We start from the raw sequence: 60948 nt of genomic DNA, 5'->3' as shown, positions 1-60948 counted from the left end.
GACGAGGAAAGAATTGACCAATATGATTGAATTATTATCCCTGTCAGACCCCTGATGACTACTGGCCTCCCACATAGCCATCTCTCTCCTCTTCAATCAGTCCAAAACTCTGCTGTGCGACTCATTTTCTGCCAGAGTCGCTATGCTCACATTAGCCCTCTCCTCAAGTCACTTCACTGGCTCCCTATCCGTCTCCGCATTCAATTCAAACTTCTCTTACTGATCTATAAGAGAATTCACTCTACTGCTCCCCGTACCTCTCCACTCTTCACTCTCCCTACGTCCCCCCTCGGCTACTCCATTCTGTAGTTAAATCTCTCTTATCTGCCCCTTTCTCCTCTACTGCTAATTCCAGACTCCGTTCCTTTTATCTCGCTGCACCTCACGCCTGGAATAGACTTCCCGAGCCTGTACGTTTAGCCCAGTCTTTGACCGTTTTCAAATCCAGGCTAAAAGCCCACCTCTTTAACGCTGTTTTTGACTCCTAACCACTATTCACTTGCCCTGTACCCTTTTATCACCCACCTCTTGAATTCCCTTACCTCTTAGTTGTTCTGTCTGTGTGCCTGTCCTATTTAGATTGTGAGCTCTTTGAGCAGGGACTGTCTTTTTTCATGTATGGTATGCCTTGTAGCGCTAAAGAAATGATAAGTAGTAGTAGTAGTACTGCATCCCACTGATGGTGATTACACATTCTACTCCTCCCCACATGATTCATACTCAAGAACTGATTTTTTTCTTATCTCATGTACTTTGTCCACTCATATTTTAAATGCTCAGATTCTACCAATTATATTATTGAACCATGCTCCTATCTTAATCTAGAAAAAGTACATTCTCCACAATGGAGATTTAATAATTCTCTTTTACTAGGGGATGATTTCAAACCCTGCATTTACAAAATAATTTTTACAACACAATCGAATGTCCCAATACAATACTATTCTCCTCTGGGAGGCCTACAAAATATACCTTAGAGGGGAAATACTAAGTCGCATAAGCGTCTATGTGCGCCCAACGCGTGCCACAATGGAGTTACCGCCCGACTACCATGTGGCTCTTGTGGTAATTTCATTTTTGGCGTGTGTCCGATACATGAGTCTGAAAAATCTTTTGTATTTTTGGGCATGTGTAATGGACGAGCACCATGTGGCATTTGGCGCGCATAGGTCATTACCGCTCGGTTACCACATGAGTCTTTACCGCTAGATCAATGGCTAGTGGTAAGGTCTCAGACCCAAAATGGATGCGCAGCTATTTCCATTTTGCTGTATGTCCATTTTCGGCTAAAAAAATGGATCGGCACGCATCCTAAACCCATGCCTACACTACTGCAGGCCATTTTCAGCACGCCTTTGTAAAAGGACCCCTATGTTACTCCTCCTAGAAGAAAGATCTCTCAGAAATACAAACTCTTAAACAAAAACTTAAATCTCTAGAAAGTCAATATCAAAATACAAATACAGTAAAATAGCTTACAAGCAGGACATGAACTCTTTATAAGTAAAGCTGGTCATTATGAGGAAGACAATAAAGCCGGCATATTACTTGCCTGATTTCTTAAGAACAAAAACAAAGAAACATCACTTCCATACATGAATCTAGTGCCATAGTTATTCATAAAGAAAAAAAATATTGAAAAAGAGTTTGTTAAATTTTATGAAAAACTCTTTAATTCAGAATGTTTGAAACATAGAAACACGACGGCAGATAAGGGCCATATGACCCATCCAGTCTGCCAATCCTCTATAACTCCTAATACTTCCTGTTCCTAAGTGATCCCACATGCTTATCCCATGCCTTTTTAAATTCTGGAACAGTCCTGAACGCCACCACCTCCACCGGGAGGTCATTCCACGCCTCCACCACCCTTTTTATGAAATAATACTTTTCTTAGGTTACTCCTAAGCCTATTCCCTCTTAACTTTGTCATATGCCCCCTCATTCCAGAGCTCTCCTTCATTTGAAAAAGGCTATTTTCCTGTACATAAATGCCCTTGAGATATTTAAACGTTTCTAACATGGAAGAAGCTGTGCAATGGTTTTTGTCAAAACTGAATCACCCTACCTTAACATCTGATCAACAGAAACAGTTAAGAAAGAGCATCTCTATTATAGAAATACTCCATACAATTAAAAATCTTTCAATAGCAAAGCTCCATGGCCTGATGGCTACACTTCAGAGTTTTACAAATCTTTTGGGGGACTTCGTGCCCCTCTTCTCAAACCATTCTATGAAACTCTTCTTAGAACCAACTGCCCAATGAAACTTTGCAGATACTACAATTGTTTTGAAACCCAAGGAAGTTCATGATCTGAATAAAACTGGTAATTACAGACCAGTCTCTCTATTAAATCTTACTTATAGAATTCTTACCAAAACCATTGCAATTAGACTTAACAAAATCCATCCAAACCAAAAAAGATTCATAAGTAGTAAATGGATTGGTGACAACCTAGGCCTATTTCACAACCTTAGTTATAAAGCCTCGAAAAACCAACAGCATTATGTAGTGTCACACCACTGCCGGCGATCCAGAGTAGTGAGCCCTTGGACTGTTGCCAGAGACTGGCAACAGCAGGAAGACCTCCCCACAAGGAAGCGCGGACTACACCAACAGGCTAAACAGAAACCACAAATTACAGCAGACTTGGCTTGGCTGGTCTGGAACCAAAAGCTGAAGCGGACTGGGCTTGACTGGACTGGAACCGCAAGCTGGAGCAGACTTGGCTTGGCCGGACTGGAACCGCAAGCTGGAGCAGACTTGGCTTGACCAGACTGGAACCACAAGCTGCAGCGAACTTGGCTTGACCGGACTGGAACCACAAGCTGCAGCGGACTTGGCTTGGCTGGACTGGAACCACAAGCTGCAGCGGAATTGGCTTGACTGGACTAGAACCACAAGCTGGAGCGGACTTGGCTTGGCTGAGCTGGAACCACAAGTGGAGACATTACTGCGGAAACCCAGGCCAAAGTATCGGCCTGCTTATCCGACATTGCTGCCTGGATGTCCAACCGCCACCTGAAACTGAACATGGCCAAGACCGAACTTCTTGTCTTCCCACCCAAACCCACTTCTCCTCTCCCTTCACTCTCTATCTTGGTTGATAACACCCTCATCGTCCCCGTCTCATCTGCCCGCAACCTCGGTGTCATCTTCGACTCCTCCCTCTCCTTCTCTGCGCATATCCAGCAGATAGCCAAGACTTGCCGCTTCTTCCTCTATAACATTAGCAAAATTCGCCCTTTCCTCTCTGAGCACACCACCCGAACTGTCATCCATTCTCTCATTACCTCTCGCCTTGACTTCTGCAACCTACTCCTCACTGGTCTCCCACTTAGCCATCTATCCCCCCTTCAGTCCGTTCAGAACTCTGCTGCACGTCTTATCTTCCGCCTGGACCGATACACTCATATCACCCCTCTCCTCAAGTCACTTCATTGGCTTCCAATCAGGTACCGCATTCAGTTCAAGCTTCTGCTACTAACCTACAAATGCACTCGATCTGCAGCCCCTCCTTACCTCTCTACTCTCATCTTCCCTTACGTTCCTACCCGTAACCTCCGCTCTCAGGACAAATCCCTCCTTTCAGTACCCTTCTCCACCACCGCCAACTCCAGGCTCCACCCTTTCTGCCTCGCCTCACCCCATGCATGGAACGGATTCCCTGAACCCATACGCCAGGTCCCCTCCCTGTCCATCTTCAAATCATTGCTCAAAGCCCACCTCTTCTATGTCACCTTCGGCACCTAACCACTACACCTCTACTCAGGAAATCTAGACTGCCCCAACTTGACATTTCGTTCTTTAGATTGTAAGCTCCTTTGAGCAGGGACCATCCTTCTTTGTTAATTTGTACAGCGCTGCGTAACCCTAGTAGCTCTCTAGAAATGTTAAGTAGTAGTAGTAGTAGGACTTGGCTTGGCTGGACTGGAACCAGATTGAAGTACTTGGGCAAGGCAGACACGAATGGGGAAGGGCTAAAGTTAATGACAACCAGGGTGGAACAAGCAGGCAGGGAACTATAGCAGAAGACTAACAGATCAGGGACACAATAAGGAACTGGAGCTAGGCAGGGCAGATACAGCAGCAAGGAACTAAAGTTAAAAACACACAAGGCTGAAACAGCAGGAGGGAACCTAGAACTGACAATAAGCAAAACAGCAACAAACAGAAAGAACTGAAGCTAGGCTGAGCAGAAACGGCAGCAAGGAACTAAAGTTAAAGATACACAAAGCAAAAACAAACAGAAGAAACTAAAGCTAAGGACACATAAAGCAGATACTAGCAGAGCTAGAGCAGCAACAAACACTCTCAGACAAAAGCACATCTGAAGACCTCGGTTGCAAAGCCTGAAACTTCCCAGGTGCTTAATAAAGGCAATTACAGATGATGTCACAGGTGAGGCTGGGCAGCAGAACCACCAAGGAAAGTCAGGAGAGCTGGAACATCAGGACCGGAATTGGACCTGGAAGCCATCTGGGAAACCGAAAAAACAGTCCACTGCAACCATAAGACCTGGTCCCTCGGAGTCGGAGGCAAGGCGAGCGCAGGCATGGAATACAGTCACAAGTCGTGACATGTAGCTTCATCTCTGGACTGGAACTGGGTAACTAGGCATCTCTGGATTATGGATACCTGCATATAATATATGTAAATTGTTTTGGTTGTACCATAGAGAGGCGGTATATCAAATCCATGACTCTTACCCTACTACTGTCGTTATCAGCTGTAAATGTATGAACATTGAGGAGAAATAAGCTTTGATTGAATACTTAAATGGTCAGGTATTTATTGTGTTGGCTGAAGTTAATTGGGATTTTTTCATTGTATGTTCTCTGTTTTGAAATTGATTATGTATGTTTTATTTGTTACTCACAGAGTACAATGGGATTGAGCGGGATATAAATGCTGTAGATAAATAAATAAATAAATATAGAAGACAATGAAATAATGCTATCAGTTACAACTGTAGTTTTTCAGGGTGATTGACACTAGCTAGGGGGATTCTTTATGTATAGAAGGTCCATGGGACTTTCTTATAGTGTCCTTTATAGGTTATTTAAAGGGGTGGGGGGCAGGGCCGCCAAGAGGGGGAGACAGGGGGACAAAATTCCCCAGGCCCGAGCCTCCAAGGGGGGCCCGGCGCCACAGTCCCTGATTTCACCCGCTCTCAGCTCCGTCGACCATCCGCCACCAGGCCAGGCCCCCCGCATTGAAATCATCACAGCGCCTCACCTGTCACCTCTCTCCATGACTGAAAGCGCAGCCAGCAGCGGCAGATTGGGATTCGCCTCCCTTCTGGCCTTCCCTCCCTGTGTCCCGCCCTTGTCTGATGTAACTTCCGCAACGGTCTGGGGGGGGTGTCGTCGACGACGACCTCGGGGGCGGGGCCCCGGGATTGCCTTGCCCCGGGCCCGGCCCAGTCTCTCGGCGGCCCTGGTGGGGGGGGGGGGGGGGGGGGGGGGAATGTTATGATATATGGAAACGTCACTTACTTTGGCTTGCCACCCGGGAGTTACCATATGGCTCCAGAAAAAGGAGGACGGATTGAGCCAGCCGGGTTTTACTTCCATTGCTTTCAATGGAAGTAATTGAGCCAGCCAGGTTTTACTTCCATTGCTTTGAAAGTAAACCCAGCTGGCTCAATCCGTCCTCCTTTTTCTGGAGCCATATTCGTGCAGCCTAGTTAGCACTTCTTTTTTTTTTAACACCTATTTTACAGCCTGGAACTGGGTAAGTCGTTATCTCTGTATTTGTAGTCCCTGATTCAATGCTGTGGATTCCACAATGCAGCGGAATGTTGTAATCAGAAACCCAGGAGTGGTCTGAAACTTCATTCCTGGAGGAAGCAGGTACTGTAACTTCAGCTGCACTGCATATGCTGCATGCTGAAAATCTTTCTCTTCAAAACTGCAATTCTGCTAATCATTGCAGGTTTTTTGATTAAGTGTTACATTCTATTAATGGGATCCTCCTCCCTCCCAAACCACATAGGTTTTACAATTAAAAAACAAAAACATCTCAGCCCGCGGTTCTATACTGTTTATATTGTTTGTACTATTTCAAATGGAATAGAAAGAACTACTAACATGGCTGCCACTATCACATGGCCCTAGGTTGCCATAGAAACTGGACTCTACAATATGGAGGACTAGTCACGTGGTCATATCAGGTGGTCGGATGATGTCATCAAAGTTGTTTGCAAGCAGGAAGTCCAACAAAGAGAAGAAACGTGCAGCACTGGGTAAGCACTGGAGATCATTTGCTGTTTGGTTATTGTATTTCCCTCTTTCCCCATGATTTTTGCAATATATATTTAAACTTTTTGTAATTTCATAAGGAGTTTTTGTACAAAAGCACCTCAATGAATTGCCCAAATAAAATACTAACAAAAGAAATATGAATTCCAGAGTTATTGTATAGCTACAGGTTATCACAAACATTCAAATTCATTGCTGGGTTTGCCCTGTTTCTGCCACAGCTCTGTTATTCATAATGCTTTCCTGACAAAGAACAAATCTATATTTGCAAGAGGACTAAACCTGATCCCTGACTTGTTCCTTCTGTGTCTGATTACCGGCTTTTAGCTTGGCTCTCTTTACAGATCCTTAAGTGGGAGGGATCTTTGCATCGTGAAAGGAAGGACAGATAGGATCGCAGGGGAAGAGCTTTGCAGTGTTTTGTAGAGGGGATTTTCTAATTCAGTTTTCTCTTTTAGTAGTGTCTGCAGGAAAAGTGAAGACCAGAAACACTTCAGAAGCCAAACAGAAAACATCTGTCTCTCCAGGGCTGCAAATCCCTGCAGTGTAGAGGCCAGGAGGCCCTTTCTAGGCTGCAGAAAAGGGGAGCAGTAGGATCAGCTCATCCTTTTATCTTTCTTAGCATCTGCCCTGGAAGAGTGACATCTCCAGCCTGAATCCATCCCTGCAGCTGCAGAATTCAGAAGGAAAAGAGAAGGGAAATGTCTGCTCTGGTAAGGAATTAATTTCTAACCTCTACAACAGTAGAGCAAAAATTCCTGCACAGTTGAGTTCTTCCACGCTTCCATCTGTGCAACACCTTAGAAATTTATTGGACCGTATTCAGTACTGTGGGCTAATTTGTTCCTGGATATACAGTTCTAGCCCTTTCCAGGTATCAGCTCAGAATATTTGCACTGTACAATTTCAGGAAGTTATCTGGAGACCTGTGATGCTCAGTGTCAGTACTTAGCTATCCGGGCAAGTTAGGGCCCCTTCTACTCCCCAGACAGTTATCCAGGCACTGAATTTCAGCAGTGCCCAGATAACGTCAGGGACCGTGCAGACTGCGCCCCGGACCAACCTGGCACTAACCAGATGGTATTGTGGCATTCTCTACTGATATCCAGCTACACATTATCAGCATGGGAGATGGATTGCAGGATTTAATTGGGGAGGAGCCTGCCTACCCAGTTAAAGCCCCTTGAATATCAGTTCCTTTTTTATTATCCCTGTTTATGCTGTATTATTCTGCAGGGAGAGAATAGCCAGAGAGATCAAATGGTCTTTTTTGCTATCATTCACTGTCTTACTACAGATGCATTATAAATGAACTGGAAAGGGAGGGGCTGAGTGTCTCCCTTTTTCTGTTTTAGACATCAGTCGTATTCAGTGATGTGGCTGCTTGCTTCTGGGAGCTGGAGTGGGACATTCTGAAAGAATGGCAAAAGGAGATATACAAGAAAGTTATCAAAGAGATTCACAACATTCTGATGTCACAAGGTAAATGTGCATTTTCTATCGTGTACAGGCCCCAGACTTCATGCAGGATTCTACATTTACCATTTTACACGGCAGAAAACAAATCCAAGGTGCCAGTTAATCTAGTGGTTACCGTCTGACGCCATCCTGGACAAAAAGTGCAAAAAAAAGTAAAACTTAAAAAAAAAAAAGAGCAAATTTTGCAAAATTATTAAAACAGAGGAAATTTAAAAATATATATATTTGTACAAAAACAAATGAAGGGGCCCTTTTACAAAGCTGCGGTAAGCCGGATACTATATATGGCGTCTGAAAACTCTGCGCGAAATAAATTTCTGCCTATATATGACACCTGAAAACTGCACGGAATAAATTTCCACCTAAGCTTTTTCTGTAAGCGGCGCCTGTATTTAGGCACGGTACATAGAATACGCTTCGTTTCTATCACGGCACTTAAAACTACACACATCCATTTACACCAAGGGAAACATGACATAAATGCTGGCGCATAGACTTAGGTGCACAGGAGCATATTTTATCACAGTGCACGTAAATTTTGGAACGCCCACAAAACACCCATTTCCCCGCCCATAACCATGCCCTTTTTTTTTTGCTGCATGCATTAGAATTTAGGAGCGGCGCATTACAGAATTTGCTTAGGGAGTTTGCGTAAATTCTAATTATTGCCAGTTGGAGCTCATTGCTTGTTAAGACCTGTAATCAACACTGATTAGCTTGTTAAGTCAATTAAGTTACTCGCATTGTTATAGAATACGCTTGGATTCAGGCACGGAATGCTAAACGCAATATATAGAATTCGAGGGTGGGAGGGTGTGCTTATTGCAGCAAAAAACAGGGTACCACGGAACGCACTGAGGTGTCCTGCGGTAATTTTACCATATGCGCGCGTGCTACCCATGTGCTAAAAAATAAAATTTATTTTTTGGCATCTGGGGGGTGGACAGTGGATGTGTACTGTGCTAATCGGTTAGCGCAGCTACATTGCTGCTCGCTAATTAGTGCATGAGCCCTTATCACCTACAAAATGGGTGATGGTAAGGGCTCACATGCTAATCTGTTTTAATGGCCATGTGCTAATGGTAGAATTAGGGCCCGTAGGACTCCCCTGCAAGTAGCTCATGCCAAAACAACACTACCCCTGCGCTTGTTCTGATTTAGACACACTGTTTCCCACGGTAGAAAATAATTTGCTACTGTGGGGGGGTTCCCGGCAGTAATCGGTAGCGCGGCCACATTGGCGCGCTGCCTGATTTTCACGTGAGCCCTTAAACCGCCTACTAAATTGGAGGCAGTGAGGGCTTACGCAGTAAATGGCCATGCGATAATTTTGAACTCGGCGCCTGGCTGTTATTGCCATAAATGTAAAATCGGCTTTTATGTAGCCGAGCTAAGAGGCGGCCGGAGTGCGCGGGAAAACCATGCACTACAGCTATCGCCAGCCACCTTTTAGCGCAGCTTTGTAAAAGGGCCCCCGGGTACGTACCTGTTAATACAAAAAAAATAGGAAATTTGATCATTTTACCTCTGCGGTAGAAATGGCCTTAGTGCGTGGGAAAGACCGCACTAAGGCCACTTTGTACCGCATTTCGATAAAAGGGACCCTAAAAATAAAATAAAAACTTATTGGGGAAATCAGTTGTCTAATTGCCCCTCAAATACATATATTTTTTCTCTTTATAAATTTTGCAAATAAATTCCAAGCATAGAACACTTGTACAGAAATATAGAAAAGAGAAATCAATATGAATAAACTGTTTTAAACAGAAAGATGAGCGTCTTTTAAAGTCTTCCATATGGGTAGGAGTATCCAATCCAAAATGAAGGAGAAATCTAAACCAAAAGAGGAAACAAATGACCTTGCAGAGAAATTTCTGATCACCATTATTCTACTTAGAGGATTAATATAAATTTATCTAGGTGACGTACAAGGAGGGGGAAGTCCTTCCCCAATAGTTAAGGAGGATACAGCCAGACCAAAAGAAAGGAAATTAACAGTTATGACTAAATTTCACCTTATGTTTAAACAAGTTTATTGAGAAAGCAATAAAACACTTATCAACAACCTATTCTGTATTTTTTGTTATACATATGAATAACTTCGTATCTGAAAGAGTCCATTCTTTCACATATCCCACTCTCCATCCCGCCATCAATCCAAGACAGCTGAGAAGGTCTGTACTCTTATGGCCGTCCAGCTCAAAACAAAGGAACCCTGCCAACTTACCTCCCATTTTACTCCCCCCCCCCCCCCCCATTGTCCCTTGTGCCCTATGAGACTACACAATACTCCAGACATGCATAGTCCTTACCCCCCCCCCCCTCCCCAGAAGTTATTAATGAGCAAACCACAAATTTTGGAATGCAGAGATTGAAGGTACAGCTCCCACACCTGGAGAGCTGTACCAAAGACTAGGGAATACTCGAGGAAGTTATATGGAAATACTTTTAAAACAAATAGGAGGAAATTTTTTTCACTCAACGAATAGTTAAGCTCTGAAACTCTTTGCCGGAGGATGTAGTAACCGAGGGTAGTGTATCTGGGTTCAAAAAAGGTTTGGACAGGTTCTTGGAGGAAAACATGAGGAACTGCTTGCCAGAGGATGTAGTAACAGCGGTTAGCTTATCTGGGTTTTAAAAAAAGGTTTGGACAAATTCCTGTAGGAAAAGTCCATAGTCTGCTATTGAGACAGACATGGGGAAGCAACTGCTTGACATGGGATTGGTAGTATGGAATGTTGCCATGATTTGGGTTTCTGCCAGGTACTTGTGACGTGGCTTGGCCACTGTTTGGGAAACAGGGTACTGGACTAGATGGACCATTGGTCTGACCCAGTACGGCTGCTCTTATGAAATCGCTTCCGTCTCTTGGGGAATCCTTTAGCATCTCTGGCCTCCCAAGTCAGGTGTAGCTGGTTCCTCTAGTGCCAAAAATTCAGAGGCTTAGCGGATATCCAATATTGCAATACACATGTACACGCTACTAAGCTCATCTTGCATAGGAGCATAGTTTTACCCTTAGAACTTCCCCTATATGCCCCCTTTTTCTAAATTTCACCTTAATTAAGCCATGGCTATCCGTGGTTTAAAAACTGCTGACAACGCAGGCTGAATACTAGACCCTAAATTGTCTTTCTTGAAAGAGCACAGGTTGGCAGAGAAAACTGATACCTGTGATGACTTAAATCCAAGATGGTCATAAGTAGAAATGATTTTGAGCCAGAAAGTCACTCAGGCTTAATGTCCATGTGCTTGCACTGCTTCGTCAGAACAGGAAATAGATGAACACCCTCTGAGTTTTCCTAAATACAAGTTAACAACATATTCATCATTTTTTTTTCATTGACAGGCTGTTCAATTGTTAATCCTCATGTTATATTCAAGATAAAAAAGGAAGATGACAAATATTTCACCCAGCAATATAAGTTGGAGGGCAAAGAAAATATGAATGACCCCACTTCTGGTATGTAAATATTTTGGATTTAAAAGGCTTCCTGTTTTTGAATCACTAGCTGTGGACCACTGACACATGACACTTTACGGCCCCTATTCAAAGTATGTAGGTCTCTAACTTATAGCCCTGTTTACTAAGGCGCAATAGCGTTTTTAACGTGCCTACAATTAGCGCAAACGCTAACTGTGTAGGCGCCTATAGGGATATTGTAGGCACGTACACGGTTAACGCGCATTAAAGACACTAACGCCTCTAATGCGGCTTAGTACACAAGGCCCTTAAAGAGATAGGAGCCATGAAGCCCATTTTGCAAAGGAATATGGGAAATGGACCGTCTGTGTGGGGATGCTCACGTTTCCCCAGTATTTTCACATATAAAAATTAGGGCTGCATTTCTGAAGTAGGATGTGTATAGCTATTCTGCAGGCTGTTCTATATTTTTTTAATTTGTAATTTGTCAAATTGTATTTTGCACTTCTTGGGCTGGATATTCAGACCGCAGGACTTAGCCCAGCTAACTCCCATGGTCGGTGCTGAGCCCGTATATTCAATGTTGGGCCATTTCGGGTAACCGGCATTGAATATTCAGTTTAATTTTGGCCGGTACAAACTTAACCTGCCAAGCCGATATTCATGTGGCCAAATATGTGTATTTTGTACTTTGTTAATTTTGTATTGTATTTAATTTGAACTTTCTGTTTAATTTCTATTTCAAATATGGCCGCCAAACATACGCTGAAAATTGCTGAATATACACTTATGTCGGACAATATAACTGGCTAGCCGCTAACCATAAATTCTCAGCGGGTCATAGCCAGCCATGTCCCACTGAAAATTCACGTAGAGCTGGCTATGGGCATTTAACCGGCCAGGTGCCAATCCTAGCTGGTTAAATTGTTTTGAACATAAGGGGGCTTATCTTTTCATTACTTTTTATTCTTTAATTTATTTAAGGCTGCATTTTGATTAAAATTTGTAATCCCGCAATTCAAGGTATGAAACTCTTTGCCGGAGGATGTGGTAACAGCAGTTACATATCAGGGTTTAAAAAAGATTTCGACAACTTCCTGGAGGAAAAGTCCATAATCTGTTATTGAGCTGGACATGGGGGAAGCCACTGCTTATTATTATTATTATTAGCATTTGTATAGCGCTACCAGATGCACGCAGCGCTGAACACCTGATACAAAGAGACAGTCCCTGCTCAAAAGAGCTTACAATCTAAATATAAATACATGCTTTTTTTTTTTTTTACAGTACATAATGGAACAGATGTGATCCTAGAGTAAGTAATGCAGATGTATGCATAGGTCTCACCACACACTATGACCTGCTCAACCATTCTGGAGCTTTAAGCCCTGGGATTGGTAGCATGGAATGTTGCTACTATTTGGGTTTCTGCCAGGTACTTGTGACCTGGCTTGGCCACTGTTGGAAGCAGGATACTGGGCTAGATGGACCATTGGTCTGACCTAGTATGGCTAATCTTGTGTTCCTCCCCCCCCCCCCCCACTGCTGTTGCTTTTAACTGTTCAGTGGATGGTTAAGTGACTTTCCGAGTCACAAGGAGCTGCAGTTGGGGAAAAAAAAATAGCATACCTTTAATTGCGATTAAAATTTTTATCAAAATTCAGCCCTGATTAGTGGTATATTTCCTGTCATGTACAGCCGATTGACCACATATTTACAGAATTGTGCACTTGCAGAGTCGGAGTCGGTAAAAATGTACTGACTCCAGCTTCAAAATAAAAACTTACAACGTTTTAATATATAGTAAATTTATCATTTTATACTTAATAGATATATATCTTTGTTTTGGACCTAAAGTTATATTTACCAGTACTTTAGATCCATAACAGAAAATTTTAGGGACCCGTTTACTAAGCCATGGGAAAAAGTGGCCTGCAACAGTGCGAGCTTGTCTTTTGGACGTGCGCTGGGCCAGTTTTTGCTGCGTCCTGGAAAAAGGCCCTTTTTTAAGGGGCTGCAAAATGGACATGTGGCAAAATAAAAACCAGCGCGCGTCAGTTTTTGGCCTGAGACCATATCACCACCCATTCACTTAGCGGTAAGGTCTCGTGTACTGCCTGGGCGGTAGGCATGCAGTGTGCGTCCGCTTCCGTTTACTGCCGGGTAAGAGCCACGAAATAGAAAACAAAATATTTTCTACTGCGTGTTTTTGGCATGTACCAAATTCAGAATTACCACCAGGGGCACACATTAGCCGTGCGGTAATGCTGATTTGGCACACGCTGGACGCACGTAGGCCCTTACTTGCCTTTGTTAAAGGGCCCCTTAAAGCCTAATATCAGTAGGAGTTGGAATCAGATAGTAGAAAAATAGAGGAATCAGAGTCTGAGTCGAAGGTTTGTGCATGTAACTTGCAGTATTGTACAAGTTATCAAATAAGAAGAACCCAATGCTCCAGAGGCATAGCTAGATTATTTGTTACATTTATATCCCACATTTTCCCACCTATTTGCAGGCTCAATGTGGCTTACAAAGTACCGTAAAGGCGTTTGCCATTTCGGTTGATAACAAATACAAGATTGTGTTGAGGTCAGATGAGGTAGAAGTGAATCAGGCGTCATGGGGTTGAGGGGAAAAAGGAAAGTAAATTGTCCAGTACGAGCATTGATTATGTTGTGTTGCTGGGTGTGAGGATTTATGCTGGATCGGTGGGATAAGCTTTTTTGAAGAGGTGGGTTTTTAATGATTTCCTGAAGTTTAAGTGGTCATATATTGTTTTCACTGCATATGGGAGTCCATTCCATAGTTGTGCACTTATGTAGGAGAAGCTGGATGCATAAGTTGTTTTGTATTTTAGCCCTTTACAGTTTGGGTAATGTAGGTTTAGGTATGATCATGCTGATCCAAGTCTGTTTCTAGTTGGTAGATCTATGAGGTCTGTCATGTTTCCTGGGACTACGCCGTAGATGATTTTATGGACCAAAGTGCAGATTTTGAAGATGATCCGTTCTTTGACTGGGAGCCAGTGCAGCTTTTCTCGAAGGGGTTTAGCGCTTTCGAATCGTGTTTTACCATATATCAGTCTGGCTGCTGTGTTTTGGGCGGTCTGGAGTTTTTTTGTGAGTTGTTCTTTACATCCCGCATAGATTCCTTTGCAGTAATCTGCATGGCTTAGGACCATTGATTGTATTAGTTTACGAAAGGTATCCCTCGAGAAGAAAGGTTTTATTCGTTTGAGTTTCCACATTGAGTAGAACATTTTCTTTATTACGGTTTTTACTTGGCTCTCGAGAGTGAGGTTGCAGTCGATTGTGACTCCGAGTACTTTTAGGCTGTCTGAAATAGGGAGTGTGTGTCCTGGAGTGTTTATGGTTGCGGGTTTGTAGTTGTTATGTTGAGATGAGAGGATAAGGCAGTGTGTTTTTTCAGTGTTCAGTTTCAGTTGGAATGAGTTTGCCCAAGAGTCCATGATGATCAGGCCATCATTGATTTCATTGGTTATTTCAGTCAAGGCATGTCTGAAGGGAATGTAGATTGTAACATCATCTGCATAGATGAATGGGTTAAGGCCTCGAGTGGATAAGGATTTTGCCAGTGGGATCATCATCATGTCGAAGAGTATTGGTGATAATGGTGATCCTTGAGGTACTCCACAGGCTGCATTCCACGGTGGTTATATGTTTGAATTTGATTTTATTTGGTATGTTCTGGTGGTGAGAAAGCCCTTGATCCAATTGAGTACGTTACCAACAATCCCGAAGTGGCCAAGGAGTCTTAGTAGTATATTATTGTTTACCGTGTCGAATGCGCTCAACATGTCGAATTGAAGGAGAAGTATGCTTTTAACTATGTCTATTTCCTGTTTGAATTTGACCAGGAGAGTGACTAGGACAGTTTCGGTACTATGGTGGGAGCGGAATCCTGATTGTGAGTTGTGTAGTATTGAGAACTTGTCCAAGTATTCATCAGCTGTTTGGTCACCAAGCTCTCCATCAATTTTACTACTAGAGGGATGGACGCAACTGGGCGGTAGTTGATGAGGTCGTAGTGTCTTTTGGTATTGGGGTAAGTAAGATGTTACCATATTCCTCGAGGAAGAAACCTTGTTGTAGCGTGAAGTTTAGGTGGGATGTGAGGTCTTCTATGAATCGGCTGGGGGCGGATTTAAGTAGATGACTGGGACATATGTCCAGTTTGCAGTGGGTGTTGGCGAATCTATGAGTCGCTTGTGTAACTGATTCAGTGGTGAGTAGATTGAATGTAGACCAGATACGGTCAGCTGGGTATCCGCCTGGGATAAGGTCTAGGTCATCAAAGAAGTTTTCGATGTCAGTGTTGTGATGAGGAAGAGTGCTGCGTAATTTTGTTATTTTGTCCTTGAAGTAGGTAGCCAGTTTGTGTGCAGATGGGATGTCTGTGTTGGATGTAATGACAGGGGTGGTGTCTAGTAACTTATTTATGAGTTGAAATAGTTTCTTAAGATCTTTGTTATCCAGTCCTAGTTTAGTCTTGTAGTAGGACCTTTTGGTTTGTCTAATTGCATATTTGTATTTTCTGTGTATTTGTTTCCATGCATTGAGTGTATGTTCGTTTTTTGTTTTTTTCCATGCTCGTTCAAGTTTTCTGGATTGTGTTTTGAGTTTTTTTAATTCATCATTGAACCATGGTATTAATTTTGTCTTTTTGATATTAAGGGTGCTATTTCGTTTAGTACGCTTCTGCATCTAGCCTCCCAGTGGTTGAAATAGTGTATGGAGTCAGTTCGTGTTGTCCATTCGTTGTCATATATCTGTTGCCAGAATATTTGTGGGGCCACGGGGGCATGGGCCCCCACAGATTTAGCCCTGGCCCCCTCTACTTTCGACCCCCCCCCCTACTGCCGCCAACTTTCCCCCGCCACCGCCACTAGGTACTTTTGCTGGCGTGGGGGTCCCTAACCCCTGCCAGCCAAAGTCTTCAGCGCTAGTCTCCTGTGCGTTCGCTGATCTGTTTCTATGAGTCCTGACGTCCTGCATGCACATCCTGCACATTACGTGCATGCAGGACATCAGTCAGGAGTCAGGACTCGCAGAAACAGATCGGCGAACGCACCGGAGACCGGACCTGAAGATGACTTCGGCTGGCGGGGGTTGGGGACCCCTGCCAGCAAAGGTACCTAGTGGTGGTGGCGGCGGGGGTGTCGAAAGTGGCGGGGGTCGGCAGCTGGGGGAGGTGGGCTAAAATGTGCTCCCCTGCTGCCTCTGGATCCCCCTCCTGCCGAGGTTTGACTATGCCCCTGCAACGCTCAAAATAATTTTTGATTAATTTAAATGTTAAAGAAATAAAGCAGGCTCATGTGAATTCTTTAGACCTCAGTGGTGACTTGTTTCAAAGGGCCACTCGACCCTTGATTCTACTCTTGTGAAACAAGTCACCGCTGAGGTCTAAAGAATTCACATTAGCCTGCTTATTTCTTTAACATTTAAATTAATCAAAAATTATTTTGAGCGTTGGGCTCTTCTTATTTGGATTCTTGTGTTACCCCCGCCTTGAAGAATATTTGGGTCAATTAATTGTGATGTATTGTACAAGTTAGCACGTAATCAGGAGCCTTGCCCATGCTCCACCCCTGTACACCCACGTGCAGATACGCACCATGTAAGTTAAGCGGGTCTTCCTTAATAGCATTTAAGTGCCCTGCTTGAACTGCCCCGGATATGTTCACACATGCATGCGTTAAGGGCCTTATTCTAAAGGTTACTCTCCTATATTTACGCTCTTAAATTTATACTCCTAATTTTGGGCCTATTACGCTAATAGATTTAGCATACATTTAGGAGTATAAATTACGCTCCTAAATTTATGAGCATGAATTATACTCATAAATTTGGGAGTGTAAATTTAGGAGCATAATCTTTATAGAATAAGGCCTAAGTACTAGTACTCTAAACATCCATGTTGAGGCTGACCGAATTTCAGTTTCGGTGTTTAACCGATCCATAGGCCGAGTTTGACAGTTCTTCAGTTTCAGCTGAAAATGTTTGCTTATTGAAATCTTGATACACTGCTTAAACTGATGCACAGACCAAAGCAGTTTACAATCATAAAAACCAATGAGATCGAAAAGAGCGCCAATAATAAACAGGAAAGGTAATAATGCTCGCTACAAGAGGAAACATAGACCCCAAATTCTATAAATGGCGCCCAAAATTGCACAGGCAATTTAATTGAATAACGAGTCGATTAGTGCCAATACTTGGGTGATAATCACTGCCGTTAATTGACTCCAATTAGGATTTACATTCACATCTTCTAGGTGTTATTCCTTAAAGATCTGCACGCAAATTTTTCAGTGCATAACTGGAAAGGTGGTGTGGCCGTGGGAGGAGCATAGATGGGTCAAGGGAGTTCACTATTGATGTGAGCAGTATTACAGAAAACCGGGGATCCACGCCTAATTTACACGCTGGGATTTTCATCTTGTTTCAGTTGGTGTAAATCCTTACGGCCAAAGTTGGCTGTGGATCGTGGAGCGCCCTTTATACAATTTATTTATTTATTAGGATTTATTTATCGCCTTTTTGAACGAATTCACTCAAGGCGGTGTACAGTAAGTATAGATCAAACATGAGCAGAAGGCAATTAGAGCAGTAAAAATATTTGAATAACAATACAAAGTATGGCATGGTATACTACTTGCAATGACAACACAATATGTACTAGAACATTATAATTGGTAGTGAGGGGTAAGACAAAGTTGTAACATATAGATGAGTAAGAAAGTAGGAAGAATTGGAAAGTAAGGTGATTGATTTGAAAGAAAGTTGCACGTGAGGTCAGAGAGATGGTTAAATATTATCTCAGCTACGGTAGGAGTGGATAAACATGTCCCGCTGCAGTATGTGCAGCCCGAGTCAATCCTTGTGTGTGTGTGTGAGTGAGACTAACAAGTTAGTTACTTCTTCCATTAAAGGCCTGGTTGAAGAGCCAAGCTTTCACCTGCTTCCTGAAGTAGAGGTAGTCTTGTGTTAAGCGGAGCCTTTCAGGCAGTGCATTCCAGAGTGTGAGGGCTACTCCAGAGAAGGCTTGCTTGCGGGTATCACATCGTGCAATGTGTTTTGGAGAGGGTGTAGTTAGTGAAAGTCCTTGGGAGGACCTTAGTGTCCTTGGCGGTGTGTGGAGGATCATCCTATTCTTCAGATACTCGGGGCCATTTCCTTTCAGGGCCTTGAAGATCAGACATAGAGTTTTAAATTTAGTCCTGTATTGTACTGGTAGCCAATGAAGACTTTGCAAAAATGGTGTGATGTGGTCATGTCGCTTGCAACCTTCTATGAGTCTTGCTGCTGTATTCTGAATCAACTGGAGCTGGTGCCATTCAGTGCTGAATTCTGAGTGCCATTTACTGAATCTATCCCAGAGTGACCATACTACAAATACGTAAAAACGTAATGCTCGGGCATCCTTTGTTCTAACATTCGTATCTCGTATATAATTAATCAACTCTGAGGTATTTTGCGCGCGCATGCTGCTTACCAAAAGCAAGACTGAAATAATGGGCTGGATTCTATGTGTGGCTCCTGAAAACTCTACAGAGAATAAATTTCCGCCTAAACGTATTCTGTAAGTGGTGCCTATAGTTAGGCGCGGTACGTAGAATTCGCTTAGTTGATAGAGTGCTTAAAACTACGCGTATCCATTTACACCAAGGGAAATATGGTGTAAATGCCAGCATGTAGATTTAGGTTCACAGGGGCATATTCTATAACTGCTTACTACTACTTAACATTTCTAAAGCACTACTAGGGTCCCTGCTCAAAGGAGCTTACAATCTAATGGACAAGATATGATAGAAGTGTATAAAATAATGAGTGGAATGGATCGGGTGGATGTGAAGCGACTGTTCACGCTATCCAAAAATACTAGGACTAGAGGGCATGAGTTGAAGCTACAGTGTGGTAAATTTAAAACGAATCGGAGAAAATTTTTCTTCACCCAACGTGTAATTAGACTCTGGAATTCGTTGCCGGAGAACGTGGTACGGGCGGTTAGCTTGACGGAGTTTAAAAAGGGGTTAGATAGATTCCTAAAGGACAAGTCCATAGACCGCTATTAAATGGACTTGGAAAAATTCCGCATTTTTAGGTATAACTTGTCTGGAATGTTTTTACGTTTGGGGAGCGTGCCAGGTGCCCTTGACCTGGATTGGCCACTGTCGGTGACAGGATGCTGGGCTAGATGGACCTTTGGTCTTTCCCAGTATGGCACTACTTATGTACTTATGTGCAGACAATCAAATTGGGGCAGTCTAGAGTTTTCCTGAATAGAGGTAGAATGGTTAGGTGCCGAAGGCGACATTGAAGAGGTGGGCTTTGAGCAAGGATTTGAAGATGGGCAGGGAGGGGGCTTGGCGTATGAGCTCAGGAAGTTTATTCCAAGCATAGGGAGAGGCGAGGCAGAAAGTGCGGAGCCTGGAATTGGCAGTGGTGGAGAAGGGTGCAGAGAGGAGGGATTTGTCCTGTGAGCAGAGGTTTCGGGTAGGAGCGTAAGGGGAGATAAGGGTAGAGAGGTAATGAGGGGCTGCAGATTGAGTGCATTTGTAGGTTAGTAGGAGAAGCTTGAACTGGATGCGGTACCTGATCGGAAGCCAGTGAAGTGACTTGAGGAGAGGGGTGAAATGAGCATATCGGTCCAGGCGGAAGATAAGATGAGCAGCAGCGTTCTGAACGGATTGAAGGGGGGATAGATGTCTAAGTGGGAGGTCAGTGAGGAGTAGGTTGCAGTAGTCAAGGCGAGAGGTAATGAGAGAGTGGACGAGAGTTCGGGTGGTGTGCTCAGAGAGGAAAGGGCGAATTTTGCTGATGTTATAGAGAAAGAAGCGACAGGTCTTGGCTGTCCGCTGGAAGTGAGCAGAGAAGGAGAGGGAGGAGTCGAAGATGACTCCGAGGTTGCGGGCAGATGAGACGGAGAGGATGAGAGAGAGAAAGTGGAGGGAGAGGAGAAGTGGGTTTGGGTGGAAAGACAATAAGCTCTGTCTTGGCCATGTTCAGTTTCAGGTGGCGGTTGGACATCCAGGCAGCAATGTCGGATAAGCAGGCCGATACTTTGGCCTGGGTTTCCGCAGTGATGTCTGGTGTGGAGAGATAAAGCTGGGTGTCGTCAGCATAGAGATGATATTGGAAACCATGAGATGAGATCAGGGAGCCCAGGGAAGAGGTGTAGATTGAAAAAAGAAGGGGAACGCCCATGAAACGCCCATTTCCCCACCCATAACCATGCCCCTTTTGCTTGCACACATTAGAATATAGGCGCTGTGTATTACAGAATACGCTTAGCGAGTTGTGCACATAAATTCTAATTATTGCCAATTAATGCTCATTATTGCTCGTTAAAACCTGTTATCAACACCGATTAGCTTGTTAAGCCAATTAAGGAATCCTTTTACAAAGGCGCGCTGAAAAATGGCTTGCGGTAGTGTAGGCGCGGGTTTTGGGTGCTCGCTAATCCATTTTTTAGCACGCCTGTAAAAAAGGCCTCTTTTTTAAAAACATTTTGCCGAAAATGGATGTGCGCCAATATTGAAATTACCGCAAGGGCCACACAGTAACCGGGCGGTAACTCCAATTTGGTGCTCGTTTAGCGCACATAGGCACCTATGCGGCTTAGTAAAAGGGGCCCTAAGTTACATGAATTGTTACGGAATATGCATGATTTCGGCGCAGAACACTAGGCGCTATATGAGTGATTAAAATTTTTCAAACACTAGTTCCAGCCAAATCGATGGTGAAAGAGCATTCCATAGTGTTAGTGCAAGAAAAAAGAAGGCCAAGTACCTGTGAATTCGTAATGTGCTTTCCAGGTAGCTGGTGAGAGTGGTCGATTGGAATCAAATGATCTGATAGAGTGTGATGGAGCACTAGTAAGATAGCAAGGTTCACCAGAACGATAGGCTTGCAAGAGAGATATAGGATTTTGAATCAGGTTCTATACTGTATAGGCAGCCAATGCAGTTTGATCAAAAGAAAGTAACCTTGAATTGGGTTGGAAGAATTCTCCAGAGTTTTAGAGCCTGAAAAGCAAAGGAGCAATTAAATAGTTTTGTTCATTTTTTTCCCCCTAGGATATGAAAAATGAAAAGGGCTAACCAATGACTGTGTCTTTATGAATGTCAAAAAGATCATACATAAAGGCTGGTGCATCACCTTGTAGAAACTTAAAAAGAAAAGAATAAAACTTAATATTTTTGCCTTAACTGGAAACCAATGAAGATACACAAAAAGGGAGAATTATGACCTATTTTAGATAAAGAATAAATCAAGCGAATGGCAGTGTTCTGAATTGGTTGAAGTTTTTTTTAATAATAGAACAGTCATATTTGTGAGCCCTACATATCAGATGAGCATCTGAATGTTGCAGGGTTTGTAATCTTTTCAATTGTAGTTTGCTGACACCAGCGTAAACAGAGGTACGGTAATCAATGCATGATACTAAAAAAGCGTGAATTAAGGTATATAATGTTTAAAAAATATTTTGTAGAGATCAAACTTTGCACAGTTCAAAAAAATAAAATAAATCTTATGAATGTGAGAAATGTGCTCTTCAAGTGATAATTTGGAATCTGTAATCACTCCAGATAACTAAAGGAGTTAACAGATGAGAACTGTCTATTGAAAGATGGTTGCACAGTTGTTTGTAAGTGGTTTTCCTGTGATCCAACAAGAGATTGTCTTCTCCGGATTTAGGATTAGCTTGTGACGATTGAGCCAGGAGGTTACTGCTGTTAAACAGGATTGCAGTGGAGTAAGATCAGAAGAAAGGGGTGATGTGGGGAAATATTATCAGCATAGATGAAGGCTTTAATATTGTAGTCTTGAATAAAAATTGTGAGAGGGCTTAAAAAAATATTGAACAATAAAGGAGATAAGAGAGATCCCTGAGGGATGCCACAGGAAAGCTTGTACTCTGAAAAGCTTAGAGAAGAAAAGCTAACTATAAAAGTTCAGTCTGAAAGAAAACTGGAAAAACCATTATAGGACCGTGTCCACAATGCCGATCTCTTTCAGTGCCCATGAGATCTAGGGACACTGCCTCTTTCAAGAATGGCGTGGAGTTGGTGACGAGTTTAAGTTCTATAGGCCTGACGAAATACGGCTTCTCAGGGATGCAATACAACACCTTTATTGACATTAGATTTCTCACAAGTGAACGATTAGCTTTTCTACTAGCTTGGAAAGGAGGCGCAGATTAGAGATCAGTCAATAATTCGATGTGCAGGATGGATCTAAGTTCACTTTTTTCAGTATTCAGCGAATAACTGCTTTCTGGATCACACCCAAAGAGAAACGTTAAGTAATCATTCAGAGAGATAAGGAGAGCAGGCCATGCCTGGAGACTTTAAGCCAAGAAGAGTATCAAGAACATGTAGTTAGATGCACTGAGCTAAGGGTATTGGATAAATGTAGTGTGAAAACCGACCCAAGTAGTAGAAAGAGAAGATGAGGAGCAGTCATAGGCCTATTCAGAATCATCTGTCTGAATAGTTGGTTTTGCATCTTTTGGAATAACAGCAAAAGAGTCCTAGAGAGACTCGATTTTAGATGAGAAATATTGAGCTAAGGACTTGGCAGAAGGTTTTGAAATTGAAGGGGTAATGGCCTTGGATCCAGTCAGCTTATTAACAGTGTTGAAGAGTTTTTCGCTGGGTTGGCAGAGGAATCAGTAAATTTTGAGAAATAAGGGTTTTTTTAGCCTCTCCAAGATGGAATGAGTAAAGGCGAGATAGAGATTTACAATGTTGCAGCAATTCCTGTGTTTGATTTTTTTTTTCCTGCCACAGCTATTCTGCTCATTTATGTTGATGCTTAAGCAATTTAAGTCCAGTATGGTGCCAAGGGGATTTATTTATGACAAATGGAAACTAATGTAAGTGGTGCCTGAGAATAAGTATAGGAACTTTAAAACAGAGTTCATCCAAGTGACTGGTCGCCTACCGTTACGGTAAGGAAATCCTGTGGGGGAAAATGTAACAAGCGGAGTACAGGAGGAAGGGTCTATATTATGAAACCAACAAACTGTGAAAAATTCCTGAGGAGATGGCAAAGGTATTGTTAAGGTGAAGGAAATTTTAAGAAAAAAGTGGTCGGACCAGTAGAGCAGCAGACTAGAGAAATTGACCGCAGAGTCTGAAGAAATAACCAAATCAAGAGTGTGCCCTGCCTGATGAGTAGGAAAGTAAATACATTGGTGAAAGCCCAGGTGAAAGAGGAAAGTGAGAAAAGTAGTTACATGAGGTATACTAAGGGTGTCTACACAAGCTTTAAAATCAAAATATGGAGTGGCCTAGTGGTTAGGGTGGTGGACTTTGGTCCTGAGGAACTGAGTTTGATTCCCGGCACAGGCAGCTCCTTGTGACTCTGGGCAAGTCACTTAACCCTCCATTGCCCGCCGCATTGAGCCTGCCATGAGTGGGAAAGCGCGGGGTACAAATGTAACAAAAATAAAATAAAATAAAATAAAAATATCAATGGAAATAGATTGAGGAAACTATAGCAGCTAGCCCTCTGCCACATTTCGAAGTACAGGCAAATGATATACAGAGTAACCCTGAGGCAGTGATCAGTAAAGGTAACCCTCTTCACCCTCTTTGAGCCATGTTTCCGTGAGACCAAGGAAATCTGTCTTAAGTCTCAGGCGGAAGATCATAGAACATAGTAGTATTGGAGCAAATGGAGCGGCAGTTCAGAAGGCCAAAAGACAAATAACTGGGAGTAATTGGAAGTGGAATGTGTGCTAGGGGCACGTAAAACATTCGAACAAAATTCTTACCTTTGGAGCAGTGTTATTGAGAGAGAGAGAGAGAGAGAAGTGAAGGCCGATTGCCCCTGAGAATAGGAATGGGGCGTTTATCTGAAGATGAACACATGGTATTTTTGAATGAGATTGTTATTAAAGCTGATAATTGGGCTAAGGATAATTTTATTCCTATGGGCCCTGCTGCTGATAACTCAAGCTAATCTTTAGTAAAAGACCCCCCCCCCCCCCTAGGGTTGTCTGGTTTGGAGATTATGAGAAGTTGCCAGCGAAGCGTTTGGAATTGGGAACAGGTGAGATATTAGTGATTGAAGGTCATTCAAAAGTATTGGGAGTTATAATCGACTCAGGTTTAACCTTTTAATTACATGTGTATGTGAAGACCTTATCTAAAAAAAAATATTTTTTTTAATTCTGATTACGTCAGTTAAGAGCAATTCACTCTAAGCTCAACCCAGATAATTTTAGAACACTGTCCCAGGCAGTTTTAATTCCATATTTGGATTATTGCAGTTTTTACGGAATACAGCTGCAAGGTTGATTTATCGTCTGGGAAACTATGAAAGAGCATCCCCCTTATTAAAGGGGGATTGGCTTCCTGTGTACTTGAGATTACAGTTTAAGCTAGTTTGTATGATATATAAATTGTTGTATGGAGATGGCTCTGACAATTTGATGAATTATGTGGATTTTCCATCATCTTTTTCCTCAGCTAGGTCAGAACGTAGTTTGAAATTAAATTATCCATCTTTTAACGGTATTCAAAACAAGTCCATGCTAGAGCTGTCCTTTTTATATCAGGGAGTGAAGCTTTGGAACAGATTGCCTTTGGAAATTCGGAGAATACCACAATATTATTCTTTTCGAAGAGTGCTAAAGTCATTTTTGTTTGATGAGAAAAATATTTCATAGTGATGATGAGGGTTGTATTTTAGTTTAAAGTCTATAGATGTTTTTTTTATTGTAATTCTCCTGAATGAAGGAATTATTGTCTGTAATCCACTTAGAATCCTTTTTTGAACTTAGCGGAATATAAGAATCACATAGCATAGCATAGTCAATCTGAAAATCCAGAAGTAACATAGTAGATGACGGCAGAAAAAAGACCTGCATGGTCCATCCAGTCTGCCCAACAAGACAACTCATGTGTGCTACTTTTTGTGTATACCCTTTCATTGTACCTATGCTCTTCAGGGCAAAGACCGTATAAGTCAGCCCCGCCTCCCAACCACCGGCTCTGACACAGACCGTATAAGTCTGCCCAGCACTATCCCCGCCTCCCACCACCGGCTCTGGCACAGACCGTATAAGTCTGCCTAGCACTATCCAGAAGTAGAACAGGACACAAAATATATGAATCAGGTGCATAGCATAGCCAAACTGAAAATCCAGAAGTAGAACAGGACACAAAATATATGAATCAGGTGCTTGAGCCCTGGAGTTTCATTCAGGGGTGTAGCTATGGGGGACCACGGAGGCCTGAGCCCCTGCAAATTTTGTCCGGGCCCCTGGTTTGGCTGACGGGGGTCCCCATCCCCCGCCAGCCGAAGCCTTTTTCAGGCCAGTCTCCGGCGCAGCCGCGTTCGCTGCCTGCCCCTTCTTTCTTTCTCCTCCTGTACACGCTGACGCTCAGCAAAGGTATTTGTTTGTGAGGGGAAGGGGCGAGGTGGTGGGGGGGCTAGGAGGTGAGGTGTTGGGGAGGGGGGTGAGGAGGCAAGGCGTGGCGGAGGAGGGGGCAGCACTCAAAATGTGCCCCCATCCTCTGGCTCTGGACCCCTCCCACCGTGAGGTCTGGCTACACCCCTGGTTTCATTCCATTTGATATTACACTCATGGAATTCCTCCCAAAGGAGCATTACCTGTTCTATGGAACTGCTCTTTCAGCATGATACACTACTAATAGCTTAGTTATATTGGTGCCTTATGGTGAAGTCCTTATATAGCGGGTAATGTGATCGGGTTCAGGTTCCGTCAGGATGATGAGCGCAGAAGCCTAGTATCGAGCAGTATAATGGTAATTAGCCTGAAAACGCAGAAACAGCACTGTCAAAACACACGGTAAAGCCAGAGATTAGAAAAGCCAGTGCTTTTGGCTGAAACTACCCCCTGCCAGTGATCACTCTCTGCCGCCCCCCCCCCCTTGCCTTGACCACCCATAGGCCTTCCCTGGGTCTACCTTAAGAAGCCCTGGTGATCTAGTGACCTCTCCTGCCTATCTCGGTTGTGCAGTCAAAATGGCTTCCGTGACTTCTTACAGCAGCCTCACAAGACCGCTATGGGAGGTCGTGGCAGCCATTTTGAGATTTGGAACTGGCATAAACAGGAGCGACCATAAGTCGAAACTGGCATTGGTAGGAACAATCTACAGTCGCTCCTGCTAATGCCAATTCCAGTCTCAAAATGGCTGCTACAACCTCCCACAGCAATCTTGTGTCTCACAGCAGCCATTTTGAATGTGCAGTTAGGACGGGCAGGAGCGGGGGTTGGGAGGTGTCGCTTCTGTCCAGAAGAGGCCTCTAGACCACCATGGCTTCTTAAGGTAGGCCTGGGTAGGTTCTACGGGTGGTTGGGTGGGGCAACGGGAGTGGGGCACAACAGTTTCGGCCTCAGTTTCGGTCACCCGCTACATCCACGCATAGAAGGGGTGCATGAATATAAGCAAAACTGGCAGTCCTAAATTAAGGTGATTCATGTTTAGCCACCTACAGTGGTGAATATTCAGTTGAAAGTATAGGAGTATAAACTTAGTTGAAAATTTGTCTAACATTAGGTTCCTAAAACTGAGACACCTGGTTCAGGCATTCAGCTTGCTTTGAATATCATGTTGTTGGAAATTTAAATCCTTACCCTAATATTTGTTTGTTCATGTTCTTATCACAGGCCTTCCAGTTGTAACATCCGTGTTCTCAGTCAGTGTTAAACAAGAGAACGATCTGCCCTTCACAAATTCTCCTGAGTCAGAGCTATCTGAACAGGTTCGCACTCCTGCCACAAGTAAGTTTAAAATTCCTTCTGAACCAGCCTTTGCCAGTGAAGTTGATGGAACAAAGACAGAAAGTGAATAAAAATGTAAACTGAATTCACATTGAGACGTCAACTTGTTACAAAAAAGACAAGTGTAGAAATGAAAGGAATAGTGAAAGGGAGACTTACAAAAATCCAGACAAGATATAGGGGCCCCTTTACTAAGCAGTGCTAAAAAGTGGCCTGCGGTATCAGTAGCACAGGGCTTTCTCACACGCTGAGGCCACTTTTAGTGTGGCTGTAAAATGGCTGCAATTTCTATTTCCCTATTTCCCAGTTGGCGTGGGTAGTAAAAGCTCACGCGCTAACCTTGCCATAATCTGGCAACGTGCAGTGATTGACCCACACTACCTGATTTAGCGCAAGCACGCCTACTCTCAGCCTCCAAACCCGCCCGCGCACTAAAAAGTAAAACTTAGTTTTAGTGTGTGGGTAGCAAATTCTGATCCCAGAACTACCATGGGACCAGTGGCATAACGGCGATAAAAAAAATTGCTTCCGTGTTAAAATATAAAAACTGTGATTTGTCTCCTCTCTCCTTCCTTCCTTTGTTCTTCCATCCCTTACCTTCCTCCCCTTCACGATGCAAGGAGATTCCCCATATGCCTGCTCCGGGGCCTTCCCTCCTCTGCTGACTCCCGCCTTCTGATGCAGCTTCCTGTTTTGCAACTTCCTTTGCTTGTCATACTTGTGGTGGAAACTGTGACCACTCCCAAATTCACCAAAACTCTACTGTACCTACATATATGTGCCCCCTTCACCCATAAGTGCTGTTGTAGTGGTGTACAGTTAGGGACAGTGTGTTTTGGGTGGGTTTGGAGGGCTGAAGGGACAAGATAAGGGAGCAAAGGTGAGATGTGTACCTGGGAGCATTTTTATGAAGTGCACAAAAGTGCCCTCCCATGCACTTCATAAAAATACTCCCAGGTACACATCTCACCTTTGCTCCCTTTTCTTGTCCCCTGAGCCTTCCAAAGCCCACCCATCCATGATGTCCCATTGCTTTCCTGGGATGTCTGGGGGACAGGTCTACTAAAATTGCTGGCTCCTACGTCTCGATGGCACGAGTCTCTACATTTTGCACTTATTCATTTTTTATTCAAAAATGGACCAAAAAACAAAATGTCCGAAGCACAAAACCTTGTTCGAAACAGTATTTTCGAAAAAAAAAATAGACATTTTTCTTTTTCGAAAATGACCTCCTTTTCTGTTCGGATTTTGGATGTTTGTGCAAAACATCCAAAATCGGACTTAGTAGTCATATCAAAAATGCCCCTCCATGTATTTTCCAATTTAATAAATATGTAAACACACTTTGTGCAGCAAACGTGATAGTTTAAAGTGCCAAAGAACCCTTTTACTAAAAATGGCTGAGGGGAGATGTGAAAAAGGTCTAGACAGTACTGAATGGAGTGGAACAGGTAGATGTAAATTACTCTTTCCAAAAATACAACGACCAGGGGGCATGCAATGAAGCTTCTAGGAACTAAATTTAAAACAAATCAGAGAAAATATTTCTCCGCCTAGCCTGTGATTAAACTGAAATTCGTTGCCAGAGAATGTGGTAAAAGCAGTTAGCAGGGTTTGAAAAAAGGTTTGGATAATTTTAATATCATCTTATTTTCTTTTCCATGTTTTATTTTATTTTGTTTTATTTCTATTGATAATTTCCTAAAAGAAAAGTCCATATGCCATTATTAAGATGGAGTTGGGAAAATCCACTGCTTATTTCTAGAATAAGCAGCACAAAATCTATTCTACTCTTGAGATCTTGCCAGGTACTTTGACCTGGATTGACCACTGTTAGAAACAGGAGGGCTTGATGGATCTTCAATCTGTCCAATGTTTATGTTCTTGTGTGGTAAAATTTTGTGTTTACCACACTTTAAAAACAAAAATTAACACGCAATGTGCAAAGGTTGTGTGGTAATTGTTAGGGGCGTGCCCAGTTGTCTGCTATAGTTACCACATTGAAATGTTCTTTACCATTTATTTATTTATTGGGATTTATTAACCACCTTTATGAAGAGATTCACCCAAGGTGATGTATAATAGGTACAGTTTAACATAAAACTTAGTTTTGTTAATAGCATAATAATAGTAAACATGGCCAAATATAAATACAATGAATGAGGTAAACTTGAAAACAGCAAATTGAAACCTAATAATAGGACTATCATAACACAGGATCAAAAATATACACATTTAACAGCAATGAAATTCAGATACGAAAGATATAATATACTGTCGGCATAATACTAATACTAATGAAACTTCTAATAAGCACACATTAGAACATTCAAATAACAGAGACATAATCCAGCTCATTTTCTAAAGGGATCACCGGCAATCTTCCGACACAAATCGGGAGATCGCCGGCGATCTCCTGATCCCGGCCAAATCGGTATTATTGAAAGCCGATTTTGGCCAGCCCCAACTGCTTTTTCGTCGTGGCGCTGGCCAACCTTCAAGGGGGCGTGTTGGTAGGGTAGCGAAGGCGGGGTGGGGGCGTGGTTACGAGATGGCCAGCTTTACCTTATAATGAAAAAATAATGGCCGGCTCGAACGAGCATTTCGCCGGGCAGACTTGGTCTATTTCTTTTTAGAACCAAGTCTAAAAAAGTACTCCAAATGACCACCGGAGGGAAGCGGGGATCACCTCCCCTTACTCCCCCAGTGGTCACCAACCCCTCCCACCCCAAAAAAACAAAACTAGAACTGTTTTTGCCAGCCTGAAATGTCATACCCAGCTCCTTGACAGCAGTATGCAGGTCCCTGGAGCAGTTTTTAGTGGGTGCAGTGCACTTCAGCCCGTTTCCACACCCCCCCCCCCCCCCCCCCCCCCCCCCGTTACTACTACTACTTATCATTTCTATAGCACTACCAGGCATACGTAGTTACACTTGTGGTGGTTAATGCTGAGGCCTCCAAAAAACCCCAAAACCCACTGTACCCACATGTAGGTGCCTCCCTTCACCCCTTAGGGCTATGGTAATGGTGTAGAGTTGTGGGGAGTGGGTTTTGGGGGGCTCAGCGCCAAAAGGTAAGGGTGCTATGCACCTGGAAGCTATTTTTGTTTTTTTTCTAAATTTTTTTAAGTGCCCCCTAGGGTGCCCGGTTGGTGTCCTGGCATGTCAGGGGGGCCAGTGCACTACAAATGCTGGCTCCTCCCACGACCAAATGCCTTGCATTTCTCCGGGTTTGAGATGGCCGGGCCCGGTTTCCATTATGGCTGGAAAACGAAGCCGGCCATCTCATGTAAACCCGGCAATCCTGCAATAAACCCGGCGAGCGATTTGGCCAGCGCCAAGCGTATTTTAAAAATACGCTTGGCTCCGCCCCTTGTGGCGCCGGCACCGTTCGATTATGCCCCTCAATATGTCTTAATGAAACATCTAATAAGCATACATGAGAATTTTCAAGTGACATAGATATAATGCAACATTAGCGAAATACTAATGAAATAACTAATAAGCACACAGAACATTCTAATAACTTATATATAATGCAACGTTAGCGTAATACTAATGAAACATTTAATAAGCATGCATGAGAATTTTCAAATAACATAGATATAATGCGAAGTCAGCGTAATACTTATGAAACATCTAATAAGCACATAGAACATTCTAATAACATAGATATAATGCGACATCAGCGTAATACTATTAATAAATGCACATTAGAACATTCTAATAACGTAGATATAATGCGACGTCAGTGTAATACTAATGAAACATCTAATAAGCACATAGAACATTCTAATAAGCACATAGAACATTCTAATAACGTAGATATAATGTGACGTCAGCGTAATACTAATGAAACATCTAATAAGCACATAGAACATTCTAATAACGTAGATATAATGCGACATCAGCGCAATACTAATGAAACATCTAATAAGCACATAGAACATTCTAATAAGCACATAGAACATTCTAATAATGTAGATATAATGCGACATCAGCATACTACTATTAATAAATGCACATTAGAACATTCTAATAACGTAGATATAATGCGACATCAGCGTAATACTAATGAAACATATAATAAGCACATAGAACATTCTAATAAGCACATAGAACATTCTAATAACGTAGATATAATGTGACGTCAGCGTAATACTAATGAAACATCTAATAAGCACAGAGAACATTCTAATAATGTAGATATAATGCGACGTCACCGTAATACTTATCAAACATCTAATCACATAGAACATTCTAATAAGCACATAGAACATTCTAATAACGTAGATATAATGTGACGTCAGCGTAATACTAATGAAACATCTAATAAGCGCATAGAACATTCTAATAACGTAGATCTAATGCGACGTCAGCGTAATACTAATGAAACATCTAATAAACACATAGAACATTCTAATAACGTAGATATAATGCGACATCAGCATAATACTATTAATAAATGCACATTAGAACATTCTAATAACGTAGATATAATGCGACGTCAGCGTAATACTAATGAAACATCTAATAAGCACATAGAACATTCTAATAACGTAGATATAATGCAACATCAGCGTAATACTAATGAAACATCTAATAAGCACATAGAACATTCTAATAACGTAGATATAATGCGACGTCACCGTAATACTTATCAAACATCTAATCACATAGAACATTCTAATAATGTAGATATAATGCGACGTCACCGTAATACTTATCAAACATCTAATCACATAGAACATTCTAATAATGAAGATATAATACGAAGTCAGAGTAATACTATTGATAAATGCACATTAGAACATTCTAATAACGTAGATATAATGCAACGTCAGCGTACAACTACTACTACTTATCATTTCTAAAGCGCTACTAGACGTAAGCAGCGCTGTACAGTTGAACATGAAGGCAGTCCCTGCTCGACAGAGCTTACAATCTAATTAGGACAGACAGACAGAACAAACAAGAGATAAGGGAATATTAAAATGAGGATGATAAAATAAGGGTTCTGAAAAAAGTGAGTAAGGGTTAAGAGTTAATAGCAGCATGAAAAAGGTGGGCTTTTAGCTTAGATTTGAAGACGGCCAAAGATGGAGCTTGACGTACCGGCTCAGGAAGTCTATTCCAGGCAGCAACATAAAAGGAACGGAGTTTGGAGTTAGCAGTGGAGGAGAAGGGTGCAGATAAGAGAGATTTACCCAGTGAACGGAGTTCCTGAGGAGGAATGTAGGGAGAGATGAGAGTGGAGAGGTACTGAGGAGCTGCAGAGTGGATGCACTTATAGGTCAATAAGAGGAGTTTGAACTGTATGCGGAAATCGATAGGAAGCCAGTGAAGTGACTTGAGGAGAGGGCTAATATGAGCATAACGACACTGGTGGAATATTAGTCGTGCAGCAGAATTTTGAACAGATTGAAGAGGAGAGAGATGGCTAAGTGGGAGACCTGTGAGAAGCAAGTTGCAATAGTCTAAGCGAGAGGTGATAAGAGTGTGGATGAGGGTTCTGGTAGTGTGCTCAGAAAGGAAGGGGCGGATTTTGCTGATATTATAGAGAAAGAAACGACAGGTTTTAGCAGTCTGCTGAATATGTGCAGAGAAGGAGAGGGAGGAGTCGAAGATGACCCCAAGGTTACGAGCTGATGAGACAGGAAGGATGAGAGTGTTATCCACAGAAATAAAGAATGGGGGAGGAGGAGAGGTTGGTTTAGGGGGGAAGATGAGAAGCTCAGACTTGGTCATGTTTAGTTTCAGATGGTGCTGAGACATCCAGGCAGCAATGTCAGACAGGCAGGCTGATAACTTTGGCCTGGGTTTCAGCTGAGATTTCTGGTGTGGAGAGGTAGATCTGGGAGTCATCAGCTTAAAGATGATACTGAAAACCATGGGATGAGATCAGAGTACCAAGGGAAGAAGTATAGATGGAGAAGAGAAGAGGTCCCAGGACAGATCTCTGAGGTACACCAACAGATAGTGGGATAGAAGTAGAGGAGGATCCACTAGAATATATGCTAAAGGTACGCTGGGAGAGATAAGAAGAAAACCAGGAAAGAACAGAGCCCTGAAATCCAAGTGAGGACAGCTTATCAAGGAGTAGGCTGTGATCAACAGTGTCAAAAGCAGCAGATAGATCGAGAAGGATGAGTATAGAATAGTGACCTACTAATGAAACATCTAATCACATAGAACATTCTAATAATGTAGATATAATGCGATGTCAGCGTAATACTAATGAAACATGTAATAAGCATGCAATAGAACGTTCAAATAACATAGATATGATATGTCAGTTAAACTCCTAATAAACATGCATTAGAACATTCAAATAACATGAATATGATGCTAATGCTTTTCTACAGTACAGCTTTCCATGTAGTCAAGGGGCCAAGTGCAGATATATAGATGGGGACAAGATGGAAGGTTAAGATTGTTGACAACAGGTTACAAGTCACTGTCCTGTACACACTTTTATATGAACTACTCTCATTGTAACCATTTTTTCCCATAATAGGCTTCCGTGATGTCGTACCTGACATGTTAATCCGATTTCAGCAAGAGGGAATCAAGATTAAGCGCCCACGGACTGAAGAAAGAGGAAAAACGCCCTTCACCGACACATTTGAGGAACTTCATGAAACAGGTGATGTGTCTTGGAATAAACATTTCAGCGGCTAATCAGATTGAGGATTGAAGGGGTGCCTCAGGGCTGGAGTGGTGGAAGGAAGTGAATGGTTCTGGATTTGGTTGGCTGGGCTAGGGAGGGAGATGGTTTTGAGGGTAATGGCCAACCCCAACGGTTATTGCCTCCTGTGGAGGCCTAGGAAGAATGAGTCAATTATAATCAAGATTCCAGACATTCCAACCTTTCGTCTATAGATAATTTGTTAGACTCTGAGATGAGGGTCCATAGGATGAGGGTTAAAGGAGCAAAATACTTCTTTACAGAAAAAGAAATGGATGTTGGAACAGCCTATCAGTGGCGGTGGTGGAGGCCGGGATTGTATCTGAATTCAAGAAAATATGAGGGAAGCATAAGGGATCTCAAAGGGGGAAGAAGGAATTGTAGAGTTGGGCAGTTGATTTGAATGGCTACACCGGATAAACTTTATGGTCTTTATCTGCTGTCATTTTCTGTTTTGGTGTTTCTTCTAAGTCTCAATGTTGCCACAACCAATTTCAGCGTCTCAGCCAAGACCAATTTTATCCTCACCTCCTTCATAGTTTTTCACTTTACACCTGGCCACTGCCCTCTAGGCGTTTCCCTTCGCTCTGTGTCCATTTCACTGTGGCTGTTTTTTTTCCCCCAAATATTATGACTTACAAAAACCACAGTGTCCATACATTTTAACATTTTCAATACTGAAACACTTAAAATTGAACAATCATTAAACTGGAGGTTTATTATAATCACAAGTTCCCTGAACTCCATTTCATTTTTTGGTAGTTAACTCCTCCGGTATTTCAGAAGTTTCCACGCTGTTTTTAATTTAGATTATTTTTACCTTAGCTTGCAACTATGAGGTGAATTTTCTCTTGTGGGTGTAGAGTTCCATGCAGTAAGGTCTCATGGTGTTTCTACTCTCCAGCCCTTTGGTTAGAGAAATCATGGAATAAAAGATTTTGCCCATTTTTATTTCAGATTTCTCTCTACAGAGCCATTAACTTGGCCTTGTGTGCATAATTCAAAATGTTAGCCATGACAGGGCCTCTGGGCATGCCCACGATGTGTACTCTCTTCTCACCTCCCTTGATTCTCCATCCTGCAGTAGGCCCAATGCATTCAACATCCATCTTTCCATCTTTGCTGCAGCTCCAAATCTCACACTTTGGGTATTCCGTTCAAATGTATGTTATTTCTCCTTCCCTGGTTTTCTTAATCATCGAGATGTTCCAATAGTTTCTTACTCTGGAACTCTATATGTGTACCACACTTGAATCTGCAGGCTTCCATTAGTCCTTTTGGCACGAGATGTGGCTTTTCAGCTGCTGTAATTGCTACACAATTGAGTGACAGTTGTAATTTGGGCAGTTTATCCTATACTGTAAACGGTTGAATTTCAGTGACCATTTGTCTTTATCTTTTTAGTTTGTCTCTGTGATTTTGACAATATGCCATAACCCCCTTGTTTTCCTATGTTTTCTATTTGAGAGGACAACTGCTATAATAACTTATATTCTACCTCTCACTCTCTGGTGCTGCTAAGGATGGGGGAAGGAAGTGCTGGGGGGGGGGGGGGGGTGCTTTTCCAATCACTTCTCTACCAACCAAATCTAAGGGAACCCTCAGATAGCCCTGGTTATTGCAACAGGAAGACCTCCAAAGGTTTCACTGTCTCTTGATCTGAAATGTACAAAGCATTATTCATAATGGTGGCAAGTGAGGCAGATGTGTATGTGTTTCTGAGCTTTATTCGTTACAGCAAAATTTTTAAAATTGCAGTAGAAAGTCATTTCTTTCCATCCTTTCCTGTATGTTCTGAATACTGGTTTATCTTCTTCTAAACTGTTGTCTTTTTTTTTTTTTTTTTTAATTTTGTGTGGCTCATGTTTGTCTTGATTGGAAAACTTTTATCAGCAGCTGATTTGCTACCCCCTGGTGCAATGCAAAGAATACACACTGGATTCAGCTATGTAAGATGTTTAACATTATTAAGAATTTGGAAAAAAAAATCCACTGCTTACTTCTAGGATACTCAAAACTCACAAAAATATATATAGGAGAGTGTATATAGAAACACTTAATAATCTTAAAATTTAAATGAGGTAGAGACTCTACCTCATTTAAATTCTAAGACTATTAAGTGTTTCTATATACACTCTCCTATATATATTTTTGTGAGGTGTGAGTAGCAGTGTTGGAGAAAGTGAAAGCCTAACATTTTTTAAACTGAATACTTCTAGGATAAGCAGCATAACATTTGTTTTTCTGTGCTGGGATCTTGCCGGGTACTTGTGACCTGGATTGGCCACTGTTGGGAAACAGGATACTGAGCTTGATGGACCTTTGTGGTCTGTCCCAGTATGGCAACGCTTATGTTCTTATGATTTTCTTAGTCATAATCAACTCTCTGGACTACCAGAATGCTTTGTAAAAAGCTGCAAAATTTAGCCATTGCCACAGGTAAACAGGGATGAACCCAAAGCTGCAGTACTGGCAACGAAGGTAGCCCTCTTGTTCCCTTATTCTGCAACTGCTATCATCTTCTTCTTCATCTTCTGCCACCCAGAGGCTTGGAGGAGGACAGCAGCAACACAGCATATTGGGTCACATTCTCCTTCTCTTCTTCCCAGGGCCTGAATGTTACATCTTATACATGCACTTGAAAGCAAAGCAGTCAGCACAGGTAGCAGGAGAGGAGGACATAGCCTAAGGCGTTGCACTGCCACGTTTTTTTTTCTCTGTGCCCCTTACAGTCTAGGAAGGGTGAGTGAAGGTGTTAGGGATGGGACTGAGGATGTGATGCTAGGAAGTGGTGGGTGGGGGGGAAGAAAGTGACTGGGTGAATGTGGAGTTGAAGCTAAGGCAAGGGGAGAGGAGAGAATATGATGGGAGAAAATGGCTGAAGGAGAGTGAAGGGAAGAAAGAGATTAGAGGATGACAGGAAGAGAGTGACTAGAATGGAAGTGTGGGGAATGAGCTGTGGTGCAAGTGAGAGAAGAGATCATTGTCGGGTGGTATGTACGAGTGGATCCTCCACTTTTCCCCCCTCCTCTTGACCTTGGATTGCCCTTCCCAGTTTGTAAGCCACCCTCGTTCTTTTCTGCTTTTCGCTGTCTGTAGTCCTCCTCTGTGTCTTACCTGCTTTGATCCCCCTTACTGCTGTTGTGTTAATAGGCCCCTATGGTTGTTATCTGAGAAAGGGAAGCTGCAGCCCTGTGCATAAATGATTGCTTCAGACTATGCATTTGATTCTTTAAATCACTTTGGGAGGTTTGTTAGACTCATAATATGCTGGATGTGAAGCTGTTCGGCATGTGATTACCTGATAAGTGGGTGCCTAGAGCCATTTCAGCTGCTGAAGTATTTTCCTCCCTCAAATGGAAAAATAGAAAGGAAAAGGAAAACACTTTAAATAGATGTAAAGTTCAGAGTTTGGACTCGCATTTTGTGCTAGCTTTATAACATTGGGGTGAAATCTGTGATCATCATTTAATCTAGAAGGAGGGGGGGGTCATCCAGGATACATACTTTTTCAGAGTTCACAGCATTCCCATCATTTCTCCTTTATCCAAATGTTGCATGTGTTATGCTGATTTCCCTGAATCTTCAAAAACAGAAGATATTTCCCAGTTCCTTAGCATCCTTACCAGAGCAGTCCAGAACCAACCAGCAGATGGAGACAGAGAACAAATGCCATGAGCTCTGCTCTATAAGGGTACTGCGCTGCCTTCGCTCCTCAATATTTCTGTAGTATTAGTTTTCATTAAGGGATAAGATTGTCTTGTGTTGCATTAAAAAAAGAAAAAGGCAGGAAAAAGAACTGGTTTGGACAGAGCAACTCAGACAAAATAGAAGTCACCTATACCATTTCTTTATTATTTCAAAAATACTTATGGTCAGAGCTCATAGCATTTGTTTTCTGTCTCCATCTACTAGTTAACAAATGTGTATAACCTGCCCTAAATAACTTAGATTTATTAGATTTTTTTTTCCTTGTCAGTTATACAGGGCAAGTTGTACACATTTATACACATTTGTTATCTTTCATATTTACCGCCTCTTGTTCTGGACTGGTCTGGTGGGACTAAAGGAGAGAAAATGAGCAGGTAAGACCTAATTTCTCCTTTTTCAAATAGGCAGACAAGGTTACGATCCAGAACCCACTTCAAAGATGCTGAAAATGGAAGAGCCTTTTGTCAGGAGCCAGCAGGATGGAGGAGTGCGGGTTATTGATACCAGCAACAGTAAGCTAAATCCCTTTTATAATAAAATCATTGTTGTGTTCTGTATAGAATTGCAAGCTTTTCATATAGACTTTGAAATGTAATTCTTGTTTTTCAATTACTTTTTTATTACAAAGCCAGGATTCATTTTCTTTAAGCTGGAAGGTCTGAGGTTTGCTGCAGCTGGGTGTGACTATTAGTAGAAAAGAGGTGGCTGTGGGTATAAAGCAAAACCAGACTAGGGTGTTTTAAAGTTAAATCTCAATATTTACCCTATTCAGGAAGATATTTAAGGCATAAAAGGTAAGATTAATCATGTGGAAAGCATTTTGGGAACAATAAAACACACACAGAGTAAATGATGGCAGATAAAGACCCGCATGGTCCATCCACTCTGCCCAACAAGGTGTCCAGAGCCGCATCCCGCCAAACTGTGCAGGCCACCCATGCTTAAACACTGGTTAGCAAGTCTCCGCCACGGTGACTACATATAGGCAGCCAAACATGGTGGAATCTTGGTTATAACCACATTCCATTCCCAAGCATTGCTGACAGTATTCAACTTATAATCAAGATGTCTTCCCCTCCCCCCTTTTTGGCCCCCATTGCCGAGTCAGGAAATATGTATACAAGAAAAGAAGAAAAAAAGAAGGGGGCAGACTAATAGAGTTCCAAAGCAAGTGGTTTGTTGAAAATGATAGCTAAAATGATTCCGCTCAGTCCTGCGTTTCAGCGCCACACGTGCCTGCTTCGGGAATCAAATCGAAATGCAGAATTGTTTTATATTATGTGTGTTTGCTTTGTTCTCCAACTGGAAAAAGGCAGACTATAAATAATAAACCGTAAACATAGCTAATAGAACGCTGTAAGTTACATGCATTATCGCTGGCATTTAGGTGCAAGCAGCTGTATCAGCTCTGTGGCTGGCACAAGTGCTCACAACCAAATTATTGGCGAGTATTTCACCTGTAGTCACAAGCAGCGGTTCCCAAACTGTGCGCCGCAGCACCCTGGTGCGCTGCAGCGAACTCTCAGGGATGCCACGGCAAATCTTGACCTCCCTCCCGCTTCCCACAAACCAGCATCGCTCCCTAGTTTCCCTTCCCGCAGTTCTGGAATCTGCTGCTTCCTGCTTCTTCCCCTGCCGCTGCAGTGCTTGCAGCTTACGTTTTCGGGCCGTCCGCGATTCACATTAGGCACTGCTGGGACTTCCCTCCGCTGTGACCGGCCCTCGCAACAGGAAGTTGCATCAGAGAGGGCCGGACGCGGCAGACTGGGAAGGCCCCGGAGTGCCTCTGTGAATCGCAGACGGCCCGAAAATGTAAGCTGCAAGTACTGCAGTAGTGGTAGGAGAAGGAAGCGGCAGCGATCCTGGACCTGCAGGAAGGAATATAGCGAGCGATGCTGGATTTGGGGAAGGCAGAGTTGTGCTGGATTTATGGGAGGAGAGGGGCTGCAGGGAATGGTGTGTGGACTTTCTGGGAAGAGGAGGCTGCAGGGAAGGGAGATGTGTGCTGAACTTTCAGGGAGGAGAAGTATGCTGGTGTGAGAGGAGGGGGCTGCAGGGAAAGGGAGATCCATGTAGCCAGGGGGGATGCGGAGACCCATGTGGCAAGGAGGGTGCCGCGAAAAATTGCTCGGACACTAAGGGTGCCGTGAACCAAAAGTGTTTGGGAACCCCTGCTTTAGAGAATATAGGTGCCCTCTGGGGCCTAAATGTAAGCGAACTACATGGTGTCTAGAAAGCATTTCCCTCCAGATTCTGTATTTTGGGTGCCAATCTGGTGTTCTAACGAGCCAATTAGAGACAATCATTGAATTTGAACACACATCTTGCAACGCACTACTCTATAACAATGTGTGTCCAAATCCTGTGGCATGCAACCCAAAAGGGGGCGTGGCCATGGGTCAGGACATTCCTAAAATTTGCGCACAGTGTTTTAGAATACCGGGGATGAGCGGGCCGGGAATTACACGTGATTTCAGCAGGCGCGTAAGTCCTGGAGCCCAAATTTGGTCACCGAAATCGCCACTCAATCCTAGTCTATAACAGGGGCTCATCTTTGAGCACCCATTATAGAAAAACATTGAGCGCTGATTTTTTAGTGGCATTTACTGAATCTAACCCTTAGTACAGCACAGTCTTGGTTATCTGACAAAGCCCCTAGTGACGTCATTGCATTTATTTCTATGAAAAAAAATCTATTTTTAGAACAATTTTTGAAAAGCGGGAACTCTCTCTGTCTTTTTTTTTCTTCATTGTTTGAGGAGTTTATGCAGTGTTTTCCGTATTACCTGACTTTTCACTTACCCGACAACGTGTCTGTCCCGTTTAGGTCGGGTAATCAAGACTGTACTGTATCACCTTTGAAAATACATTAGTATAATGGGGATGGGGGGGGGGGTGGTCTTAGTTAATTCATATTTTGTGTTCAAAGTGTCCTCCTTCAACATTCAGAGCAAAAATGAAAGTAGGGGAGGACCGATACAGTTCCAACTTGAGGGTAAAAAGCAGTTTTATTAGTTGGACTCGATGCAGATCTGTGTTTCGGCCCCGGGGCGCCTGCCTCAGAAGTTAAGAAGTCTATAACCATACAAACAACAAACAAAATGAATAAATATGCAAAATAAATTACATGTATGTGTGTAAAGAAATTAACTAATATCCATATAATCAACTTCTGTTTTGTTTTCTCATTCATACTTGATACATTCATAAAATTTTCAACACCACTGAGCTGTTCACTCAATGAGTTTTGGGGTTTCATTAAGATCTGAAAGCGCTGGAGCTGCTCCATCCTGTTGAAAAATAAAGTATTCGGAAACATCTTGAATTTCAAGCTAAAGTTTCTGCTGCAGTAGGACATTTTTTGAGTTATCTGGAAAAATGTTGGGAGTCTCTTTTTTTTCCAGACACTGTATATTATAGAATTATCCCCTATATGTCATACAAAGCCAATTTAAGTCATTTAAAGGATCATATTTATTTATTTATTTATTTATTTTATTTGTTACATTTGTATCCCACATTTTCCCACCTATTTGCAGGCTCAATGTGTAGAAGCGTTCTCCTTCTCCAGTAGAGAAACAAATACAAGGAGTTGGTGTGGTGGATAAGGTTCATGTGTTAGAGACACATTGGGGAATCGTAGAGAGGAAGAGTTATGCATTGTCTACTACAAGCCTTGGTTTTGTTGTGTTGCAGGGTTTAGGCACTTAAGTTGGGTTGATGGGTTATTGGGTTATTTCGTTATTATAACTGTAAAACTAATGTACATATTCTTGTTTTTATCCAATAGATATTGCATTAAGGAACAATAGTGCGAGGCAGAGAATGTACAGTGGGCAGCAGAGGGCACAATGGGACCATAAAGACGCCTTCAGATACAGACAAGATCTTTCTTCCGACCATGAAGATAGAATCCAAAACGGAGAGATACTGAACACGCTCGCTGAAGGTGAAAGATATTCCAAACGCCGCTCAGAGTTTGTACAGTTTCAGAATGTCAGGGCAGGAAAGCGTTTATCTCCAGGTTCCGATACTTGGGAAAGCTGTACCCCGAGCTCACATGGGATCGAACACCAAGACCTAACTGAATATGTGAACAAGTTCACAAAGAATTCAAATCACAGATGGATCCAACAATATCAAAGAAGTGAGAACAAGTTTGCATGGACTGAAGGAGAGAAAAGCTTTGCCAGCAAGTCAGACCTCACAGAAAAAAAGAAATTTCACAGAGGAGGCATGCTTTTTGCATGTAATGAATGCAAAAAATGTTTTACGCACAAATCTCAATTGAAACTTCATCAGTTTTATCACGCTGGAGAGAAACCTTTAACATATACAGAATGTGAGAAAAGCTTTGCACTGAATTCAAACCGTAGGATGCTTGAAAGGCTCCAAACCAGAAAACCATTCACATGTTTTTATTGTGGCAAAATCTTCATTCACAAATCTGAACTGAGACGACATGAAAGGATCCATACAGGGGAGAAACCATTTAAATGCTCTCAATGTGGTAGAGCCTTCAGTCACAAATCTGCAATGCGACGCCATGAAATGATTCATACAGGAGTGAAACCATTTAACTGTCAAGAGTGTGGTAGAGCCTTCCTGCATAAATCTGCAGTGAGACGACACGAAAAGATTCACACAGAAAAGGGGCTATTTCATTGTGCAGAATGTGGTAAATACTTTAGACAGATAAGTGGCCTGAGAAAACACGAAATGACCCACGTGAGAGAGAGAGAATTAAGATGTTTTGAGTGTGATAAAATCTTCAATCGCCAGTCTGAGCTGAGCAGACACGAAAGGATCCATACGGGAGAGAAACCATTTAAATGTTCCAAATGTGGTAAAACCTTCAGTCACAAATCTACAATGCGATGTCATGAAAAGATTCATACAGAAGAGAAACCATTTTCATGTTTAAGATGTGATAAACATTTTAGACAGTTAAATGGCCTGAGAAAACATGAAAAGACACACTTTGGAGGCCTGCAGAGAGGTCAGCGACTTGCTGTTCATATCTGAAGGGGGAGGAGAATCGGATGGTTTTCTTTGGGTCTTGCTGGGTTCCTTCTCGTGGTGACCATGTATGACACCTGCACCAAATCTTATCAAGATGACCAGTTCAATCGAATTATGACAGGATGGATACAAGAAAAATGCACCTCACTCAGAAAAGGGTGCCCAGCATTAGTATTGTGTTAGGGTTAATGATGGTGATAGCAGTAGTGTATATATATATTAGAGGGCGATGATATCCTTGATGCAGCTATAGGCCATGGACCTTCTGCAGCAGGAGAAAGACCATATAAGCCCGTGAAAAAGTTAAAAGAACTAGTGGATACCTGAAGGTAAAAAGGAGATAATGTTTAGTTTAATTTACATAGTTTATATACTTCATTTTGCTTAACAGCAAGGCACTTTTCACTGGTACTTGGAGATTCTGAGAACTTAAGAGAAAAAAGGAGGTTCTAGACTGAAGGTCATGTCTGCCTGAGCAGGAGTGCACCCTGTGTCAGCCAGAAGAAAGAAGAGGATAGTGACTCAGCTAGGAGATTTACTGGATCTACTGACTGCCTGCCTGCCTGCCTGCCTAATGAGAGTGAATTGCAAGGAGGTTTAATAAGACTGGAGATGTCATGAGCCTATCTGGCCCATTATGTGGGCTGAAGCTTGCCGCCATATTGAGTAACCCAAAGCATTTGCAGACATTGTTGAAAAACAATAGCAAACTTGTGAGGTTTATATTGTTTTATTAAACCTCCATGGTTTTGCATTATTTAGGAAGGGAGTTGGGGAGGTTTTGAGGGGTTTGTTTTGGGTACACTAATATGGCGGCTGCTGGGGGAAACCGGCTTCAACTTTTTGACGGCATGCCGTCTCCTGTCTTATTAAACCTCTTTGGTGAATTCTTCCTATTTTTACTTTTTATTCAGCTGAGACCTAATTGGATGGTGTTGGGCGAGATTGCTGAATGACCATATCTGTGGAACATAACATAAGAATAGCCATACTGGATCAGACATAGTAACTTAGTAGAAAAGTAAATGACGGCAGATAAAGACCTGTACGGCCCATCCAGTCTGCCCAACAAGATAAACTCATTTTACATGGTGTGTGATACTTTATATGTATACCCGAGTTTGATTTGTCCTTGCCATTCTCAGGGCATAGACCGTAGAAGTCTGCCCAGCACTCTTGTACTAAACGCTCTGAAGCTAATGTCGAATCCCCTTAAAGTTTACACTCCAGCCCATTCATATCTATTCAGTCACGATCAGGGCGTAGACCGTAGAAGTCTGCCCAGCCCAGTATCCTTCTTCCAACAGTGGCCAATCCAAGTCACAAGTACCTGGTAGAACCCCAAAAAGTAGCAAGATAATGAAGTTATTTAAATGTAGCAGTTCTCTGAGGACAGCAGGACAGGTATCCTTACATCTGGGTGACGTCATACCAACGGAGCCTGGTGTGGTACACTGCCCAGTGCTTTGTAACTTTAAGAGGTCTTTGGCAGCAGACCACCCACTCATGCGCAAGTACCTTCCTGCCCGATGCGCAGGACCCTCAGTAAAGCGAATGCTACATACCTGTAGAAGGTATTCTCCGAGGACAGCAGGCTGATTGTTCTCACTGATGGATTGACGTCCTCGGCAGCCCCCTCCATCGGAAAGTTTACTAGCAAAGGCCTTTGCTAGTCCTCGCGCGCCCATGCGCACCGCGCATGCGCGGCCGTCTTCCCGCCCGAAACCGGCTCGAGCCGGCCAGTCCAGTATGTAGCAAGACAATACACTTCAAGGGAAGACTCAACTCCAAAGGGGAGGCGGGCGGGTTTGTGAGAACAATCAGCCTGCTGTCCTCGGAGAATACCTTCTACAGGTATGTAGCATTCGCTTTCTCCGAGGACAAGCAGGCTGCTTGTTCTCACTGATGGGGTATCCCTAGCCCCCAGGCTCACTCAAAACAACAACCATGGTCAATTGGGCCTCGCAACGGCGAGGACATTAAAGAGATTGACCTAAAAAATTTACCAACTAACTGAGAGTGCAGCCTGGAACAGAACAAACAGGGCCCTCGGGGGGTGGAGTTGGATCCTAAAGCCCAAACAGGTTCTGAAGAACTGACTGCCCGAACCGACTGTCGCGTCGGGTATCCTGCTGCAGGCAGTAATGAGATGTGAATGTGTGGACAGATGACCACGTCGCAGCTTTGCAAATTTCTTCAATGGAGGCTGACTTCAAGTGGGCTACCGACGCAGCCATGGCTCTAACATTATGAGCCGTGACATGACCCTCAAGAGCCAGCCCCGCCTGGGCGTAAGTGAAGGAAATGCAATCTGCTAGCCAATTGGAAATGGTGCGTTTCCCTACAGCCACTCCCCTCCTATTGGGATCAAAAGAAACAAACAATTGGGCGGACTGTCTGTGGGGCTGTGTCCGCTCCAGATAGAAGGCCAATGCTCTCTTGCAGTCCAATGTGTGCAGCTGACGTTCAGCAGGGCAGGAATGAGGACGGGGAAAGAATGTTGGCAAGACAATTGACTGGTTCAGATGGAACTCCGACATGACCTTTGGCAAGAACTTAGGGTGAGTGCGGAGGACTACTCTGTTATGATGAAATTTGGTGTAAGGGGCCTGGGCTACCAGGGCCTGAAGCTCACTGACTCTACGAGCTGAAGTAACTGCCAGCAAGAAAATGACCTTCCAGGTCAAGTACTTCAGATGGCAGGAATTCAGTGGCTCAAAAGGAGGTTTCATCAGCTGGGTGAGAACGACATTGAGATCCCATGACACTGTAGGAGGCTTGACAGGGGGCTTTGACAAAAGCAAACCTCTCATGAAGCGAACAACTAAAGGCTGTCCTGAGATCGGCTTATCTTCCACACGGTAATGGTATGCACTGATTGCTCTAAGGTGAACCCTTACAGAGTTGGTCTTGAGACCAGACTCAGACAAGTGCAGAAGGTATTCAAGCAGGGTCTGTGTAGGACAAGAGCGAGGATCTAGGGCCTTGCTGTCACACCAGACGGCAAACCTCCTCCAATGGAAGAAGTAACTTCTCTTAATGGAGTCTTTCCTGGAAGCAAGCAAGATGCGGGAGACACCCTCTGACAGACCCAAAGAGGCAAAGTCTACGCCCTCAACATCCAGGCCGTGAGAGCCAGAGACTGGAGGTTGGGATGCAGAAGCGCCCCCTCGTCCTGTGTGATGAGGGTCGGAAACACTCCAATCTCCACGGTTCTTCGGAGGATAACTCCAGAAGAAGGGGGAACCAGATCTGACGCGGCCAAAAAGGAGCAATCAGAATCATGGTGCCTCGGTCTTGCATGAGTTTCAACAAAGTCCTCCCCACCAGAGGGATGGGAGGATAAGCATACAGCAGGCCCTCCCCCCAATCCAGGAGGAAGGCATCCGATGCCAGTCTGCCGGGGGCCTGAAGCCTGGAACAGAACTGAGGGACTTTGTGGTTCACTCGAGATGCGAAGAGATCCACCAAGGGGGTGCCCCACGCTTGGAAGATCTGGCGCACCACTCTGGAGTTGAGCGACCACTCGTGAGGTTGCATAATCCGGCTCAGTCTGTCGGCCAGACTGTTGTTTACGCCTGCCAGATATGTGGCTTGGAGCACCATGCCGAGACGGCGGGCCCAGAGCCACATGCTGACGGCTTCCTGACACAGGGGGCGAGATCCGGTGCCCCCCTGCTTGTTGACATAGTACATGGCAACCTGGTTGTCTGTCTGAATTTGGATAATTTGGTGGGACAGCCGATCTCTGAAAGCCTTCAGAGCGTTCCAGATCGCTCGCAACTCCAGAAGATTGATCTGTAGATCGCGTTCTTGGAGGGACCAACTTCCTTGGGTGTGAAGCCCATCGACATGAGCTCCCCATCCCAGGAGAGACGCATCCGTGGTCAGCACTTTTTGTGGCTGAGGAATTTGGAAGGGACGTCCCAGAGTCAAATTGGAGCAAATCGTCCACCAATACAGGGATTTGAGAAAACTCGTGGACAGGTGGATCACGTCCTCTAGACCCCCAGCGGCCTGATACCACTGGGAGGCTAGGGTCCATTGAGCAGATCTCATGTGAAGGCGGGCCATGGGAGTCACATGAACTGTGGAGGCCATGTGGCCCAGCAATCTCAACATCTGCCGAGCTGTGATCTGCTGGGACGCACGCACCCGCGAGACGAGGGACAACAAGTTGTTGGCTCTCGCCTCTGGGAGATAGGCGCGAGCCGTCCGAGAATCCAGCAGGGCTCCTATGAATTCGAGTTTCTGCACTGGGAGAAGATGGGACTTTGGGTAATTTATCACAAACCCCAGTAGCTCCAGGAGGCGAATAGTCATCTGCATGGACTGCAGGGCTCCTGCCTCGGATGTGTTCTTCACCAGCCAATCGTCGAGATATGGGAACACGTGCACCCCCAGCCTGCGAAGTGCCGCTGCTACCACAGCTAGGCACTTTGTGAACACCCTGGGCGCAGAGGCGAGCCCAAAGGGTAGCACACAGTACTGGAAGTGGCGTGTGCCCACCTGAAATCGCAGATACTGTCTGTGAGCTGGCAGTATCGGGATGTGTGTGTAGGCATCCTTCAAGTCCAGAGAGCATAGCCAATCGTTTTGCTGAATCATGGGGAGAAGGGTGCCCAGGGAAAGCATCCTGAACTTTTCTTTTACGAGATATTTGTTCAGGGCCCTTAGGTCTAGGATGGGACGCATCCCCCCTGTTTTCTTTTCCACAAGGAAGTACCTGGAATAGAATCCCAGCCCTTCTTGCCCGGATGGCACGGGCTCGACCGCATTGGCGCTGAGAAGGGCGGAGAGTTCCTCTACAAGTACCTGCTTGTGTTGGAAGCTGTAAGACTGAGCCCCCGGTGGACAATTTGGAGGTTTTGATGCCAAATTGAGGGTGTATCCCTGCCGGACTATTTGGAGAACCCACTGATCGGAGGTTATGAGAGGCCACCTTTGGTGAAAAGCTTTCAACCTCCCCCCGACCGGCAGGTCGCCCGGCACTGACACTTGGATGTCGGCTATGCTCTGCTGGAGCCAGTCAAAAGCTCGCCCCTTGCTTTTGCTGGGGAGCCGCGGGGCCTTGCTGAGGCGCACGCTGCTGACGAGAGCGAGCGCGCTGGGGCTTAGCCTGGGCCGCAGGCTGTCGGGAAGGAGGATTGTACCTACGCTTACCAGAAGCATAGGGACCAGTCTTCCTTCCCCCGAAAAATCTTCTACCTGTAGAGGTAGAGGCTGAAGGCTGCCGGCGGGAAAACTTGTCGAATGCGGTGTCCCGCTGGTGGAGAGACTCTACCACCTGCTCGACTTTTTCTCCAAAAATGTTGTCCGCACGGCAAGGCGAGTCCGCAATCCGCTGCTGGAGTCTATTCTCCAGGTCGGCGGCACGCAGCCATGAGAGCCTGCGCATCACCACACCTTGAGCAGCGGCCCTGGACGCAACATCAAAAGTGTCATAAACTCCTCTGGCCAGGAATTTTCTGCACGCCTTCAGCTGCCTGACCACCTCCTGAAAAGGCTTGGCTTGCTCAGGGGGAAGAGCATCAACCAAGCCCGCCAACTGCCGCACATTGTTCCGCATGTGTATGCTCGTGTAGAGCTGGTAAGACTGGATCTTGGCCACGAGCATAGAAGAATGGTAGGCCTTCCTCCCAAAGGAGTCTAAGGTTCTAGGGTCTTTGCCCGGGGGCGCCGAAGCATGTTCCCTAGAACTCTTAGCCTTCTTTAGGGCCAGATCCACAACTCCAGAGTCATGAGGCAACTGAGTGCGCATCAGCTCTGAGTCCCCATGGATCCGGTACTGGGACTCAATCTTTTTGGGAATGTGGGGATTACTTAGTGGCTTGGTCCAGTTCGCAAGCAATGTCTTTTTCAGGACATGGTGCAAGGGAACAGTGGACGCTTCCTTAGGTGGAGAAGGATAGTCCAGGAGCTCAAACATTTCAGCCCTGGGCTCGTCCTCCACAACCACCGGGAAGGGGATGGCCGTAGACATCTCCCGGACAAAGGAAGCAAAAGACAGACTCTCGGGAGGAGAAAGCTGTCTCTCAGGAGAGGGAGTGGGATCAGAAGGAAGACCCTCAGACTCCTCGTCAGAGAAATATCTGGGGTCCTCCTCTTCCTCCCACGAGGCCTCACCCTCGGTGTCAGACACAAGTTCCCGAACCTGTGTCTGCAACCTCGCCCTGCTCGACTCGGTGGAACCCCGTCCACGATGGGGGCGTCGAGAGGTAGACTCCCTCGCCCGCATCGGCGAAGCTCCCTCCGCCGACGTAGTCGGGGAGCCTTCCTGGGAGGTGGCCGCGGTCGGCACCGCACGCGGTACCGACGTCGGGGACCTCAACCTGGGCGATGGGCCAGCCGGCGCCACGCTTGACGGTACCGGAGGCGCAAGCACCGCCGGTACCGGAGGGGTAGGGCGCAACAGCTCTCCCAGAAACTCTGGGAGAACGGCCCGGAGGCTCTCGTTTAGGGCGGCTGCAGAGAAAGGCTGAGAGGCCGATGCAGGCGTCGACGTCAGAACCTGTTCCGGGCGAGGAGGCTGTTCCGGGCTGTCCAGAGTGGAGCGCATCGACACCTCCTGAACAGAGGGTGAGCGGTCCTCTCGGTGCCGATGCCTGCTGGGTGCCGAATCCCTCGGCGACCCATAGCTCTCGGTGCCGACATGGGGAGGAGACCGGTGTCGATGCTTCTTCGACTTCTTCCGAAGCATGTCACCGGAGCTCCCCGGCACCGACGAGGAGGACGTAGAATCCATCCGTCGCTTCCTCGGGGCCGAGACCGAAGAGGGTCGATCCCGGGGGGGCTGTACCGCAGGAGCCCTCAGGGTAGGAGGAGACCCACCCGAAGGCTCACCGCCACCAGCAGGGGAATGGACAGCCCTCACCTGCACTCCTGACGATGCACCTCCGTCCGACGACATCAGCAGACGAAGTCTCGGTACCACCGACGTCGATACAGTCGCCCGATGCCTCGGCGCCGATGCAGAGGTCCGATGCCTCGATGCAGTCGATGGAGCGGCAGCCAAGGAAGATGGTCCGGACGCTGACGACGTCGATGCACTCGATGCCTCCGGTGCCGATGCCGACGAAGAGCCCGAGAACAAAACGTTCCACTGGGCTAATCTCGCTACCTGAGTCCGCCTTTGTAACAGGGAACACAGACTGCAGTTCTGAGGGCGGTGCTGGGCCCCTAGACACTGAAGACACGCAGAGTGCCTATCAGTGAGCGAGATTACCCGGGCGCACTGGGTGCACTTCTTGAAGCCGCTGGAAGGCTTCGATGTCATGGGCGGAAAAATCACGCCGGCGAAATCAAAAGCCGAAATGGCGAAAATTGAAGCACCAAAATTTAGAGGGAGAAAAATCTCGACCGAGGCCAAAAGAGGCCTACCCCGACAACGAAAGAAAACTTACGGGGCAAAAACTGAGAAATACGGGAAGGGCAGAAAACCCGAAAGGGTCTTCCGGACACTACCCAAACTTTTTCTAAGGAAAAAAAAGGACAAAAACACGTCGAAAAGGACGCGCGAGGTCGACTCTCTGGGGCACGAACGGCGTAACACGACCGTACCGAGTGCGGACGAAAGAAGACTGGCCGGCTCGAGCCGGTTTCGGGCGGGAAGACGGCCGCGCATGCGCGGTGCGCATGGGCGCGCGAGGACTAGCAAAGGCCTTTGCTAGTAAACTTTCCGATGGAGGGGGCTGCCGAGGACGTCAACCCATCAGTGAGAACAAGCAGCCTGCTTGTCCTCGGAGAATATATAATAGCTGGAAAAGAATTCAACTCCTAGGGGAGATGGGAGGGTTGTAAGGATACCTGCTGTCCTGTGACAGTAGGAAGTGCCAAAAGAGCATTGTGAGACTCAAAGCTGAGGGGGGAAATTATTTAGAAGCCAATAAGGATAAGGCTGAACTGCTTAACAATTATTTCTGTTCTATGTTCACGGATGAAAGACTAGGAGTAGGACCGCAGAAAACAAATTCTAATGGGGATGGATGTATGGTAGACCGGGACCGATTTTCAAAAGACTCTGTTCGGGAGGATCTGGCTAAACTAAAAGTAGACAAAGTGATGGAGCCTCATGGGATACATCTGAGGGTACTCAAGGAACTCGGAGGTGTTCCAGCGGCACCGCTGTCTGACCTCTTCAATGCTTCCTTAGAGTCTGGAGTGGTCCCAGAGGACTGGAGAAGGGCGGATGTGGTCCCTCTGCACAAGAGTGGAAGTAATTAGGAGTTTGAGAATTACAGACCTATCGGTCTGACCTCGGTACTGAGTAAACTAATGGAAACACTTCTAAAGTGGAGGATAGTGAGGTTTCTCAAATCGAATGGGCTGCAGTACGCAAGGCAGCATGGCTTCACTAGAGGCAGGCCTGTCAGACAAATCTATTGATTTCTTTGACTAGGTGGTCAAACAGTTGGACATGGGAGGAGTGCTAGATGTGGCATACTTCTATTTTAGCAAAGCCTTTGACATGGTCCCGCACAGGTGACTGATAAATAAACTGAGTGCCCTTGGTATGGGACCTAAAGTGACCGAATGGGTTAAAAACTGGTTAAGTGGAAGGAGACAGAGGATAGTGGTAAATGGAACTTGCTCTGGGGAAAGGACCAGCAGGAAAAAAGAGGTGATAGTGCTCTTGTATAAGGCTCTGCTGAGGCCCCATTTAGAGTACTGCGTGCAATTCTGGAGACCGCACCTACAGAAAGATATAACCAGGATGGAGTGGGTCCACAGGGTGGCTACAAAATTAGTAAGCGGTCTGTGTCATAAAACATATAGGATCAGGCTTAGGAACCTCAACATGTATATGCTGGAAGAGAGGAGGGAGGGGATATGATAGAGACTAAATACCTCAGTGGCATCAATATACAGGAGGCGAGCCTTTTTCAAATGAAGGAAAACTCTGGAATGAGGGGGCATACAATGAAGTTAAGAGGAAATAGACTTAGGAGGAATTTAAGAAAATACTCTTTCACGGAAAGGGAGGTGGTTGCGTGGAATGGCCTCCCAGTGCAGGTCATGGAGACGAGGACTGTGTCAGAATTTAAGAAAGCATGGGACAGGCATGTGGGATCCCTTAGGAAAGGAAGAGTTAGTGGTTACCGAGGATGAGCAAACTGGATAGGCTATTTGGCCCTTATCTGCCTTCATGTTCTATGTTTCTGACACCTGCTACAGGTAAGTAACTTCACTTTCTCCGAGGGCAAGCAGGACAGTGGTATCCTTACAACCACAACTACCAGGCTCACCGAAAACAACAACAGTAGGAGAATAGAGTCTCACAACAGCGAGACTATGCTGAACCAATTAAGCTAAAAACTGGTTGTGGAAGTTCAGCCTGGAGTGGAATAAAATGGATCCTAGGAAGGTGGAGTTGGATTCTAGACACCAAACAAATTCTGCAGAGCTCTCTGACCAAACTGACTGTTATGTCGAGTGTCTTGCTTGAGGAAATAATGAGATGTGAACTAAAGTTCACGTTGCAGCCTTGTAAATCTCCTCAAGTGGGCTACCAAGGCATAGGTGTCGGGGTCCACTCCACAGGGGTGTCATGGACCTCATTGTCAGAGTGGCTGAGTGCTACAGCTGGTGCAAACACCCTCGATGCCTGAGCACTTGGGAGCTGTAGCAATCCTGCCAATTCCTCTGTCAGCATGGCCCAGAACAGGTCATCGAGGACAGGCATCAGTAAGATTTGGGTCGGTGCTGGTGCAGGTGTGGAGATAGCCTGTTGAGTTGTCGGTGCCGTATTGGAAGCGGGTTCCCAGCTGCACGGGGGCTGTGGTGACGGCACCAGAGTTACAGAGGTGGAGCAGTCCTCTCAGCGCAGACGCTTCTTGGTTGCCAACAATACCAATGTCCTGGAGCTCCTGGCACCATGCATCAAAGGAGACCAATGCCAATGCTTCTTGTCCTTCACCCAGCGCTGGGCATCGGTGTCCCTCAGTGCCAATAAGGACGATGTTGAATCCACTCGTGTCCTCATTGGTCCAATGTAGGTTGGTCCCGGAGCTTGCTACTGGTGCCTGAAGTCGAGGGAGGTGGAGGCCTGCTCAATGTTGGTTCACCCCCAGTGTCAGACAAAGCCCTGGAAAACATTGGATTCGATGCTTCTGATGGCATCATTGATGGACTGCACTTTGAGGATCCAAAAAGTTCCCCCTGTCGGGCCGGACTTGCCTTCTGTGTTCTTTTCTGCATTTGTAAGCAAAGAACACAGTTAGATGGGTCATGGTCAGGCCCCAAACATCCCACACACCAAATGTTTGTGGATCTGTGCAAGATATCACCCGATTACACTGGGTGTATCTCTTGAAGCCACTGGGGATCTTCAGGAGCATGTCGAAAATCAAAAGGCTCAATTGTGAGGCCAAAAAGGGGCATACCTCAAACCGAGCTTGGTGCTCCAGCCTGAGAGGGCCTCTGGAGCCGTAAAAAACAAAGAAAACTTTAAAATGCCGAAAACACAAAAAAATACAAGGGAGGGAAAAAAACTTATGAGGAAAAATAGCAAAACTAGCCAAAAACCCCGCATGGGAAGGCACATAAATGCAAAGGAGAAGCTCTGAGGAGGATAGAAACGTGATCTCCTAGCTCCATGGAAAAAAGACTGAGGGTCCCATTCTCACACGGCAGGCGGAAAGCACTCGCACATGCATGGTGGGGCTGCTGCCAAAGGCCTCGTAAAGTTGCAGAGCGCTGGGTAACGTCCTTCACTGGGCTCCATCAGGATATCATCACCCAGATGTAAGGATACAGTCGTCCTGCTGGTCTTCAGAGAATCAATGCTACCGACCCTAGGGATAAGAACTGGTTTTCCCTATGTCTATCTTAATAGCAGATTATTAATTTTTTCTCCAGGAGTTTGTCCAAACCTGTTTTAAACCCAGATATGCTAACTCCTTTTTACCACATCCTCTGGCAACAAGTTCCAGAGCTTAACTATTTGTTGAGTGAAATAATATTTTCTTCTATTTGTTTTAAAAGTATTATCATGTAACTTCACAGAGTGTCCCCTAGTCTTTGTACTTTTTGAAAGAGTAAACAATTGACTTACGTTTACCTGTTTTACTCCACTCTGTGTTTTGTAGACCTTGGTCATATCACCCATCGGCTGTCTCGTCTCCCACATAGCCTCTGAAAAAAGTAAAAGCCCAAACCCTTAGCCCAGACAAACCCTCTGGATCCTGGTGAAAAGAGGTACCATGGGGAGGAGTCAAGTAATATATGTACAGCAACTCTCTGGACAGTGGCACTGAGGGTTACCCATGGATATAAATCAATCAATACTGTGGTGTTTATGGCCAATTATATTCTCCTAATCTGGTCGCTGTCTCCCGGCACACAGGCTATAAAGGGTTCCTATCACTGGAGCTTAATGATTCAGGTAGATTCTAGAAAGTTGATGCACCTGACCATATAAAAGTACCCAAGAAAAATAATGGAGGCAATCTTCTGCTTTAAGGTTTTTAAAAAAATTGCCGCCTTTAATGGGTAGTCACAAATTTATACAGAAAGAGAATAATGAAAAGTAAAAAGCAAATAATCCATAGTATTAAAGTAAAATGGTGACTACGTAAATCATAGTATGTTTTAAGAGAAATAAGTACAGGTCTCCTTGGACTTCCATCTCCATCCTCATTCACCTCTCTGTTTCCAGGCTGAATAATTGGGAAAAATAGCTTCTTACTCCTTTCTTGCTGATTCTTTATATTTTTGGATTCCTGGGATTTTGTGCCTTTTATTCTTCTTTGGAGGTTTAGGTTACCTTCTTATTTTTGGATGGTCTCTAAGAATGGCTACAGCAGGCTTGTCCAACCTAAGGCCCGAGGACCAGAACCCAGACCACCAAGTGCTTTTTTTCTGGTCCTCGAAAGCTTGGTAATTCTTGTGGTGCTTACAGCGGGATTCCTGCTTCCCCACCTCAACTCGGCTCTCTGTGGCTCAAACTTATGGAGAGCCAAGTCATGTTGGGGAAGCAGCAATCCTGTCATTTTCTTCCATAGCCGAAGCCAGTTGAGGGAAAAGAAACTGGGTGAAGGCGAAGGGGGGGGGGGGGGGGGCGTTACACAAGTGAGAGGGAGACTGGGTGAAAACTGGGGAAGGGATTATGTACTGTCATATTTTGCCACTATTTGACGAAACATGCAGCAAAATACAACGGTGCATGTTTTGCCCTCTAAATGTTACAAAATATAAAATGTGACCCCCTGATACAAAAAGGTCGGACAAGCGTGGGCTACAGAGCTACTCCTGCTAGTTTCTCCTGATCCCAGAGTGCTATGATTGAGCTTGTTAACAGGTTAAGGATAGATCCCAGGGTCTGTGGCGTATCCCCCTGGGTTAGTGGAACTCACTAGATCCACCACTTCTAAACTCTAAGGGCTATGTTTACAAAGGCATGCTGTAGGCGCATTAGCATTTTTAATGAAAACGCTAATGTGGCCATAGGAATCTATTGGCATGCTAACCTTTAACGCCCTTAACGTTAAGTAAACATTAAAAACGCTAATGCACCTTAGTAAACAGAAACCTAAGTCCCTTCCCTAACTGGCTGTTGGCAGCTTCTCCACTCAGATGTATCTGACTTGGGATTTTGAGTCCAGTCTCCCCAAAAAACAAACTTCCCTCAAGGGGCAGGCTGTGCCTCAGGTGTGTAGCTTCGCCTCGGTCCCCTGCTCAGTTCTTTTTATGATGGCAACACTCTCTTCTGCCCTTAGCAAGAGGGGACAGCTGTAGTCAGGCTGCTCTCAACCTCAAGGTGTGAGCAGAATAGAAGCACCTGGTAAAGTAAAGTAAATCACTGGAGTTTCTGTCAAAGCCCTCTTCAGCCCATCCTAAACTGGATCGCTATATATAGGACACAGACCGTACAGAACTAAGGCCCAATATTGGCTTTAGTTCTTCACAGCCAGAGTCAACATCTAAGCACCACTTAAAACATCAAACACACATGCAGCCCTTTAAGTTTTGTTTTGTATACCAGTCAAGATCCTGTGTTTATCCCACGCCATTTTGAATTCTGTCACCGTTTTTGTCTCTTCATGGCGAGGAAAAGCACTAGTTTTAGCACTGAGCACATAATTGCTTTATGAAGTATGAGGCAACGAACTGGCAGCTCCTGAAGAAGCTATTATTAGTGAAACAGAATGGCCCCGTTGAGCATGTGAAGCCAGTTCAAGCTAAGTTGCCATTTACTTATTATATTCAGCTGCTAAATGTGTGGTAGTAGAGCATTGCTGCATAGTTTCATTGAATAACAATTTTTAAAAAGGATAAAGTTTAAAAAGGCAAATGTATAAAAATTTCCATATTACACTATATAATTCTTTAAAAGAAGGGGGGGGTTATGACTAATATTATTGCATATATTTTGCAATTAATTTGCATGAACTGAGCATCTGAAGTCTTTTTTTCCTCTGTTAGTTATCCTTGTTGTGGGTTGGAATGTTTTCCAATATGAAATAATGGAGTAGACGAATTGTTAGACAGTGTGGTATTTTCCAAAGATCTAACCTCTATAGCCATTTGATTTATATGGTTGAAAACTTCAGTGTCAGCATTTGTATCAGCTTTAAGTCATGTATAAATGTCACCTAACTTCTTATTTAGACCCGGGCTGTGGAGAACACCTTCAGGGGAGTTGTACTTAACCCTCGGGGAGGGGGGGGGGGGGGTGTAAAAATGTCAATAGGCCTTCCTCCCTCCCATCCTCTGGAACATCACCAACAACCCCCACCCTCCCCAAGCCCACTTCTGGAACATCACCACATCACCAACCACCCCCCCCTTCCCGCTCCCCCAGGCTTGCATGTCACAGCTGTGCCTTCAAAATCGCTACAGTGACCTCTAGTGGCAGTCTCATGTTACTTAGTAATAATATGAATGTGCTGCTAGAGGTCATGCCAGACATTTTGAAGGCGTTGCTGCGATGGGCAAGAGCAAGTAGGCATCGTTCCTGCCCCTTCCTCCACAAGACCACCACAAACCGAGCAAGTAGGCCTAGGGGCCTCTGGGAGGGGGAGGGGCTGGTGATCTGGGAGGGTAGTGTTTCTGGGGAGGGTTGGTGATTATGTGGAGGAAGGGAGATGGTCAAAAAAAGAAAACCAGAAGAACAAACCCCCACCCCTCTTGGATCAGTGCAACAAAAGACAGTGGAGGTGGCACAAAACAATACTGTATATATTAAAGATGCCACAAATGTCTTTATCCTACATCAAATTATACTCGACAGCTTTATAATAATCACATTACACAATTGATTGCAATTTGTTTGGCATTACATCCCTTTGGAGTTTTTTCTCCAGTGTAGGTTAGAAGATCTATTGAAGCTATTGGTGACGTTGTTACGTGCTGTACACTCCTGGTGCAGGCCATTAGGCCAAAACACAGCCCTTGTCGAGTCTAGTTTGATCTACAATAAAGAGATTTGTGGCATTTTCAGTGTATATAGCGTGGAAGGGAGAAGGTATCAGAAAGCTTCAGGCCGATATCCAGAAGTTTATGCAGGCGCTGGCTGACCTTCACCAATAAGCAGGGCCTATTTAAGCCCGCTTTTTATGTGGTCCTATATACCTGCATACCTATGCAGATGCTGGCACTGAATATTGCCAGCACCCATATAACTGCTGTCTCCTCTCCGCCTCCTATACCGCCCCCTGCTCTGCCCACTTCAAACATGGCCGAACAGTTGATATTCAGCATTACTGACCGGTTTAAGTGCTGCTGAATCTTGACTGTTAGGTGGTCAGAAGTGATTTACACAGGCAGGACTCCTGGCCTCTTTAAATCACTTTGAATATCAAACAGGAGTATTATATTTACATATATGATGCCACTTTTTTTTTTTAATAGCTTAGTAGCCGTATTCTTCTCACACAGTCCAAGATACCAACAAGAAGAAGTGATGGGTATAGCTGTAGCAAATTGTAGATCCAGAATCAAGCAACGGCTGTAGATATAAACAGCTTTATTAAAAAAGAAACCTCTGAATCGACGTTGTGCAAACACACGTCAAACAATAAATGCTTGACGTATATCGGCATATCGGGTACAAATTGTGCTTCAGAAACACAAGTCACATTAGATATGATTCAAAATGATAGGAATCAAATCTAATGGTACTTGAAGCAGTGCCCATTGGGCTCGGGGAACATGCTGTAGGCAGCCTTTGATCATTTCTGTGAAGTTGTGACCTGTATTTTTGAAGCAACTGCCCCCGATGCAGGATTGTATATGCTGAAGCACGTGGTACGTTTCTTGGGACAGCTAAAAGTTTGGACAACATCGATTCTTACTGCTTTCAGAGGTTGCTTTTTCAGTAAAGTTGTTTATATCTATGGCCAACTGTGCTGCTCTTGTTTTTGAAGTTGTGTTAGTCTACATCTCGGATCTGCTCTGTTGATCCTTTAAGCAAATATTATTTCATGCACATTATTGCATAATGACAACAGATCTGAAGAAGATGGTTTTTGCCTCGAAAAGCTAGTAAAAAAATGTATTAAGTTAGTCCAATAAAATCGTTTTAACCTTATTTTCCTTTTTTTTTTTTTAATTTTTTAATTGTTCTTTTATTTATTGCTCTTTTTATACATTTTCTTTGGTAAAATGGCTTTTTCTGATAATCTGTCCTACTACATACACACATTTTCCATGGCTGAATCTTTAAATGTATTTTATGAAAAGCTCTGTATTCAGCATACATTACATAAAAAATATTTGGCAGTTTTGCACACCTGGATCTAAGCCTCTCTTATCTGACCTAAGATGTCCTATAGCAGGGATTCTCAACCCAGTCCTCGGGACACATCAAGCCAGTCAGGTTTTCAGGATACCCAAATGAATATGCATGAGATAAATGTCCATGCTTGTATGCAATTCTATCTTATGCATATTCATTGTGGATATCCTGAAAACCTGACCGGCTTGGTGTGTCCCAAGGACTGGGTTGAGAATTCCTGTCCTGTAGCCATTTTAACAGTCCGCGAGGGCTACAAACAGGTCAGATTCTGAGGATATCCCTAATGAATATACATTAGTATACAAATCACAAATAGTTATACTCAATGCTCTTTATTCATTATACAAAATATACCATACATATTTCCTCACAATGTCAAATATCCTACATACGTACTCATTCACCCTCATTCATACAACTTTACACCTTGAGACTACTAACTAATACATCTAATCACTATCTACCATCTCAAGCCCATTAGTTCTAATATATCATTTATACTGCACAAACCGTGCATTAACAGTTAGATCAGGTGCTGCACCAACTGATAAATTCATCCGTGAAAGTCTTTGTCTTCTCACATCATCACTCTAAGTGTTATTAATCCAAGTGCGCAGGTTATTAAGGTCAACAGTAGAAGTAGAGGGGGGAATGTTTCACGTGCTGTTACGACGAGAACAGCGGATGATTTTTATGTGGAACACAATCGAGCCAGTTGGATTAAACAGAGAAGTAGAGTGTTTGAATGTTTGAGTGGGCGTGGTTAGAGGATGTTTAAATTAGCTGTGTAAGCCAGTATTCCACATGTATGCGCCGGCGTTTTTTCGCTGGGGATGAATGCTTGTGGACGGTTGAGTTCCTGCCCGTCTTGTATCCATGAGTGGTGAATATTTACAAATTGTGAGTAGTAACATAGTAACATAGTAGATGACGGCAGAAAAAGACCTGCACGGTCCATCTAGTCTGCCCACGATAAACTCATATGTGTATACCTTACCTTGATTTGTACCTGTCTTTTTCAGGGCACAGACCGTATAAGTCTGTGCAGCAGTATTTCCCGCCTCCCATCACCGGCTCCGGCACAGACCCCGTATAAGTCTGCCCTCCCCCATCCTAGCCTCTCAACCACCAACCCCTCTTCCCCCCGTAAATGTATGATATAGGTATGAGCCTGCAGTACCAACAAGCACTATTATTGTATCAATTCATTTAGGAACGCGACTCCTGGTGACGCTCAAATAGCGAAACCCAGACTATGTAGAGTTTGGGGTGGTCTACCAGTGGTGATGGATTGATTACACACCAAGTTTGAGAACTTGTTGAAGACTTGTATGCTATTCTACCGAGAAGCCTCTTAATGAGAGAACTTTTGGGATGTGAATAACCTGCATTTGGATTAATAATACATAGAGTGATGATGTGAGAAGACAAAGACTTTCACGGATGAATTTATCAGGTGGTGCAGCACCTGATCTAAGTGTTAATGCACAGTTTGTGCAGTATAAATGATATATTAGAACTAATGGGCTTGGGATGGTAGATAGTGATTAGATGTATTAGTGGTCTCAAGGTGTGAAGTTGTATGAATGAGGGTGAATGAGTACGTATGTAGGATATTTGACATTGTGAGGAAATATGTATGGTATATTTTGTATAATGAATAAAGAGCATTGAGTATAACTGTTTGTGATTTGTATACTAATAATATTGAGTACAGTTATTAATTATTTTGTTTAACCCAGTATTATATAGTAATGAATATACATGAGATAGATCTGTATGCAGATCTAACTGTGGTATGCAAATTTTCATGCATAATCAGCAGGGGTATCCTGAAAACCCGACCTGTTGTGGCCCTCAAAGACTGTCAATGAAAACCACTATGCTAAATCATAACACAGATTACATACAGTAAAACAGCATTATGGTTCACAACTAACACTCTCTGACTCTTCAAACATTTAACCATATCTGAAAAACATCTTTATTCCCAGTCCGAAAGGGGTCGGATTCTCAGAGCCCCACTATTTTTACCTTCTCTGCTGACACCAGGACAGAAGTATGGCTGGAGTTTGTCAGTGAAGGTGTGGGTGAAGGTGAAGATATGAGACTTATTGTCTGCGTTGTAAAATGAGACCTTTCCTGCCTCATAGTCCAGGAGAATCCCCACTGCCCGGGGTCTCGCATTCAGAAGTAGCTCAGTGCTTGGAGAGGTGAGGGCCCAGTATTTATCTCCATCTCTCAGCCTCACTGCCCAGTATCCCTCCCCAGGTGTTACGCTGATCGTCCCCTTCCTGCTCACAGAATCTTTACAAATGCCCAAATCCCAGCGAATCTTGTCTCCCACCTCCACCTCCCAATATTGACTCCCTGAGGTGAACATCTCACAACCCAGCACACAAACACCAGTATCAAATCTCTGGGGATTTTCAGACACTTTCCGATTTTGGTCTCCATGTCTGACACTTTTCCGGTCTTTAGAGAGGATGAGATCAGGATGAGCGGTTTTAGGATCCAGAGTCACGTTCACTGGAAGGAGGAAAGAAGTTAATGACAAACATGAGTTAAATGATTATTGGTTCCTCACACGTCCCTCTCTAACTCATTGGCTGATTCTTTATTCAGCTTTCTTTGTTTAATAAAAGCAGCTCACCTACTGGCTATCATTCTATGATATGTCCTGGGATACTAACATTCCTATTATTTTTTTGTTACATTTGTACCCCGCACTTTCCCCACTCATGGCAGGCTCAATGCGGCTTACATAGGGCAATGGAGGGTTAAGTGACTTGCCCAGAGTCACAAGGAGCTCTGTGCCTGAAGTGGGAATCAAACTCAGTT

At 44.1% G+C, this 60948-nt stretch overlaps 3 protein-coding genes across 3 annotated transcripts in view; 2 read left to right on the top strand and 1 right to left on the bottom strand.

Moving 5' to 3' along the window:
• Positions 1 to 6905: 6905 nt before the first annotated feature.
• On the top strand, positions 6906 to 37944 carry LOC115464358. Its single transcript, XM_030194747.1, has 6 exons — positions 6906 to 6978; positions 7621 to 7747; positions 11094 to 11207; positions 26838 to 26951; positions 33468 to 33596; positions 37754 to 37944. The coding sequence occupies exons 1-6, from the start codon at positions 6967 to 6969 to the stop codon at positions 37942 to 37944; spliced, it is 687 nt and encodes a 228-aa protein (XP_030050607.1). The 5' UTR covers positions 6906 to 6966.
• Positions 37945 to 41174: 3230 nt separating this feature from the next.
• On the top strand, positions 41175 to 42374 carry LOC115464357 (gastrula zinc finger protein XlCGF52.1-like). Its single transcript, XM_030194746.1, has one exon. It carries the CDS (start codon positions 41175 to 41177, stop codon positions 42372 to 42374), a length of 1200 nt encoding a protein of 399 aa, XP_030050606.1.
• Positions 42375 to 59229: 16855 nt separating this feature from the next.
• Positions 59230 to 60948, bottom strand: part of TRIM39 (tripartite motif containing 39) — a gene marked incomplete at its 5' end in the record, with an annotated part of 65720 nt that continues 64001 nt past the window's right edge. Inside the window, 1 exon segment of the mRNA XM_030194745.1 lies at positions 59230 to 60636. Within this exon segment, the coding sequence (XP_030050605.1) occupies positions 60092 to 60636 (545 nt within the window).

The sequence above is a fragment of the Microcaecilia unicolor genome, chromosome 3 (genome assembly GCF_901765095.1).
Source record: "Microcaecilia unicolor chromosome 3, aMicUni1.1, whole genome shotgun sequence".
NCBI classification, from domain to species: Eukaryota; Metazoa; Chordata; class Amphibia; order Gymnophiona; family Siphonopidae; genus Microcaecilia; species Microcaecilia unicolor.
Note: the sequence above shows the minus strand (reverse complement) of the source record. Positions and strands in the feature narration are given on the sequence as shown.

Coding starts and splice junctions, on each gene's coding strand:
- LOC115464358 (XM_030194747.1), top strand. Junction 26,952..33,467: donor GGTTCGCACTCCTGCCACAA/GTAAGTTTAAAA, acceptor TTCCCATAATAG/GCTTCCGTGATGTCGTACCT. Junction 33,597..37,753: donor TGAGGAACTTCATGAAACAG/GTGATGTGTCTT, acceptor TTTTTCAAATAG/GCAGACAAGGTTACGATCCA.
- LOC115464357 (XM_030194746.1), top strand. CDS start 41,175: ATGTACAGTGGGCAGCAGAGGGCACAATGGGACCATAAAGACGCCTTC.